The sequence below is a fragment of the Vicia villosa genome, linkage group LG6 (genome assembly GCF_029867415.1).
Source record: "Vicia villosa cultivar HV-30 ecotype Madison, WI linkage group LG6, Vvil1.0, whole genome shotgun sequence".
In the NCBI taxonomy this organism is placed as follows: Eukaryota; Viridiplantae; Streptophyta; class Magnoliopsida; order Fabales; family Fabaceae; genus Vicia; species Vicia villosa.
In genome coordinates, this window is record NC_081185.1 from 62,664,840 (window position 1) to 62,736,928 (window position 72,089).

A 72,089-nucleotide genomic window follows, 5' to 3' on the forward strand; every position below is an offset into this window, starting at 1 on the left:
AAAGCCACGGTTTGTTCAAACTAAAACCAACTTATATCTCATAACTCACGCACATTTAACAAGATGTAGATGCATAATTGTGTTTGGTTTGAAGCTCTGGTCGTTTCTGGAGCTTCAATTGGATTTTAATGGATGTTTGTAGCATATACCATTTTAGGGTTTACTTAGCTCAAAATTAGGGTTCTTCATTAGGGCCAAAATTAAAACAAATTAAGGGCAGGGTTACATTCAGTGGAACAAGACGAATCCAATGGTACCATCGCGCCTGATTTCTATGCTTGTTTGACCCTATTCGTTATTTTGCAGATTTAGGGTTCACTTACAATAGCGCTTTTTTACAAAAGCGCTGTAAAAGGCCTTGTCTGAAGGTTGAAGACGATGAGGTGTCTCCCCCTCATTGGTCCAGAAGCGCGCGCGTGTTTTTTTAAATTCTCTCTGATTCTGTGCATTGCAGGTGTATCTTCTACCACGTGCCTCAATTTATGGACCCTCCGATTTCATTTAATGAACCATCCAATGATCCAGATCACGCGTGCACACCATACTCCCTCACAAATTACCACACAGGATCAGTATCCTTTTATTTTCTATTTTATTTTCTATTTTATTTTAATTTCTTTGTTAAATTAATTAAAAATAGTTTTAAAAATCCAAAAAATACACAAAAAATATTTTTAGACTTCTAAAATAATATATTATTTTCTGAAATAAAAATATTTTATTTTTCTTCAAAATTTCAATATTTTGCATAATTAATTAGTATATATTTATATATTTGCTTTTTAATTATTCTAACCAATCAAAAAATCCTAAAAAAAAATTGTTCTTTATATTAAATATTGTTTATATATTATAAGCTAATTTTGTACATATTTTGAATAATTTTCTTTTTAAGTTTTAATTATTTGTATAATTATTTGCATAATTATGTTTTAATTAACTTAAATCAATTTCAAATCAATTTCAAAAATTCCAAAAAAATTAGTTTTGTTTTAAAATTAATTGATAAATATTTTGTACATATTTTAAACTTAATTTCCAGGTTTAAATCTATTTTCATCTTTTTTCTTCATTTTAATTTAATTAATCATGCATTAATTATAATTAAAACCAATCATAAAAAATCCAAAAACATGCCCTTTTATTTTTCTTGCAATTTAAAATTCCTAGATAAATGTATAGGATGTCAAATTCATGTAAATAGGCTAGTTTACATTTCCCGCACAATCGATGTAATAGCGTAGATTTACTTTCCGCACTTTACATTTCCGCATTTTAATTTCCAGCACATATAAACTGCGTGTATGTCAAAGATAAAATTGAACCGTTAGATCACTAACTTCAAAGATAAAATATCTGAATCCAATCACAATCACACTTGCACCTTTTAAGGTAATCCCTTCTCATTTTCTTTCAAAATCAAAGTCAAATTCTACTATTTTGAGTACAAAATCGAACCTTGCTTTTATATCCGGTGAAAGGATAGATTTTTAAAGGAAACAGGATAAAGACCTTACAACTCAGGGTAGACCTCCTAGTTTGCTTGCTCAAATCAAAACAAACAAAATTCTCATACACTATTGATTTTTCAAAACTTTCAAAAAAGACAATACTTTGTATACATCCAAACACGGGTTATTACAAAGTTAACGTTCTTTTCAAAACATCTTTCGAAAGATAAACAAGCATTTTGTATACATCCACACACGGATCATTACAAAATTCAATTTACAAAAGTATTTGAAACCACATATGAGCAATTTCAGAGCAATTGAAAAGTGATCGAAAAACAAGTGAGCTAAGCAAACTTAAGAGCCCATGGATAACCATGGATACAAAGGGTGCTAACACCTTCCCTTTGTATAACCTACCCCCTTACCCAGAATTTCTTAAAGGTCTTTTTTCTGTTTCTTTTATAAACCTTTCCTTAATTGGATAAAATAAAAGGTCGGTGGCGACTCTGTGAATTTTCAAAATGCGAAAGCATTAAGCGACAAAAAAGAGTCAGTTCACGTATCTCTACAGATCAGAGGTATGGCCCGGTATTAAAAAAAATCGGAGGTCCACAGATAGTATCTCTATGGACTTTGTGACGAGTTTACCAAATACTGTGAGAGGTTTCGATGCGGTTTGGGTGATTGTTGATAGGTTGACAAAGTCTGCTCACTTTATTCCTATTAACATCACTTTTCCAGTTGCGAAGTTGGCTGAGATTTATATCAAGGTGATTGTGAAACTACATGGTATACCGTTGAGTATTGTGTCGGATAGAGATCCAAGGTTCACATCAGATTTTTGGAAAGGTTTGCAAGAGGCTCTAGGTTCTAAGTTGAGGTTGAGTTCGGCTTATCATCCTCAGACAGACGGTCAGACCGAAAGGACTATTCAATCGTTAGAAGACTTGTTGAGGGCTTGTGTTCTAGAGAAGGGAGGTTCGTGGGATACTTATCTTCCGTTGATAGAATTCACTTACAATAACAGTTTTCATTCTAGTATCGGAATGGCACCTTTTGAAGCGCTATATGGTCGTAAGTGTAGAACTCTACTGTGTTGGTTTGAATCGGGCGAGAGTGTGGTACTCGGACCTGAAATAGTAAGAGAGACTACAGAGAAGGTGAAATTTATTCGTGAGAAGATGAGAAGTTCACAGAGTAGGCAAAAGAGTTATCATGACAAGCGAAGGAAAGATTTGGAATTCCAAGCCGGTGATCATGTATTCTTAAGAGTTACACCTATGACTGGTGTTGGACGAGCTTTGAAATCGAGGAAGCTTACTCCGCGTTTTATTGGTCCTTATCAGATATCGGAGCGAGTTGGCAAAGTTGCGTATCGGGTGGCGTTACCGCCAAGTCTTTCTAATCTGTACGATGTATTCCATGTGTCTCAGTTGAGGAGATACATTGCGGATCCGTCCCATGTGATTCAGATGGATGATGTGCAAGTGCGTGAGAACCTGACGGTTGAGACGATACCAGTGCGTATTGAAGATCGTGAGACTAAGACTCTGCGAGGCAAGGAGATCGCCTTGGTGAAAGTCGTATGGTTAAGTGCGGCAGGTGAGAGTTTGACCTGGGAGTTGGAGAGCAAGATGCGAGATTCCTATCCTGAGTTGTTTATAGCAGGTAATCTTATTTTCGAGGACGAAAATCTTTTAAGTGGGGGAGGGTTGTAACGCCCATAAATGTGTTTTTCTGATTAATTGTGATGTTTGCTACATTTTCCTAATTTTACCGTTTTCGAATCGAGTCAGTCGGTAAATATTAATTATGTTAATATTTTACTTATTACTTTCTATGTGTGTAATTATTATGTTTTGGGTGTTAATTGGTTAGAATTAAGGTTTAGTGACATTTGGGCCAAAATTAGAATTTATGAAAGTTGAGTGGGGGAAAATGAGAAGTAGAGAAATAGAAAGAGATATTTTGATAAAGAGAGAAAAAGAGATATTTTGAGATAGTAAGAAAGAAAGAGAACTTGGGGAAGAGAAGAGAAAGAAGAGAAAAACAAAGAGAAGAAGAGAGTTGTAGAATCCAAACCAAGCTAGAGCCAAGAATCCAACCAAGGTAAGGGGGATGAATATAGTTTATCTTGATTGTATGATTCTTGTAGTTTTGTGTGTTTTGTTCTTGTTCTTACTCTTTTCCAAGCTTGTTCAACAATGGCAAATTGTGTGTTTTGTGAGTTTTGAAGATATAAACTTGATTTTGTGGTGTGTATGTGTACTATGATGATAGATATTCCCATGGATCATGTTTGTTTTTCATTTCTCCATGTTTTCTTGCTTATGAAGAAATTTAGGTCAAAGATGATATGTGATGATCCAACCATATGTTAATCATGGATTAGGTGTATATATAGCATGTTTGTGTTGTATTGGTGTTGGGATGAAGGTTTAAATGGGTTTTGAATGGTTTAGAGGGGGCTGAGACGGTCTGTTGCAGAACTGGTTTTTCTGGGTTTACGCAGGTCCGCTGAGCGGAGGGGGTCCGCTGAGCGGAGGTTCTTTTGCAGGAATCTCTGTCTGGGTCCGCTGAGCGGAGGTTCTGTATTTTCGTTTGGTGAATTCTCTGTTTGGGTCCGCTGAGCGGAGCTCAAGCGGACTGTGTGGAATTTTGTTTTTCCAAACTTTGTTTTGTTGTATCTTTTGAACCGTAGGTCGTTTCTACGCGCCGTTTGAAGTATTATGAGAACCCTTGAGTATGCTTAATGATAAAGAGGAGTGTGTTGGTGGTTGAATGATTTTTCATAAATGTATTTTGTGAAATGATATTTGCTAATCAAGTATGTTTTGACGGTATACGTGTGCTGTGTGAATATGAACGCCTGAGTGGCAATTTTGATGATGTATCCGTATAGAATAATATAACCGTTGTGATGTAGATATGTGACTGAGTTATATTGTTGTTGTTGTTGTTATGTAATTGAGTCGTTTGTATGCACAGCATGACATTTCATTACGTTAATGGCGGAATGCTATTAACAGGTGGCCTGAATTGGCAATTATTACCAGTGGGAGCTTAATGCTCGGTAAAAAGGTGTATTTGCCCGAGTGGCAAGAGGTCATCAGTGGGGGCTAGATGCTCGATGACGGTTAGTCGTAGCTTACTGCTCGACAAAGGTGTATTTTCCTTAGGGAAAGAAGTCCCAGCATAATGCTCGGCAAGGTGTATTTGTCATAATGACAAGGAGGAGTTTTACTCCGGATTTGGTACCACATGCATACGCATAGTCGAGTCTCATTCATCATCTTCGGTCTTTATAATTTATGTTATCATCCATGTACCGCATTATTTATATATTGATTGTGGTTGACTTATTGGATTATCTTGTTATATGACTCTTAATGATATTGTTGGAATTACTATATTGATCATGCTTTCATTATGAATTGTATTCTCACCCTTCTGCCTTAATGTTTACCTACTCGTGGGTAATGTGCAGGTGATCCGCAAGTGTAGGTGCTCTCTTTGTAGTCGTCCGTTTTGGTGTCGTCCGCTCGTGATACGTAACACCTAAGGGGGGGGGGATCGAACACTTATTTTGTAGATAATGCTTATAGGATCCTTTTGATGTATATTTGATCCTTTTTATGTATTCGTATTATGTATTTTGGATACCTTCTCATGCGATGTATTTTGGAAGGATGTTGTGGATATTTTGTTTACCGATGCATTTATACAAGTATGAATACATTCAGGTGTTTATGTGTATCCGTCCTCTTGATTATTTGTGTTACGCATCTTTTGCGAGTATGTTATGTTTGGTTATGTGGTTACTTAAGTGTAACGCCCTAATTGTTTTTATGAATTTAATTTTTATACTCTGATATTTGTACCTATATGCCTGGGTAGAATTGGGGTGTTACATTAGTGGTATCAGAGCCTGGTTGGTCTTGTCCGACCAAGTGTCGTGTCGTTTGGTCTAACAATTCTTGTGTTATTTTTTTTTGGGCTTACTTCTCTTGGTGTTATTGTGAAGTTTAGAGATGGCTGGACGTAACGACGTTGCTATTGCTGCTGCATTGCAAGCTATGGCTGAAGCTATGCATACGGATGAGAATGCAAGGTCTCGGAGTCTAGCGACTTTCCAGAGGGAGAATCCTCCTGTGTTTAAGGGAACGCATGACCCCGAGGGAGCCTTGACTTGGATGAAGGAGATGGAGAGGATCTTCCGTGTGATGGATTGCACGCAAGAGCAGAAAGTCAGGTATGGCACTCATCAGTTAGCTGTGGAGGCTGATGATTGGTGGCTGGAGACTTTGGCAAGGTTAGAAGCAACCGGTGAAGAGATTTCGTGGACGGTGTTCAAGAGGGAGTTTTTGAGGAAGTATTACCCGGAGGATGTCTGTGGGAAGAAAGAGACTGAGTTTTTGGCTTTGGTTCAAGGCAGCATGTCTGTGTCTGAATATGCGGCCAAGTTTAATGAACTTGTGAAATTCTACCCGCACTTTGTTGGTGAGGGAGCAGAATTTTCTAAGTGCATTAAGTTCCAGAATGGGTTACGTTCTGATATCAAGAAGGCGGTGGGGTATCAGAAGATTCGGGTGTTTCCAGATTTGGTGGACAGCTGTAGGATTTATGATGAGGATAATAATGCTCATCATAAGGTGATTAATGAAAAGAGGAACAAAGGTCCGCAGAATCGTGGGACGCCGTATGATGGAGGGAAGGGTAAGCAAAAGATGAATTATGGACCAAGGTTTAGTGGGGGAGATGCTCCTGCTAAGATTGTGTGTTTTAAGTGTGGTAAACCTGGCCACAAAAGTAATGTCTGCTTTAGTGACGCAAAGAAATGTTTCAAGTGTGGAAGGGTAGGACATGTGTCATCCGACTGTGCATCCAAAGGAGTTGTGTGTTTTAATTGTGGTGAAGAGGGACACATGAGCGGTCAATGTCAGAAGAAGAAAGTTCAAGCTGGTGGGAAAGTGTTCGCTTTGGCTGGAACTCAGACGGACAAGGGTGATCGACTGATCAGAGGTACTTGTTTTATTAATGGCATTCCTTTAATTGCTATTATTGATACGGGTGCTTCGCATTGTTTTATAGCCAATGATTGTGTTAAAAGATTAGGTCTTGTTCTATCCGATTTGGGTGGTGAGATGGTTATCGATTTACCAGCAATGGGGTCGGTGATTACTTCTCTAGTTTGTAAGAATTGTCCGGTATCAATCTTCGGTAAGGACTTTACTGTTGATTTGATTTGTTTGCCGATGAACGAGTTAGACGTGGTTCTGGGAATGGATTGGTTAATGAATAATCGTGTCCATATCGATTGTTATCATAAGTTGGTGAGGTTTCCATTTCTTGAGAAGGATGTGGAATTTGATGTCTTATCTACCAAGGAGTTGAATCGACTGTTAGAAGATGGGGCACAATTGTTTGGTGTGTTTGCATCGTTGACTGTGGAGAGTCGAGCTGCAGTTGGGGATTTTCCAGTAGTGCGAGAATTTCCCGAAGTGTTTCCTGAAGACTTTTCTGATGTGCCGCCAAAGAGAGAGGTAGAGTTTTCCATAGATCTAGTTCCTGGTACGAGGCCTGTTTCGATGGCGCCGTATAGAATGTCGGCATCAGAGTTAGTGGAATTAAAGAAACAATTGGAAGAGTTGCTAGCAAAACATTTTGTGAGGCCTAGTGTTTCACCATGGGGAGCTCCAGTGTTGTTGGTAAAGAAGAAGGATGGAAGCATGAGGTTGTGTATTGATTATCGCTAGTTGAACAAGGTGACGATTAAGAATAAGTATCCGCTTCCTAGAATTGACGACTTGATGGATCAGTTGGTGGGAGCCAGTGTGTTTAGCAAGATTGATTTAAGATCTGGTTACCATCAGATTCGGGTGAAGGAAGAAGATATTCAGAAGACTGCGTTTAGGACTCGGTACGGGCATTATGAGTTTTTGGTGATGCCGTTCGGAGTTTCTAATGCACCTGGTGTGTTTATGGAATATATGAATCGCATATTCCATGATCAGTTGGATAAGTTTGTTGTAGTCTTCATAGATGACATCTTGATTTATTCTAAGTCTCCGGAAGAGCATGAGGAGCATTTGCGTGTTGTGCTACAGGTTTTGAAGGAGAAGCAGTTGTATGCTAAGTTATCCAAGTGCGAGTTCTGGTTATCAGCGGTGAGTTTTCTTGGTCATGTGATTTCAGGTAGCGGGATTGCAGTGGATCCATCCAAAGTAGATGCAGTGCTACAATGGGAGGTTCCGAGATCGGTTACTGAGATCAGAAGCTTTTTAGGTTTGGCAGGTTATTATCGAAGATTCATCGAAGGCTTTTCGAAGTTGGCACTTCCGTTAACTCAGCTTACTTGCAAGGGTAAGGCGTTTATTTGGGACATAGTTTGTGAAAGGAATTTTGAAGAGTTGAAGAGAAGGTTGACTTCAGCTCCGGTTTTGGTTTTACCTGATCCTGAGGAACCGTTTGTGGTGTATTGTGATGCGTCGCATATGGGGTTAGGTGGTGTTTTGATGCAGGAAGGTAAGGTGGTGGCTTACGCTTCGAGACAGTTAAGGATTCATGAGAAGAATTATCCCACTCATGATTTAGAGTTAGCTGCAGTGGTTTTTGCATTAAAGATTTGGAGGCATTATCTCTACGGTGCAAGGTTCGAGGTCTTTAGTGATCATAAGAGTTTGAAATACTTATTTGATCAGAAAGAGTTGAACATGAGACAACGTAGGTGGTTGGAATTCTTGAAGGACTATGACTTTAGCTTGAATTACCATCCTGGTAAAGCTAATGTGGTTGCCGATGCTTTGAGTCGGAAATCTTTGCATATGTCCGCTATGATGGCGGAGGAGTGGGAACTTTTGGAGCAATTTCGTGATCTTAGTTTGGTATGTGAATTGACACCAGATAGTGTGAAGTTGGGTATGTTGAAAGTGACGAATGATTTTCTGTCAACTGTTAGCGAGAGACAGAAAATGGATGTGAAACTTGTTGATTTGTTTATGGTGGCAAATCAAAGTGTTGATGGCGACTTCAGAGTGGATGGTCAGGGTGTTTTGAAATTTCGTGGTCGAATTTGTATACCTGATGATTCCGAGCTGAAAAAGATGATTTTAGAGGAAGGTCACAGAAGCAGTTTGAGTATTCATCCGGGAGCCAATAAGATGTATCAGGATTTGAAGAAGATCTTTTGGTGGTCTGGTTTGAAAAGGGATGTGGCTCAGTTTGTGTATGCGTGTTTGGTATGTCAGAAGTCAAAAGTGGAGCATCAGCGTCCTGCGGGGTTGTTGCAACCGTTGGATATTCCAGAGTGGAAATGGGATAGTATCTCTATGGACTTTGTGACGAGTTTACCAAATACTGTGAGAGGTTTCGATGCGGTTTGGGTGATTGTTGATAGCAGGAATTGGTATGAATACGTACTTAACCCCTAGGTACGTGGTTCGATTCTTGCGGGAGGCAAAAACAATATTTCTTGGGCAGCCGATAAGCGGACCTAAGGGGGGAGTATTGATTAAGCTGGTGACATGCTTGGTAGGCCGGAAGCCCTGCGGGGTAAGCGGAAATCCAGGGTGTTACAAATTGTTAATGGTCCCTTTCAAATTATCATGACAAATGCAGCTGGTGCTGTTGTCCCTAAACCAGAAAATACTTGGGATGCTGAAGATGAAAAGAGATATGGATACGATTGGAAAGCGAGAAACATTCTAATATCAGCTCTAGGAGTTGATGAATACTATCATGTTTCCCATTGTAGATCCGCTAAAGCTATGTGGGACACATTGCAAGTTGCCCATTAGGGCACATATGATGTTAAACTAGCTAGAATCAATACGTTAACTCAAGAGTTCAAACTCTTTCATATGGAAGCTGGTGAATCCATCAAAAACATGCAAAAGAGATTCGTGCATCTTAAAAATCGTTTAAACTCTCTTGATAGACCTGTTTCCAATGCAATTGCTACTAACAAAATTTTAAGATGTTTAAACAGGGAATGGCAACCCAAGGTTACAGCCATAAAGGAAGCAAATGATCTAAACACCTTAGACCTCACCACTCTCTTTGGTAAACTTGAAGAACACGAGCAACATCTTAAATGCCTTGACATGCATAAGAAAAGGGAAAAGAGAACATGGAGAAAGAGGTAGATAAGAAGTCAATAGCTCTAAAGGCTTCAAGCTCCAAGACCTCAAAGCAAGAGCAAGAGGATAGTGATACTAGTGATGAGGAAGACTCAGATGATGAGGAAATGGGACTGTTTGTGCGAAGGTACAACAAATACATAAGGAAAAATGGAGCAAAACACTCCGACAAAAGCTTGATAAACTATAGGAAGCAATTCAGCAAGTACAAACAAGATGAGAATAACAAAGGAAAATCCAAAGGTCCTTGTTTCAATTGTGGTAAAGTTGGTCATTATAAACCGGATTGTCCATACCTTAAGAAGAAGAAAGAAAAGAATCAAAGCAAAGGTCACAACAAGCCTAGAAGAGCCTACATAGCATGGGAAAGTGATTCATCTAGTGAAGGCTCATCGAGCGATGAAGAAGAATCGGCAAACTTATGTCTTATGGCTCATCAACACAAGAAAAAGAAGCGTGTAAGTCATCTCAAACCTGAACTTGTAGATAAGGTATCTCATGCTCAATTAAAATTAGCTTTTGAAGAACTACATAGAAACACAATCGAAGCTTTCAAACTTTTGGCCTCAAATAAGAATTTTTTTTCACATCTAGAATCAAAAGTTGAAAAGACCGAAAAGGATATGGAAGCTTTGAAACAATCTATGTTAGATATTCAAAAGGATAATATTAAGAAGGATCCCACATCATGGTTTGGTTGTGAAACATGTCATATTTGGCAAAAATAAGTAAGAAATCTAAAATTAAAATTTGAAAAGGCTTCACAACCAAAAGTGACGTTTGCGATTGATCCAAACAAATTCAAGAGATCTTATACTCCTTCATATAGTAAATACACCTTCGTACCTAAAGTATCAACTGGTAAAACGGTATATTCTCCTCACATTACATGTCACTATTGTTGCAAAAGGGGACATAACATTGAAAAATGCAAGTTTAGGAGAATCTTAGTTCCTAAAGGCGTCTTTCAATGGTTGCCTAAGTGCAACACCTTATTTACTCACTACCAAGGATCGATGAAAATTGGGGACCTTCATTTCTAAATTAATATTCCAGGAAAAGTGTCTTGACATTGCCGAGAGGTCGTGGTTCCTTGATAGCGGATGCTCAAGACACATGACCGGGGACATATCACTTTTTGTTGAGTTTCACGCAAAGAAAAAGGGATATGTCACCTATGGAGACAACAATCGGGGAGCTATACTTGGTAAAGGAAGTGTAGGCAACCTATTTACCACAACTATAACTGATGTTTTACTAGTAGAAGGTCTTAAACATAATCTCTTAAGTATTAGTCAATTGTGCGACAAAGATTTCAAAGTAACTTTTACAAATTCTGGTTGTACAATTGAACATATCAAGAAAAGAGACATTGTTTTTAATGGCATAAGAGTAAACAACATTTACATACTAAAGTTGGATGAAGTTTCTAAGTCAAATGCCAAGTGTCTCATTGCTTTAGGAGAAGACTCATGGCTTTGGCATAGACGTCTCGCTCACATAAACTTTGACTTACTAAATAAAGTTGTCACAAAAGACTTAGTAATCGGCTTACCAAAAATAAAGTTTTCAAAAGATCATCTATGTGATGCTTGTCAAAAGAGGAAACAAACAAAAATATCTTTTAAATCAAAAACTATTGTTTCAACATCACGACCCCTCGAACTTCTTCACATGGATCTTTTTGGCCCTTCAAGGACAAAAAGCATAGGTAGAAACATCTATGGTTTTGTCATTGTTGATGATTACTCTAGATTTTGTTGGACAATTTTCCTACCTAGTAAGGATCAAACTTTTCCAGCTTTTACTCAATTTTCAAGGTTATGTCAAAACAAAATGAACACTAAAATAGTTGCAATCCGTAGCGATCACGGTGGAGAATTTGAAAACTATCTTTTTGAAAAATACTATGATAAACATGGAATTGAACATAACTTTTCAGCTCCTAGAACACCACTACAAAACGGAGTAGTTGAACGTAAAAATCGTGTTCTAGAGGAGTTGGCAAGAACAATGCTCAATGAGGGAAGTCTACCTTAATATTTCCAGGCTGATGCTATTAGCACCGCATGTTATGTTTTGAATAGGATATTAATACGTCCTATACTAAACAAAACACCATATGAATTATTAAAGGGTACAAAACCAAATGTGTCACATCTCCACATATTCGGTTGCAAATGTTTTGTGTTAAACAACGGTAAGGATAACCTTGGGAAATTCGATGCTAAAGCTAGCGAAGACATATTTCTTGGTTACTCTCAATCTAGTAAAGCATATAGGATTTACAACAAAAGATTACTTATAGTTGAAGAGTCAGTTCATGTGTCCTTTGATGAATCTTACTCAAAATATGTCGAGAAAGGTATATCTTTTGATAGTGCAGGCCCATCTACTGAAGACATTGTCAAAGAAAAGGAAGACAAGAGTGAAATTGTTGCAAAGGAAGATGCTAAGGAAGAGAAAGATGAATCTCATGATAAGGTTAAAAAAGAAAGAATCTCAAACAATGAAGAACTTCCTAAGGCCTGAACAAACGTAAAAGATCATCCAATCGACAACATAATAGGTGACATCTCAAAGGGCGTTACAACACGCTCCAAGATAAGAAACTTTTGTCATCATTTTGCTTTTGTTTCACAAGTTGAGCCGAAAAACGCTAAGGACGCATTACTTGATGAGCATTGGCTAATGGCCATGCAAGAAGAATTAAACCAATTTAAACGGAATAATGTTTGGGACCTTTTCCCTCATCCGGGAGAACATCAAGTAATCGGTACTAGATGGGTTTTTCGTAACAAACTTGATGAAAATGGAGTTATTACTAGAAACAAAGCTATATTAGTAGCTCAAGGCTACAATCAAGAGGAAGATATTGATTATGAAGAGACGTACGCTCCCGTAGCAAGTCTCGAGGCTATTCATCTCTTACTTGCTTATGCTTGCTCAAAAGACTTTAAGCTCTTTCAAATGGATGTTAAAAGTGTCTTTCAAAATGGATACATTAATGAAGAGGTGTATGTAGCTCAACCACCCGGTTTTGAAAATTACAAGTATCCAACCCATGTTTATAAGTTGAAACGTGCTTTATACGGTCTTAAACAAGCTCCTAGGGCTTGGTATGAACGTTTAAGCAAATTTCTACTTAGTCAAGGATACTTTAGGGGTAAAGTTGACACTACTCTCTTCATTAAAAGAAAATATAAAGATATACTTTTGGTTCAAGTTTATGTAGATGATATTATATTTGGGTCGACTAATGCAAAAATTGTCAAAGAATTTTCTAAGCTTATGCAGAGTGAATTTGAGATGAGCCTCATGGGAGAATCAAACTTCTTCCTTGGTCTACAAATCAAGCAACTTAGTCAAGGAACTTTCGTTAGTCAAACCAAGTATTGCATGGAGTTGCTTAAGATATTTGGAATGAGTGAGGCAAAGGAGATTGACACACCTATGGCAACCAATGGAAACCTAGACAAGGATGAAAAAGGTAAAGAAGTTGATGTGAAATTGTACCGAGGTATGATAGGCTCATTATTGTACCTCACAGCTTCAAGACTGGACATTATGTTTAGTGTATGCATGTGCGCAAGATACCAATCATGCCCAAAGGAATCACACCTAAAAGCTGTAAAAAGAATTTTACGATATCTCCGTGGAACTACTACATATGGCCTATGGTATCCTAAGGGAAATGAATGCTATTTGGTGGGATACTCCGACTCCGACTTTGCTGGATGCAAATATGACAGAAAGAGCACCAGTGGGACATGCCATCTATTCTCAAATTCATTGATAAGTTGGCACAGCAAGAAACAAGTATCAGCTGCATTATCTACAGCTGAGGCAGAATATGTAGTTGCCGGAAGCTGCTGTGCTCAGATATTATGGCTCAAGCAGCAGCTCATTGACTTTGGTATTAAGCTTGATCTAATACCTATCATGTGCGACAACACAAGCGCCATCAACTTAAGCAAGAATCCTGTTCTACACTCACAAACCAAGCATATCGAAATAAGGCATCACTTCCTAAGAGATCGTGTAGCAAAAGGAGAAGTAATATTTGAACATGTAGAGAGCAAGAAAGAACTAGCTGATATCTTTACCAAACCTCTTGCAATCGAGCCGTTCTTCAACATTCGAAGAGAATTAGGGATATTAGACATCTCTAATTTGAGCTAAACATGCTCCTTCTTTTGTTTAATTAATTATTTTTAACTTTATACTTTGATTATGCTCAAGCTAACATTTCTCTTAGTATGAAGATAGTACGAAATCAATCAAGGATCGTGCTACATTGACAAGAGGAATGTACCTCACGTTACATCGTGATGACAAGATATCTTAAAGTTGAGAAAATGGTAACATGTTTGTTGTTCACTTCCAAAAATATTATTGATACTATAATATGCTATCAATTAACATGTTTATAGTGATTTCATATATGCATCTCCATATATCTCATTTACATGTATATGTTGTTCATCATAACTCATAATATATCATGTTTGAGCATACTAATAGTAGAATAAGCATATATCTAACATCCATAAGTCTCTCCATTGCATTCCAAGCATTTGAAGCATTATTAATTGTTCAACTTATTTTTATGAGAATTATAGAGACTGTTTGTAGATAAATTTATTCAACCAAATGGAAAACTATTATATTAAATTAAAATTTCCCAATCGCCAAATTGCAACAACATAAACCCCCGTTACATGAGCCACCTTTAGGTTTGCTCGCGACATTAACACAAAAATTGTTACACTGTGCTGGCTCTGTGGGACAATAATTCGATGGAAAACATGTTGTGGAGTCGGATTCAATTTCTCCTAAAACAATAATTTAAATACCATTAGATATAATATAAGAAATTGTGTACTTATAACTTTTCAAATATCTTGTATTTCATAAAATGATTATTTCTCAAACAAAACATATGTCTTTTAATACACCTGATAGCATCCAACAATCAAAGTGATTTTATTAAAAATATAATATGATGCGATAAAAATTAAGTTAATGATATAGATTAATACCGTCAAATATGTTTGAGGAAATGTAAATGATAAAAAATTTATTTATTTAAAACAAAAACATATGCCTTTTAATATACTCGATAGTATCATACAATTCAAGGGCTTTTATTAAAAACACAATTGTGACTCAAGTAATTTTATTAAAAACATAACAATGCAAATGTAGCAATGAAAATTGAGTTATATATATAGGTTATTATTTGCAAAGATGTCTGAAGCAATGCAAATGATCATAAATGTTAAAAGGAGAGTCTTGTAGAATGCTATCTTGTTTATAAATGTGGAAATATGCATCTTGCAATGGCCTATTTATAATGACTTGGGAGTAAAATTAGGTCATTAGGTTCAAGTAAGAAAAATGACAAAATTTAATTAGGAAATCGGTTGATTTGCATTGGCCTATTTAATAATTTAATTAATTTATAAAAGTTGTTGATTTAATAGGATGCTTATACAAAAAAATAAAAAGGATTTAAAAAATTAGCATTCTGCAGTTGGAATTTGAACCCTGATTCTTAAATATGTTAGAATTTCCGGTAGTGCAACTATGTATGATATGATATTTATGTATAACTGTTTATATTGTTGTGTATCAACATAGCAACCAAACTTTATATAAATTTAACAGACATTTTTCTTACAAATTTTTTTACCACAAAGTTATTCTAAAAATATTTTCAATAGATTTTTTATAAAATATATATATTTTTTAATTATTTTGTTTTCGCTTTATTTTACGCTAATAATATATATTTATTTTACTAAATATTAAGAGCATCTTTAAAAAAAAATATTATTTCGCAGCTGGGATTCGAAAATGGATTCTTAAACATGTTAGAATTGTCGGTAGTGCTACTCCGAAAGATGTGGTGTTTGCAAGTAAATTTATTTTTATATTGTGGTGTATCAACATAACAACCAATTTTCATATAAATATTTTATACATTTTTGTTACAAAATTTTTTGCCACAAATTATTCTAAAAATAGTTTTAATATTTTTTATAAAATATATTTTTTTAGTTATTTTGTTTTGACTTTATATTACTAAACATTAAGATGAATTAAAAAAATACACTCCGCAGCCGGGATTCGATTCTCAATTCTTGAAAATGTTAGAATTATCGGCAGTGCTACTGCGAATTATGTGAGAATTCTTGAAAATGTTTAAATTGATTTTTATATTTTTGTGAATCAACATAACAACCAATTTTGATATAAATTTTGTAGACATTTTGTTACAAAAAAGTTTACCACAAAGTTATTCTAAAAATATTTTCAATACTTTTTTTATAAAATATATTTATTTTTTAATTATTTTGTTTTGGCTTTATTTTACGCTAATAATTATTTTGTTTTGGCTTTGTTTTGGCTTTAAGAAAAATAACATTTCGCAGCTCGGAGTCGAAAATGGATTCTTAAACATGTTAGAATTGCCGGTAGTGCTATTGTGGAAGATGTGATGTTTACGAGTAAATTGATTTTTATATTGTTGTGTATTAACATAACAAACTATTTTCGTATAAATGTTTTATACATTTTTGTTACAAAATTTTTTACCACAAATTATTCTAAAAATAGTTTTTATATTTTTTATAAAGTATATATTTTTTAGTTATTTTGTTTTGAATTTATATTACTAACCATAAAGAGTAATTAAAAAATACATTCGGCAGCCGGGATTCGATCCCGAATTCTTGAAAATGTTAGAATTGTCGGCAGTGCTACTGTGGATTATGTGATATTTATGTGTAAATTGATTTACACATCGCTAAATATCAGCATAAGAACCAATTTTTATTTATTTTTTTGCACATTTTTGTTAGAAAAAATTTCACCACGAAGTTATTGTAATAATACTTTAAATAAACATTTATTTTATTTTATTTTTTTGAATTAAAGATACTTTGTACTAATTCAAAAAACAGGTTATACAAGGCGATCTCAACCGATCCAGCCAACCAGAAGACAAGGGTGACAAGCAAACACTAAACCTATAACATTATTTTAGCTACATAATCTCTTAGCCTGAAGTTGTTCCAGGCTCTATATACTATAGTCTTGATGATTCGATCTTCGATGTTCGTATTATTCACATTCTGACCAAAGCTCACGTCACTCCGGTAGCGCCATAATTCGTAAACCGTTTCCGCAATAGCCAGCTTCATAATGTCAGATTTCTTTCCCTTTCCTTTAAAGTAAGAGTTCAACCACCCTATCTCGGATTCCCACCCGCCAGGTTCATGCACAACATGGATCCACTTGAGGACATTTCTCCAAATTGTTTTCAATTTGTCGCACTCAAAGAACAAATGTTGCACCGTTTCCTCTTTTACACAGAAACTACAATCCTTGTTATCAATCATTCCAATATGGTGGAGCCTTCCCCTTGTTGCTAGCCTTTCATGGAAAGCAAGCCTAAGGGAGATTAGAACTCACAGTCTAGCCACATTGTGGTAGAGGAGTTTTCCCTAACTTACTTTCTGCTCTTGCGCCAGTAGCATCAAATAGATTTTTTTTCATATGGAATTTCCCCTTATCAATCATATTGTTCCAGCCCTGAAGGTTCACTACACTTTCTCTTTGTTTGATGATAACTCTCATAATCCACGCACTATTTGGTTTGATCTGGATATCCATCAAATTTCTGCCCTTCAGGTAGTACGTGTGGACCCACCGCACCCACAGACAATCACTTTTGCAGCTGATGTTCCAAAGAAGTTTGATCATAGTGACTTTATTCCAATGCTCCAGCCGAATCATATTAAGACCACCATTACTCTTTGGACTGCAAATTTTCTCCCAGGCCACGGGGCATTTTCTGCAAACATCACTACATCCTGTCCAGAAAAAGCTTTGGCAGATTGCGTCAATTCGCTTCAAGACATGCTTCGGCAGCGGAAAGCACTACATCCAATAGTTGGTGATGGCGAAAGAAACACTTATGAGAAGTTCGCTTCTCCCAGCATAACTCAGTAGCCTTACACTCTAGTGTTTGATCATGCGGGTAGTTTTATCAATTAGGCACAAATAGTGTTGAGTTTTGAGTTTGCATGTAGTGACAGGGACCCCTAGGTAATGAAACAAAATAGCCCCTGCTGAGAAACCAGTACTGAGCATGATCTCTTGTTTTGTCCTCTCATCCATGCTCCCAATGTATATTTGACATTTATTGGGATTCATCTTGAGGCCCGTAGATGCAGAAAACTCATGAAGACATTCATCATTAAATCAACTGAGAGAGAATCACCCCTTTCAAAGAGTAACAGATCATTCGCGAAGCTCAGGTTGGTAATCTTCATCTTTTCACACTTTGAATGGTACTTGAAATCCGTGTTACGGTGGAGCTATTGCAAGCATCTGTTCAAGTATTCCATGACCAACACAAAACGGTGGGGGGATGGGATCTCCCTGCCTGAGTTCTCTCTTTGCTGGCATCACTGTAGAGAGATTTCCATTGATATTAAAACGGTATGAGACAGTAGTAATAGTTATCATGATCCATTTGGTAAACTGTCTAGGGAATCATATTTCATTGAGGATAGTTTCAAGAGCATTCCAATCGACCGTATCATAGGCTTTTTGTAAGTCAATTTGCATCATGCATCGGGGGGGGGGGGGCTGCTTTCCTTGAATATCCTTTGATGAGTTCAAAATCAAGGAGAATGTGGCTATGAATATTTTGACCTGGCACAAAAGCAGCATGGTTGTTGCTCACTATGTTTCCAATAACCAAACCAAGTCTTTGTGTTAAGATCCTAGAGATAACTTTATACACAGTTGTGCAACACAAGATTGGTCTATAGTCTTTAATGTGTTTGGCCTCTTCCTTCTTTGGGATAAGGGTTACCACTATGCAATTCATTGCCATGTACATCCTGTTATTGTTGAAAAAATATTTAACTCCCTCACTCACATCTATTTTAATTATGGCCCAACTACTCTTGAAAAATTTTGCACCAAACCTATCTAGGCCTAGAGCTTTTAAGTCTCCAATGCCTTTGAGGGCTTGCCAAATTTCCTCATCTGTGACTGGTTTAGTTACGTTCTGTCTCTGAGCTTCCTGCAGCTGTAATCCCTCTATCATGGCAGGTACATTAATACCTATCAGATTGGTGTCTGCCTTGCCCATCAGATTTGTGTAGAAAGCTAGAACCTCTTCCTCAATTTCCTCTTGAAAAGTCATTTAGGTGCCATCATCCTTGTACAGACCCTTCATGGATTGATCTTTCCTCTTGATTTTGATTGTGCATGGAAGTATGAGTTGTTTCCATCACCCAATCTCAACCACTCAACTTTGGATCTCTGCTGCAGAACTTGTTCTTCCATTTCATGCCATTTAATCATTTCCTCAGTCCAATATTTAACTGCTTCAATATTGTTTTTATCCATCCTATTGACATCTAAAGTAATCTGGGCTTCCTGCAGGGATTCCCTGGCCTTCACAATCCTTGTGGATATATTAGAGAGAGGTTTAGTAAGTTATCGAATTATAGGCTGGAGTCTAAGCAGTTTATGCCACAGTGTGTACACGGGCCTACCTAGAATGGGTTTTCTCCAGCTATTATCCACACTAGCAAGATATCCTTCCAGCTCACAGCTGCTATTGAGAAACTTGAACTGCTTGTTCCTCTTAACTTTATTTTCATGATCCTGTAGACTAATAAGAGCATGATTAGATATGTTTGGGGGATAGATAATCATATTGGTGTCATGATGGGATTGGAACCACTCCATATTGCCAAGGACTTTGTCAATTTTGGAATAGATGGGGTCTTCTACCTGTCTGTTATGCCAAGGGTAGGACTCTCCAGTGCTTTCCATTTCAAACAATCTAGCTCTGGTCATCATATTCTCAAGGTCTTGGTATTCATGCTCTTTAACCATATTCTCTAACTCTGTCAATAACTTTAGTGAAATTATTGAAGTCTCCAATAAGACACCAAGGTCCCTTTTGCTGATAGTGTATCTTTTCAATGTCCTTCCATAAGTTCCTCCTTTGAGCCAATGTGTTCATGGCATAGATTGCAGTCATCCAAAAGCTAAAGTCCCCATGTGAATCTGTCACCTCACAGTGGATCAGCTGTTTTGTACTCTCAATGTGTCTAATATCAAGTTTATTTTCATCCCATTCTATCCAAATCTTGCCATTTGCATGTTTATTGTAATTGTCAAGGTATTGACCACTGAGTTTTAGTTTGTCTCTAACACCTTTTGCCTTAGTGTACTTGACTATAGTTTCTATCAAAATAGTAATTTTTGGACTAAGACTATGGAGGCGGGAGTTGATCTCCTTAGTCTTCCCCACTTTATTAAGCCTCCTGACATTCCAAGAAACAATCATTGCACTGGTCCTTGAATCACTAAAGGATCATTCAAAATCCTGAGTGCCTCAAAACCATTCACATAGTGGATTTGCCTAGGTGTTTCAAAAATCAGAGGTCCCTTACCTTTATCCCTGTTACTCTTTATAACCTCTTGCCATTCATTTAGTTCTGCAGCTGGTGTATCACTGTTGTCCTTCTTTTTTGTAGTTTCCTCCGCTATAGTGCCTACATCCTCCTAGTTCTTTTGCGTCTCTGTTTCTATCCCTTATTTGATTGGTGGTTCCTTTACTACCCACTACTTGGTTGTGACCTGCTTCTTCTCACAATTGTGACCAACTTTCTGGCATCTCTCACAAAAGATAGGTTTCCACTCATACTCCACTGGTTGAATCATTTTTTGTCCTTTTGTGTCCCTTATAGTAATCTCCATAACAGGTTCCTGTGTAATATCAATTTCCACCAATATCCGTGCATAGGAAATTCGATATTTATTGGTAGTACATTCATCAGTTACAATAGGAGTTCCTAGGGCACTCCCTATCTTACTCAGGCTCTTGGATCCCCATAGATACAAAGTCAATTGAGGCAGTTTAATCCAGATTGGCAATGTGCATAACACGTCCTTCTTCATATCAAAATCAGGCTTCCATTCCCTTAATAACATAGGTAAGTTGTGAATGGTGTATGGGCCCTTCATCATGACAGTATCTCTATCGTCATAAGAATGGAACGCGGAATAAAGTACCTCGCATCATTATAGTACATATCAGGCAGTTTAACATAGTTCCAAATCCTCATCATGTATTATTTCACAGCATTCATACTTACTTCACCCCCTAATACATACATTATTAGAAACGGTGCCCAGAAGTTTACCTCATTCTCAATGTCCTTGATTTCAATGGCAACTTCAATTTCCCCATTGATTCTCTGTGGTGCGACAAATTCCATCAACATCCCCTTATTAGGGTTACGATTACCTGTTAGCGCATCACCCCATAGCTTTTGTTGTGGAATTTTTGCTTCCTCGGTCGACACCTCCTCTAGGGTTACTTCCGTTGTGCTGGATCCTCCAACAGCAGACAACTTTGGTGTATCCTCCTTCCTTTCATCCTTCTCTGACACTTTTGAGTTCATGGATTGAGTCCCATTCCCCAAAGTTAACGTGTTTGACGGCGACAGTGGCACCAAGATTCGCGGCCTCCCCCGTCCACTTTTTGCCATCTCCCAACATTTATTAAATATTAAGTGAAATATTTTATTTTTTTAATATTAAATTTTTTTAAAATTATTTCAGTGCAAAGTTTTTTTAAATATTGTTTTATAAAAAACTAGAGATTTTATAATTATGTGGTTTTGATTGAGATTTTCTTGTAAAATAAATCCCAATATTGGCATTTAAGTACTCCCTCTATCCCAAATTATAAGAGAAAATCACTTTTTAGATTCATTGAATAATTAATGTATCTGGTTTATATATAGACCAGATACATTAATTATTCAATGAATCAAAAAATTGAATTTCTCTTATAATTTGGGACAAAGGGTGTATTATTTTGATAAATAAACTCGGAGATACTTGAGTTTTGCTCAAATTCATAGACATCGATATAAAATAAAAATAAAAAATACTCTAAGATGAAAAATTATTAAATACTTTACCTATAATAAATTTTATTTATTAATAAAATTTATACAATTTTCCCCAATTTAATATCCTAAGCTAAACCGTGGTTTAAAATCCAATCATTAGTTTTTTTAACAAACCAATTTTTAGTCCTATAAAGCGTATCATCCATAACATAGAGTAGTTTAAAGCTAAAATATATATTAATTTAATCATTAAGAATATATTTGGAAATTATTTTTATTAAATTTGAATGATTTCATCTATAAATGAATTCTATCTCCTAAATTTTTTTTTCTGTCATTGTGATCATGAGGATGAGAATATCAATCTAATTAACTAATTAAATAATTAAATATTAATTAAAATTAAATTATTTTTTGATGATTTTTTCATATTTTCTTTTAATTTAAACCATAATATTATCTTTTAGTTAAAATATTTACAAAAATATTGTACATCTATTACATATTTTATTATTAAATATTGGTAAAAAAAACATTTACATGATAAAAATTTAATTGATATATCTTTTAATGAATTATAAATGCCAAACATTAAAAAACTAAGTTTATATTATATTTTCACAATACGAGAAAAACAAAATATCACGTCTTGATTATAAATTTCATATAACTATTAATTAAATGATTTGTAAATACAATAATTAAACATAACTTTGAATTGAGAAATATAAAATCTTCATTTGAGCAATTAAGTAGAAATTATATAATTAAATATTTTAAAAGAAATTACATTGTTAATTGTTCAACTTATTTTTATAAAAATTTTAGAGACTGTTTGTAGATAAACTTATTCAACCAAATTGAAAACTATTATTTTAAATTAAAATTTCCAAACCGCCAAATTGCAACAACATAAACCACCGTTGCATGAACCACCTTTAAGTTTGCCCGCGACTTTAACAAAAAAATTGTTAGACTGTGTTGGCTCTGTAGGACAATAATTTGATGGAAAACATATTGTGGAGTCAGATTCAGTTTCTCCTGAAACAATAAATTAAATTCCATTAGATATATTATATGAAATTATGTACTTATAACTTTTCAAATATCTTGTATATCATACAATGATAATTTCTCAAACAAAACATATGCCTTTTATTATACCTGATAGCATCCAACAATCTAAGTGATTTTATTAAAAACATAATATGATGCGATAAAAATTAAGATAAAGATATAGATTATTACCGTCAAATATGTTTGAGGAAATGCAAATGATAAAAAAAAAATTTATTTAAAACAAAAACATATGCCTTTTAATATACTATATAGTATCATACAATTCAAGGGCTTTTATTAAAAACACAACAATGCAAATGAAGGAATGAAAATTGAGTTAAATATATATAGGTTATTACTTGTAAAGATGTCTGAAGCAATGCAAATGATCATAAATGTTAAAAGGAGAGTCTTGTAGAATGCCATCTTGTTTTTAAATGTGGAAATAAACATCTTACAATGGCCTATTTATAATGACTTAGGGAGTTAAAATAGATCATTGGGATCAAGTAAGGAAAAGGACAAATTTTAATTAGGAAATCGGTTGATTTGCAATGGCCTTTTTAATAATTTAATTAATTTATAAAAGTTGGTGATTTAATTAGATGCTTATACCTAAAAGTAAAAAGGAATTAAAAAAATTAGCATTTCGCAGTTGGGATTTGAACCCAAATTCTTAAATATGTTAGAATTTTCGGTAGTGCAACTATGTATGATGTGATATTTATGTATAACTTGATTTTTATATTGTTGTGTATCAACATAGCAACCAATTTTTATATAAATTTAATAGACATTTTTGTTTCAAAAGTTTTTACCATAAAGTTATTCTAAAAAAAATTTCAATACATTTTACGCTTAAAAATATATTTATTTTACTAAATATGAAGAGCATCTGTAACACCCCATACATAACTGACTAGTATATTTGCTTGAAACGTTAAAAATTGATGTTGAGTACATACAAAAGCGAAAGATACAAGATGATCCATATAAAACACAACAGGAAATTCTAATAAGAAGTACAAAACATGTATCTTCAATGGATCTGCACAACGGAAAATGAGATCTAACGAGGTCTCCGAGCCATCACCACTTCCAAGTCTTCAGTCCAAACCTGCTAGTGACCAAACACTACTAAACTGCACATGGAAAAGATAAGTTGATTGGGGTGAGATTACTAAATCTCAGTGAGTCCGCCTATTCTATGGGTCCACTCGGTTCTACAGGGTACATGCATAACAAACGAATCGACCATTGATTCGGGGTTTTTCTCACATCCGGTACAAATACGGAGCAAACACATGAATCATCCACCATTGGACTCATCTTACACAAATACACAATTGTATAACAAACACGTATGCAGACCCATACCCATGTACGTGGAATCCAGAATTAGTAACAACCGGTCTACCTAGGCTGCACCACACACCCTCGGTGAGTCACCAAGTGCCTGTCGTCAAAAGACTCGCACAAGACCATCGCTAGATGAAGAGGATGAGTCCTTCATGGAATTTCATCTATGACGAGTTACAGTGGTGACACTGCCTATGTGGTGTAACGACCCCATTAACATCCATACGCAATATGGTTTCCGCAAGTGCGAAGACGCCTAATTGACTGCACAAGCCCATCCGGGTAGGAGCCTAGTGATGTAGCCTACGTGGAACCACTAGAGGTGAGTTATCCAAGTGATATTGCCTAAGTGGCATCACTACTTTACCATACCAATCATGCCAAGTGTGTTTTGCAAGTGAGACACGCTGTAAAGACTCTCACAAGCACACTACAATGGTAGCTCCGGTGTGTTCGTCATACCAAGAACGTCGATGTGTTCTGCAAGTGAGACACGCCCTATAGACTCTCGCGAGCATATTGCAATGGTAACTATGGAAACTAGTCCATCAACAATGGCGCCTTACCACCTAGTAGTTTGGCCTACTTCGATTCTAGCATACTGTTGCACCCCAAAATTTGCCCTCTTTTATGTGCTATAAGTTACGGTGGACGTTTATTTCGTCTCCCAAAAAAAATCAAGAGAAAACTGAAGAAATCCATTGAAGGCACAAGTTGGTTGGAATTCGTTCATTAAAAGTTGGAGTGGATTTAATTTCAGAGATAATCAGAGTGAATGGAAGATTTTTAAGTAATTGCGTGGAATAGTTTTGGATGCAAGTTACAAGATTAAAGTTCGTCTTAGTATTCATCATTAAGTCGGAATTTGTCCATTCCACAGGCCATTTAATTTGCACAAGAGATTAAGGTTCGAATTGAAACACCCATTCATTATTCAAAGGCTATTCAAATATCCAATGTTCAAGTTTTATTCAAGGACATTCTTGTTCAAAATTTTATCAAAGAAATAAGGCCAAAGTTATCCATTCAAAAGCCATTACAAGTGTTACATAAAACCAAGTTCAAATAAAAATTCCAATGTCCATTACAAAGACAAAATTACTAGATTCAATGGAAATTTAAGTGTGCACAAGAGAAAAAAACAAGTCGGTTCAACACTTCCAAAATCCTGCGGCATGCTATTCAATCTTTTAACTTCCAGACTCAAGCCTCCAAACCGAACCACTTGCACAACTAAACCGCCCCTGCAAATTAAATCTCTGCCCAAGCAAAAGCAGCTGCAGCTTTGAACCATATACCATTCCTTCACAAAACCGTGAACAACCTACAAAGAAAACTGAATCGGTTTCGGTTCGAACAAAAAACGAACCAACATCATAATAGAAAGAAAGAGAGAGTTTTCATAACAGAAATCAGAAAAAACCACATACAAAAAAACGGCATATCAGAGACATAACGGAGGGAGGAGAAAATTGAAAAAGAAAACTCAACGGAATCGTAACAAACTTGGACTCCCCGGGAACAAACCTTTTCTCCACCGCCAAAATCTCTTCTCCAATTCATCTCATCTTCCACATAATCAACAAACTCTCTCAATTCCCATGGGATCTTCTTCCCGAATCTTCATCATCTTTCTATGATGATCATTCGATCACCTTCATCCATTCACCATCTCTGAACTTTCAACACTCTTGAACCTTCAACCTCACCTCCAAACATTCAATCTCCAGAAAATCACAACAGAATCGATAATAGAAAATACCAAAAATTTCTAACCAATTGCATCGAACCTGACCTTCATACACTTCAATCTTCCTTCTGATTCGACCTCAAATCTTCAAACTTCTCCATTGATTCAACTCTCATCTTCAACTTCAAACAACAATCTGCAGAATTCATCACCGACAACACTTTTCAACCTTCTCCAAGAACTTCATCATCATCATCAACGCACATCTGCAACAGCAACAACTCAGAATTCGAAACGCGGCGAAAAAGAGAACAAAGTCACCACAAAAAATATACAGCAAGAATTCAGAAGTAGAAGAGAAGAATCAAAACTTGAAAACTTCATCAATCGAACGTCCTTCACAACCTCAACACGAATCTGCGGCGAACCGTTACCTTCAACGCACCATCACCATGAACAACAACAAATCATACTACGCCTTCAAATCCTCGGCGCTACCTTTTCTTGATCATCATCGCACCTCTCTCCGTTGTAACTTCAAGCGTCGACGCGGAGATCTTCATCACATTGCAACAACTCTCATCAATCTCTGCATACGATTCGGTACAGTAATTATAACTATCTCATCACCATTCCAAATTGAAGAGGAGAGAGGCGTATGAGAGATGCGCCGCCGTGAGGGGAGGGAGCAATAAGTCTGTCTTCGAGAAGCTGAATAGTCACATGTGAAAATAACCCTAATCCCTTTCCTGTTCTTAGTTAGTCTTTTTGTAACACCCCATACATATCATAGCCTAGGATAACATGCATATGGTATTAAATGGTACGTGAAAGTCATACATAAGCAGCGGAACATATAGAGGGTATTAGTACAAGTACAAATGCCGAATGTATCATGGCCAAAATACATAATTCCAAAAGTGGTACTAATACATCATCCAAAAGATATACAACTGGAAGATACAAAACGGGAAAAGACGTCGCCAAGAAGCATCATCACAAGACTAATCCATCTTACCCTTGCCTTTATCCTGTCTCGAACCACCTGAAAATAAGATAATTAGAATGGGGTGAGATTACTAAATCTAAGTGAGTCCCCCTATCTTACGGGTTCACTCAGATCTACAAGGTTCATGCAACAACGAATCCACCGAGAATTCGAGGTTTATCTCACGGCTGGGTGCAAATACACAACAAGGTACACTACCATTGGAAGTCCTATGACAAACCAATGAAGTAGCAACAAGCATATAGCCAAATACAACAAATATGCAAACTCGTACACGTGTACGAGGATTCCAGAAGTAAGTTCTACCTTTCTACTTAGGCTACGCAATACCACACCCTCGATGAGTTACCTCTTGTGCCTACACGTCAAAAGACTTGCACATGCACACCGCTAGATGAAACGGATCATTCCTATATGGAATTTCATCCGCGACGAGTTTTCCTGTTGTGACCTTTCCTAACTGGCGTCACAACCCCATCGATCAACTATACGCAGATGTGTAACCGCTAGTGCAAATATGCCATAATGACTACACAAGCCTACCGGGTGAAAGCCTAGTGATTATCTACTTGACATCACTAGAGGTGAGTTTTCCTGACATGATATTGCCTACGTGACATCATATCCCCACCATACCAAGCACACAGATGTTTACCTGCTAGAGGAAACGCCATAAAGACCCTCTGAGCGCATCGCAATGGTAGCTCAGGTGTGTATGACTTACCAAAAAGCCGATGTTTTCCTACTGAAGGTAACCCCTTCAGCCACCGCAATAGTAATATCTGTCATGTGCGCTTTACCACCTAGTAGCCTAGGTCTACTTCGATTCAAGCATATATCAATCACATCACTAAGCCACACAGGCACACAACTTCCGAATGTTCAACCGGAACAACGGAAAACATAACATAATCATAGTACAATATTTACATAATGCATCCTTCAATAATCTACATATTGAGAAATAACACATCCATGATCATACGCAATACCACATGTTAAAATACAAGTTAAACAAGTCTTAGACTACTAAGGAGGCATTCGGTTCCTTATACAGAACAGAACTGCTCTCGGAGGAAATAGTAACATAAAACTTCACCCAACAAGGATCACTAAGCGGGATTCTAATATTATTAAATCCAACATTCTGGTTTTGGAATTAATTTTATTAGATAGCACATCTAACTAGCTTTCCAACGATATAAACTTTGCGCAATTCCGATACCCGAGCCGAAAGTTATGAATTTTCAAAGATTGCAAAATTTTCCATTTACACCTAGGGTAACCGGTTACCCAGAAGCCAGTAACCGGTTACTGGCATACAAAATGCCCAGAAACGCATTTTTCAACAGAGTAACCGGTTACTCAAAAGCCAGTAACCGATTACCCTGTAGCAAAGTCAGTTTTTCTGCATTTTGAGGGTTCCAAACCAATTCCAACTTCAACCCAAACACCTATAACATCTCAATATCATTCCAAATCATGCATTATCAATTATTAGTAGAATTCCACAGAGATACAAACATTTTATCAACATGCAACACAAATTTATCATCAATTCGGTTTTTATTTTGTTCCCAAATAGAAATGTCAACACTAATAAACCTTAGTTGACTTATTTAAGAAGTGAAATGTCTATAATGCCCTTAATCCCTTTATTTAGCTATTTTCCCAATTACACTAAATAGTAGGACTTCTAATATTTGTTCCATAATAATCTTACCAATATTATTCAGTGATAATTATTATGCAACAATTATATCGGGTATTACATTCTCCCCCCTTAAATAGAATTCGTCCTCGAATTCAAAAACTTACCAGAATAGGTGAGGATACAGCTCTCGCATCTCTGATTCGAGTTCCCACGTAGCTTCCTCCGGACGAGATGCTTCCCACAACTCTTTCACGAGCGGTATCTTCTTGCTCCTTAAGGATCTACTAGCATATTCCAGAATACGACTAGGTTGCGGCTGAAAGGAAAGATCTGGTTCTATTTCAATTATATCCGGAAGGATAGGATGAAATGAATCTGGCACAAACTTCCGAAGCTGAGATACGTGAAAAACGTCATGCAACCCAGATAGTGAAGGAGGCAATGCTAACTGGTATGCAACTTCACCTACCCGTCTCATGATCTGATACGGTCCTACATAACTCGGGCTAAGCTTGCGCGTCTTAAACGGTCCCTTCAGTCTTAGCCTCGGAGTAACCTTTAAAAACACATGATCGCCTTCACTAAACTCTAAAGGTCTCCTCCTTTTATCCGCATAACTCTTCTGACGATCTTGCGCCTTCTTCATCTTTTCTTGGATCATTTTGATCTTTTCCGTCGTCTCTTGAATTATCTCGGGTCCAAGAATTCCTCTTTCACCAAATTCCGACCAACACAAAGGTGATTGACACTTCCTACCATACAGGGCTTCATATGGTGCCATCCCGATACTTGAGTGGTAGCTGTTGTTATATGCAAATTCAACCAACGGTAAATGATCTTTCCAACTGCCACCACTTTCTAGAATACATGCCCTCAACATGTCCTCAATGGTCTGAACTGTTCTCTCTGTTTGTCCATCAGTTTGAGGATGATTAGAAGTACTCAAATTCAACTCCGTACCCATTTCCTTGTGAAAGGCTCTCCAGAACCTCGAAGTGAATTTAGGATCTCTATCCCACGATATTAGATGGTACACCATGCAATCTCACAATTTCTGCCACAAAAAGTCTCGAGAGATGACCAACTTTGTGAGTTGTCTTTACAAGCAGAAAATGTGCAGACTTGGTCAACCGATCTACAATCACTCAAATAGAATCATGTCCACCGGTCGTACGAGGTAGTCCTACTATGAAGTTTATGGATATGCTATCCCACTTCCATATAGGAATATCTAACGGTTGCAACATACCACCGGGTCTTTGATGTTCTATTTTCACTTGTTGACCAACCACACATTTCTCCACATACTCCGCCACGTCCTTTTTCATACCTGGCCACCAAAAGCTTTTCTTCAAGTCCTAGTACATCTTGGTGGATCCGGGATGAATAGTGAACCTACTTTTGTGAGCTTCATCCAAAATCAGCCCCCTCAAATCTACGTCAAAGGGTACACACATCCTCTGCTTAAACAAGATAACTCCGTCGGGTGCTCGAAAGAAATCTGGAAGACCTATTTTGGTTTGCAATTCAGCATCCAATCGTTGTGCATGACGGATTCTCTCTCGCAATCCACTCTCAACATTCAAATTACTGATCAACACACCTCTTGGAGCCCACTCAAACTGCAAATCAAGGTTTCTGAAATTCTCCAAGAGATCAAATTCCAACATCATTAGTTCAGCAATGCGAATCTCTTTCCTACTTAAAGCATCTGCCACCTTGTTAGCTTTACCGGGATGATACTTCAAATCAAAGTCAAAATCCTTAAGATATTCCATCCATCTTCTTTGACGCATATTAAGTTCTTTCTGATCGAAGAGATATTTCAAACTCTTGTGATCACTAAACATCTCAAAATGAACTCCATACAAGTAATGTCGCCACACCTTAAGTGCGAAAACAATTGCTGCAAGTTCGAGGTCATGAGTAGGATAATTCTCTTCGTGTGCTCTTAACTGTCGTGATGCATAGGCCACGACTTGTCCATCTTGCATTAGCACTCCACCCAAACCTTTCTTAGAAGCATCACAAAAAACTTCATAGGTTCGATTTGGATTAGGAATAACTAACACCAGAGCGGTTGTTAACTTCTCCTTCAGTTTCTGGAAACTTCGCTCACACTTCGAATCCCAACTAAACGGAACTTCTTTTCTCGTAAGCCTTGTCAAGGGTAGCGCCAACTTGGAAAATCCCATAATGAACCTCCGATAATAACCTGCCAACCCTAAGAAACTCCGGACCTCAGTCGCATTCTTAGGTTGTTCCCAGTTCATAACAGCTTCCACCTTGGACGGATCTACAGCCACACCGCCACCAGATATAACATGTCCAAGGAACTTAACTTCGGACATCCAAAACTCACACTTGCTAAATTTGGCGAACAACTGCTTCTCTCGAAGAACTGATAACACCATCCTCAAGTGTTCCATATGTTCTTCCACAGTCCGAGAATAAATCAAGATGTCATCGATAAAGATTACCACAAATTGGTCCAAGTACGGTTGGAACACTCGGTTCATGTAATCCATAAAGACGGCAGGAGCATTGGTCACTCCGAACGGCATGACCAAAAATTCATAATGACCATATCGCGTCCTGAATGCGGTCTTCGACACGTCCGAACTCTTTACTCGAATCTGATGGTACCCTGACCTAAGATCAATCTTCGAGAACACACTGGCTCCTTTCAGCTGATCCAGGAGGTCATCGATTCGTGGTAGTGGATACTTGTTCTTTATGGTCACCTTATTCAACTGACAATAATCAATGCACAAACGCATACTACCGTCCTTCTTTTTCACTAACAAAACAGGAGCTCCCCATGGAGAAACACTAGGCCGAATAAAGTGCTTCGCCAACAACTCTTCCAATTGGCCCTTCAATTCTCTCAACTCTGCAGGAGACATCCGGTAAGGAGAAATGGAAACTGGAGCGGTTCTCGGAACAAGATCAATAGAGAATTCAACTTCCCTTTCTGGTGGGAGAGAAGTGACATCCTCTGGAAAAACATCAGGAAATTCGCACACAACAGGAATCTCCGACACACTCTGCTTATCTTCCGAATTCTCGGTGAGAATCAAAAGAAAAGACTTCTCTTGTGTAAAAAGATAATTGACCATTTTAACCGTACCTTCAATCAGATTACCAATAGCATCCATCGGAGTAGTCTCCTCAGCGGGAACGAAAATAGCCTTCTCTTTGCATCCAATGTATACTGAGTTAGCTGACAACCAATCCATACCCAATATCACATCAATCTTCTTGAGAGGCAAGCAAATGAGATCAATCAAGAAATTCTGACAGTTGAAAGTGACAGAACAATCTTTGCAGATTTTCCGAGCTTCCACCACATCATCAGTAGCAGACGAGATAATCATAGGATTAGGAAGAAGACTTGCTTCAAATCCAAGTCTTTGTGCACACTGATTAGAAATAAAGGAGTGCGTCGCTCCACAATCAACTAGCACAAACAAAGGTTGATTATTAACATAACACGTACCAGCAACTAGGTTGGTGTTTCCCTCAGCCTTCCTAGCATCCAAGGTATAAACCCGACCATTTGTCTTCTCAGGAGTCTCACGAACTGGACATTTCTTCGCGAAGTGATTTGGGGATCCACATCTGAAACACCTCCTTTGAGTACCAGGACACTCCCCATGATGCCTTTGTTACATTTGCCACATAGAGGAGCTGGAGCTGGACGATCAACATATGTTGGCTTCTTTACAGCTGGAGAATTGCGGGGTTTCAGATATTGGCCCGCCTTTCCTTGATCCCTACGTGCTGACCTATTTTGCTCCCTTTCTTCTTGAACCCTCTTCAAACTGTTTTCAGCAACATAGCATTGCCTCAAACACTCAGCATAAGTGGTAAACTCTCTTTGAGACACACTATGGGCAACATCAGCATTCAGCCCAAAAAGAAACTGGTCAATCTTCCATAATTCGTCAGGAGCATAAACAGCCTGTCGAGAATATGCAGCCATGTCTTCGAATTTCTCAGCATACTCCGAAACGGACATGTTGCCTTGCTTGAACATCTGAAACTCTCGTTCCTTATGGGCTCGCAAACTGTTAGGAAAGTATTTCTCCAAGAAGGCCGTCTTAAAATGTTGCCAATCCTTAGGTATTCCTTGAGAAATGAAATAGGTCGATGTTGTATTCCACCACCTACCAGCAGGTCCTTTCATCTTCTGAGCGGCAAAGATCACCTTTTCTTCTTCAGTGCAATGGATGGCCTGAAATATCATTTCCATGCTGGCCAACCAATCATGGGCGATCACTGGATCAAGACCACCTGTGAACTCTGGAGGATCCATCCGGAAGAAAGCACGAAAATCTGGCCCAACCGCGGCTTGCAGAACAGGAATAGGAGCAGCTGGTGGTTGTTGCTGCATGTTCTGCATCATTTGCATCATCATTTGATTTTGTTGTTGCACTTGCTGCATCACCTGGAACCATGGTGCATTAGCATCTCCAACTGGGGTCTCAGGCTCTACATTCCTAGTCCTGGGCCTTCTGGGACCTCTGCGTCCATCAGCCATTTTCCTGTTTGTCCTACACATAGAATCAAGTTGATCTGGCTCAATGCCATAAGTAAGACATAAGGAACCATGCCGATAATTACACATATGAGGCAGAATTAAACTGACTTATGATGTTTCATGGCAAAGCCGAGAATCGACCAGCTCTGATACCAACTGTAACACCCCATACATATCATAGCCTAGGATAACATGCATATGGTATTAAATGGTACGTGAAAGTCATACATAAGCAGCGGAACATATAGAGGGTATTAGTACAAGTACAAATGCCGAATGTATCATGGCCAAAATACATAATTCCAAAAGTGGTACTAATACATCATCCAAAAGATATACAACTGGAAGATACAAAACGGGAAAAGACGTCGCCAAGAAGCATCATCACAAGACTAATCCATCTTACCCTTGCCTTTATCCTGTCTCGAACCACCTGAAAATAAGATAATTAGAATGGGGTGAGATTACTAAATCTAAGTGAGTCCCCCTATCTTACGGGTTCACTCAGATCTACAAGGTTCATGCAACAACGAATCCACCGAGAATTCGAGGTTTATCTCACGGCTGGGTGCAAATACACAACAAGGTACACTACCATTGGAAGTCCTATGACAAACCAATGAAGTAGCAACAAGCATATAGCCAAATACAACAAATATGCAAACTCGTACACGTGTACGAGGATTCCAGAAGTAAGTTCTACCTTTCTACTTAGGCTACGCAATACCACACCCTCGATGAGTTACCTCTTGTGCCTACACGTCAAAAGACTTGCACATGCACACCGCTAGATGAAACGGATCATTCCTATATGGAATTTCATCCGCGACGAGTTTTCCTGTTGTGACCTTTCCTAACTGGCGTCACAACCCCATCGATCAACTATACGCAGATGTGTAACCGCTAGTGCAAATATGCCATAATGACTACACAAGCCTACCGGGTGAAAGCCTAGTGATTATCTACTTGACATCACTAGAGGTGAGTTTTCCTGACATGATATTGCCTACGTGACATCATATCCCCACCATACCAAGCACACAGATGTTTACCTGCTAGAGGAAACGCCATAAAGACCCTCTGAGCGCATCGCAATGGTAGCTCAGGTGTGTATGACTTACCAAAAAGCCGATGTTTTCCTACTGAAGGTAACCCCTTCAGCCACCGCAATAGTAATATCTGTCATGTGCGCTTTACCACCTAGTAGCCTAGGTCTACTTCGATTCAAGCATATATCAATCACATCACTAAGCCACACAGGCACACAACTTCCGAATGTTCAACCGGAACAACGGAAAACATAACATGATCATAGTACAATATTTACATAATGCATCCTTCAATAATCTACATATTGAGAAATAACACATCCATGATCATACGCAATACCACATGTTAAAATACAAGTTAAACAAGTCTTAGACTACTAAGGAGGCATTCGGTTCCTTATACATAACAGAACTGCTCTCGGGGGAAATAGTAACATAAAACTTCACCCAACAAGGATCACTAAGCGGGAATCTAATATTATTAAATCCAACATTCTGGTTTTGGAACCAACGATATAAACTTTGCGCAATTCCGATACCCGAGCCGAAAGTTATGAATTTTCAAAGATTGCAAAATTTTCCATTTACACCCAGGGTAACCGGTTACCCAGAAGCCAGTAACCGGTTACTGGCATACAAAATGCCCAGAAACGCATTTTTCAACAGAGTAACCGGTTACTCAAAAGCCAGTAACCGATTACCCTGTAGCAGAGTCAGTTTTTCTGCATTTTGAGGGTTCGAAACCAATTCCAACTTCAACCCAAACACCTATAACATCTCAATATCATTCCAAATCATGCATTATCAATTATTAGCAGAATTCCACAGAGATACAAACATTTTATCAACATGCAACACAAATTTATCATCAAAACCCCAATTCCCTAATTTCATTCAAAACTCACAAACCCCAAAGTCTCTAACTATGGGACTCACCTTGAGAGAGATGAAGATGGAGTTGGATAGGTGATGAAGATGATTCAGGAACAGACTTGGTACTGATTCTTAATGCATGCAAGATTGGGTGAGACCTTGAGCTTGAAATTTGGCCAAAAGTGAAATTCTTCTTCCTTGCTCCTTCTTTCACGTTTTGTTCCTCTTCTTTCTCCCCAATTCTGTTTTTATTTTGTTCCCAAATAGAAATGTCAACACTAATAAACCTTAGTTGACTTATTTAAGAAGTGAAAAGTCTATAATGCCCTTAATCCCTTTATTTAGCTATTTTCCCAATTACACTAAATAGTAGGACTTCTAATATTTGTTCCATAATAATCTTACCAATATTATTCAGTGATAATTATTATGCAACAATTATATCGGGTATTACACTTTTGTTAATCGAAATCAAATGGAATAATTGCATGATTACTGAATGTTAATTGAGTTAACACATTAATTAGTTGTGATTAATTGAGATTGATAGTATTAATTGAATCTGAACAAATCAAAATGATAGAATCTGAATAATGCAAGTAGTTGGATCAATTGGTTGAATCCCATGGGCCTCACATGAAACTGTGTATAGCACCTCGCATTAGAGTCCAGCGACACAGTCATTTTTGGCTGAAGAGAAAATCTGACTTACAAAAATCTGCTTGGGCCTTAATATCCTTGGGCCTCAGCGCCTGATTTCCTCCCTGCACCCTATTTTCACACTTAAAACCCCTGAGTTCATATTAGAGTTAGTTTTGTTACTAGCTTGTTTTATTTTATTTTTAGCATATAAAATCAATCAATAAAAATGACATAAAAAATCATCTTCTCTTTGTTAGATTTTTGACATTATAAAAGATGAATAAAAACATGTAATATCTTTTCTGGTTAGAATTAAAATTTTTTTTCTACATTTGTTTTATAAAAAGATAATAAAAACATGTACTATTTTCCGTGTTAGATTTAATATTTTGTACATAGATTTATTCTATTGTTTTAGGTAAAAATGCCATGAAAAATAATATTCTTGTTAGATTTTGTTCTTAGAATTTAATTAGAATTTTACCTCTATTTTGTTTCATAATCCGATTAAGCGACTTTGTTCGCATTTCCTTGTTATTTTTAGTAAGTGTGCTAGCTTGTGCAAGGTACTTTGAGAGAGGTCGATTGGGATTCAATTGCGTTGTGTTTCACTTTATTTGTGGGACACGAACTTATTCTTGATCTCTCATCCATGAGATGTATTCCTGTATTGTCTGGATTGTATGTCTTGCAGGTTGCTTGTGTGGTTGTGTTTGATATGCACTGTAACACCCGTATATTTTAATTTTTAATTTAAATAGAAATTTAATTAATAATTAGAATTATTGGTGATTTGTAGAAGTTAATTGGAAAAGGATGGTTTATGGTGTTGGGCCATGTGTGATGTTAAGGAATGAGGGGGTGTTATGTTAGTAAAGGTCTTATTCCAATTAAAGTTTATTTTTATAAAATAATAAGAATTGGGAGAAAGGAAGGAGGAACGTGAAAAGCAGAACAGAGGTTTTGGGGAACACGAAGAACCGAAGGAGAACTAAAGAGGGAGAGACCAAAGATTAAGCACTCTTGGCTAAGGTAATGGGGGGACTCTCCGGTTATCATCTCTCATCGTATTCTTGGATAATGATATTGATTAGGGATGTTGTTGAGTCAATTGGATTATATGATAGGTTTTGGGAGGTTATGAATTGATGAAAATTGCATGGATTATTGATTGATTAGGTGTTGTTTTGATGTGTGATGATGAATAATGATGCAATTGATGATTAACTACCTGTATATGATGTTTAGAGTCAGTTTTGGACTCAGATTGGGTGAGATCGCAGGATCTGACGCAGACCCGAAAGTCTGTGAAATCGCCAGTTCGCGCCGCGTCCCCGTGTTGGCGCCGCGAAGGCGTAACTTTTTCTCGTTCCGCGCCGCGTGCATAGGTTGGCGCCGCGAACGCGTTTGTGTGGTTCAGGTCGCGCCGCGAACCTTGGTTGCGCCGCGTGCTGTAGCGTTAGTTGTTTTCTTGGAAAAGTTAAATGATGTGTAACTTTCGAACCGTAGGTCCGTTTTTAGTGCCGTTTCGAGCACGATGAATCTTATGAGATAGCCTATGTGTTTAAATGATGAAATGAGGTGTGAATCCAATTATTTTTAAATATGATTTTTATTTCTTGGTGAATGATGTATTGTACATATATGTGATGAGATATGTTGAATACATGCTATGTTGAAATATTAATCATGTGACGATTTGTTTAATTGGATGGTGTATTGTTGACATATATGATAAAATGTGACAATATAAGATGTTGTTTGAAAAACATTATGATGTGATGATTTGTTGTGAATTATATTATGTTGATTGAGTTGTGTTGGAATGATGTGGATACATGTGTGTTCTTCTTGTTAATGATGATGATTAATGTGGACACATGTATGTTATTTAATGATGATGATGATTGGCTGTATTTGAATGATGCTAATGTATATAAACATACTTTGATGAAGATGATGATGTTGATGATGATGATGAAATGAGTATTTGACGATGTTACTCATTAGACTTGACGATGGTATAAGTATGTTGTATATGTTGCATTCATTCTTGTGCATTGATGATATTGTATCCATAAGGGTGTGTTGGATCAGTGAAGGGCATGATTCCCATTGTGTGGAATCTGTGCTGGCAGGGCCGTATCTGGATGATGTTGGATCGGTCATGGGTTATTCCCATTGGATGATGTTGGTACCACATGCATAATGTCAGTTCATACACATGCATACTTTTATAACATGATTGGAAGTATTTCAGTGTTATAAATATTGATGATGTGTTGATTGCGTGTTTTGTTGAATTAATGTTGAGTATGATTGTCTGTTTGAAAGGTGTGTTCTGTTGGTATTTGTGTAAATGATGAATGTTCCTGATAATCTGAATATGATGAATTCGGTGAATGATATAACTATGATGTGTTGTTATTTAAGATGCAATAACATTTGTTAACTGTGACGAGACTCACCCTTACTGTTGACATTTTCAGATTGAGGATAGCTGCTTTTGACTTGGTGAGGATTAGCTCATAAGTCGGTTTAGTTGTTGTGTCGGTGTCATGCTCTAATAGATGTAACACTGGGAACGCGATGTTTTGAGCTTTGATTATAACTCTATTGTTTATTTTATTTGAAGTCTGATACATTAACGATGTAATGTTGACTTGATGATTTGATTCCGCTGTGTAAACATGATTTTTATCTAATGAGTTATAATTCAGATGTTTCAGTGAATGCATGACATATGCCGAACGTGTGTTTTCTTTTATTTTTGAATTGTGACACCCTTTGCATGTTTACTCTGGTTTAATTTTGTTAATTGCCGCGGGGTATTAGAGGGGTGTTACAATAGTGGTACCAGAGCAGGTCGGTCCGTCCGGCCAATTGTCGAGTCAGTTGAGTTGCACGACGGTTGAATACTGTCGGCATATTATCCCTTGGTACGCGATATGTGAGTGAATCACTGTCGGTACTTGGTTGTTTGTTGCAGGTGTTGGATTGAAACAAGTGGGGGAGAAGCTTCGCTTCTCGGTTATGTTTCAATTGTAAGATGATTGATTTAGTAGGCTGTTGTGGGCAATAGTGCAAGCGTTGTGGGAGTTTGGTGTTTCCCGAATTGAAGGAAGATGATTAGAGGTATTTGGTGATCATTTGTAGGAGAGTAAAATTGGAAATTTGCGGTGTGTCAGCTCTGCTGGTGTGCTGCGAAGTTGTCAGTTGAGTAGCCTTGGGTCTTGGAAGAGGATCAGTTGCATGTTTGCAAAGAGGATTGCTGTCGTAATGTTCCAGAAATCGCACTTTGGCGATGGGATGTGTTGCTCAAGTTATAAGAATGTTTGGAAGTGAAGATATATGATAAGGAGCTGTTTGGAATGTGATCGAGTTGAAGAGAATGAGTTTTGGAGTGAGATTTTCGTAAGCAAAACGCAGGAAAATTGATGAATAGCTGCGGAACTTCGAAAATTCATAACTGGAGTTCTGGACATCCGATTTGAGTTCCGTTTGAAGCGTTGGAAAGCTAACGAGATGAACTTTGTTATAAAAATTGTTTCAGCAGCTGTAACATAATTAATCGTGACAGGATGACGTTGGAAAGAGGTGAAGTTACGGTTACTCTTGTTCTTAGAATTAGACTTGTTTATTGGTACTGCACGGGATGTCAGTGTCAGTGTTGAATGGATTGAAGGAATAATTAGAAGGTTTGTTGAGAAGTAATTTTAAGAAGTTAATTTACCAAATGAGGAGTTTTGGATATATCGTATAGAGTGTAGTCGCATGATGTCAGTGTAGCATTTTCGGGCAATGATTGGAAAATTCATATCTTGAGTTTCGAGTGTCGGATTAATGTGCCGTTTGAACCTACGAAGTGGTGGAATTATGTTCTACCTTATGGGAGAGTTATGAATACATTAGATTGATCCTATAAGGGGATATTGTGAAGTTGGTTAAGGAAGCGTGAAACTTGTTGAATAAGAATGCCTACTACTGCGATTGTTTGAAACAAAATTGAGTAGAATATGTTGTCGATGAATAAGTTGATGAGATGTTCGGTCATAAAGATGATTTGAATACCGATGAATTTTAGTGAAGAGTGAATTAGTAGTAAAGATGGAATAAACTTTAAACTCTTGGAATCGTATTTGTAATGGCAAGGTAACGATAAGTATAAAAGAAGAATTGTAGGGAATTTCTAACATCTGTTGACGTGAGGAAGACTTTGTGGAGATTCCGAGTGGAATGATATCTGGACGTGAAGGATGTCATGGAATTTGGATTAAAAACCACGAGTTATGAATGTTGTGTTATTGTGTTGCGTAGGAAGTCTTTAAATATGTCGGTGCTAATGGTGAAGGAGTTGGATTTAATTGGACGATTTTGAGACTTGAGTTGGTATGTGAAGGAACTCCTAATAGTGTTAGATTTGGGTATGCTAAAAGATGACTAGTGGTATTCTTGACGAGATTAGAGAAGGTCAGAAAGATGATGTTGAGTTGATCGATAGGTTGACTTTGAATTACCAAGGTAAAGGCGGTGGATTCAGAATCGACGAGAATAGTATAATGAGGTTGAGTGATTGGATTTGTGTAACGGATGTGTTGAGCTTCGGAAGAATATTCTAGAAGAAGGACACCGTATTGAATTATTGGACTATGACGATGTTAATGAGTTTGGGTGCAAACTCAGAATGGACACTATTATGTAGTAACGACGGTTTATTCTTAAATATGATTGTCAACTATCTATTGACAAATTTAGGACTTGATCACCCTAAATCTCTTGTTGGTAGTAGATGGAATCAAATAGAAGAAATAAGCTTGTTTTGTTACCTTAATGGTTTAAGATGTGATGATTACTAAGCTGTGAGAATAATCACTCACTATGTTGTGTTAACTTATGAAGAAGTGAATATGAAAGAGTGCAACATGGTGGATGATGACTTAAGACGGGTAATCAGAGTCGCGCAGCGAAAGTGTGATGTGGAGTAGTGTTATGAGTACTACTCGCGGGAAGTAAGGAATTAATATGTCGGAAGCCTACATAGAGAATATGTATTGATCTATTTGTTGGATTTAGAATCCAGTGGATGTGAGGATGTCGTGTCGAAGGATTGTAACTCTTTTGAATAATTGTCGAGATGACGAATATGTTATTACGGTTGTACGTAGTTAACGAGTATGTATTTGGTAAAATTAAAACGAAGAGTTGATGCTATATGATGTTGTAATAATTTTGCGCTGTTATTGAGGTGACATTGTAGATTCCAGATATAATGAGGAATTATACTCTATGAAGAGAGAAAGTGATTTAATTCTTATAAAAGAGCGAAACTCAATTTGAGTTGTTTTGTAAGAAATGGCGTATAGAGGCTGATGAGCATGATTATACTTACTTGTGTGTGCACTCATTCCGATGGTTGGAATGTTTTAATAGATGTAGTAACTCAGGAATTGCTTTGAGTGCGAGTAAGTATTGATGAGTGGTGGATTAGTACCATGGATGGTAAAGATTTATTCTTGAACGAATGAGTAAAAAGGGCCAGAGTTGGGTATAACTCAGAAATCTATTTGGTATAGATGGTTGTAATGAGTAATCAGAGTAGTGCGGAAAAAGCGGAATGTAATGTGTTGGATAATTGATGGTGTGACTTAAGAGGAGACAGATAATTGGAATTAAATGTTATAGGGATATGAGTATTGAGTTTCTTGAAGGAAGCGGTTGGTGAAAAGTGTAAGTATTATTTTATCGCTCAGATGGAAGAGTGTGTCTAAGGTGGGTACGTTTGGTAGATGGAAAGCATTACTGCAGTGTTGATTAAGTGTGGTCATACCATATGTCATACCCCAATTTTTGACCCTAAGATCTTATATCATTCATATCTCAATCACTAATCAAGAGCTTCACTTGGATGTTTTGTTTATGGTGTTGCACTCACCTCATCAATAAGAGGGACCATCAAGCACCAATGATTGTTTATCTTGTATACATATTATACTAACCCAAATACCAAAAATATTGCTTTGTTTCTTTGTAGGCTTTTGTTTTGTAGGTACCAAGCCAAGACATGCAATAAACAAGGCATTTTTCACATTTTTTATTGATGAAATCGATTTCCCTACTGGGTAAATCGATTTCCCTGCAGCAGTTTTCAACAAAATCACATTCTGGACAGCATGAAATCGATTTCCCCCTGGGTAAATCGATTTCCCTAGTTTATTTTGCGCCAATTTCTCTTCTGGAACAGAGTGAAATCGATTTCACTCCTGGGGAAATCGATTTCCTTAAGGCGAAATTCAAAAAATATAAGGAGGGAAGCTTGACATCATTTTGGCACCTTTTTCTTTGATCATTTTTTATCATTTTACCAATTTTCCACCTCATCAAAATTAATCCCTTCATTAAACCCACTTAAACCTCATTTTACCATTTCTTACCATTTAAATGCCACTTTAATTACCAATTAAACACAAGCTAATTACCAAATGCAAAAAGACCAAACTACCACTACTCTTGATCTCATCCTATAAATAGAGCCCTCTACTCTCTCATTTCTCAAGCTTTGAGAGCCAAAAAACCCCTTGCAATTTCTCTCCTCATCCCTACCAAATTCACCAAAGCTCTTTGTTCTTTCATAAAGTTTGTGAGTCACATCTTGAACCTCACAAACTTTGAGCTAAGCCACCATCCATTTCACTCTTTTTTTCTTCAATTGTTGAGAGATCAAGATTTGTGTTAGTGATTCTTGAAGTAGATCTAAGTTTTGTTCAAGATTTGGTAAATTTTCTTCATCCTTTTTGTATATCATAATGTGATTCATTGTTGCTTGTGTGTGATGCATCTTTGATGCTATATTGGTTCTATTTGATGGTGATTTGATGGAAAATTCGTGCTCCAATTGATGTTTGTTCATAAGGTGTTTGTATATTTGTTCAAGTCAAGTTTCATGCCTTTAAATGATGTTTTTGCTGGAATTTACACTGAGGAAATCGATTTCCTTAAGGCTGAAATCGATTTCCTGCTGAACGTAACCTATTTTTTTTTTAAAACTGCACTATGGAAATCGATTTCCCCCTGCATGAAATCGATTTCCTGCTGGCAGAATGTGTTTTTTTGCCTTTTTTATGCTTGTTTTGGTTTCCTACTTCCTCCACTTCATTAATATCATTGGATCTAGGATGTTGATAGGTTTGAAAGAACCAAATCCATAATATTAGATGAATGATATTAATGATAGTGTGAGTTGATTATCTTTATGCATTTTATCTTCTTCTTCTCCTTTTTTTTTTCTTTTGATCGATGAAAGTCTTAATACTTTGAGAATTCTTATGGATTCTTAGTAAAGACTAGATCGTTACCTATTTTCTTTTCGTGCGGTATTGCTTTCGGAAGGTGATCTACATGTCGTTCTTCTCGCATGCATTAGCACATAAAGTTTTGACCGGCCTTGTTGTAGGGTGATTTCTACATAAATCACTTGGCGATCTGCTTAACATAGCGCAATATTTCGTGTCCCGAATCAAAAAGATCAAATATGGAAGAGAATTGTATGCGGTTGATTTATGACTTATGGAAATTTGTCGTGTAGTCGCTATGATTTTATCAAGCTTGTGACAAGTTTCCATTGAATTTAAATCCGAGTACATCCTTCACTCACCATCAATCTTCATTACTAACTTTGATAACATACTTGACAAGTTTCAAGATGGTTATCTTTAACATCTAACAATTGACTTTAATTTCCTCACTTTTATTATATTGCTCTTTATATTTCTCGCTTTATCGCTTTATTTTATCATTTCATCATATTTACATTCCGCCATTTTCTCTTTGTCCACTTGGACATATGTTTATGCTTCCGCTATTTTTCTTTTGTCCACTTGGACCATACTTTACTTTTATGCTAAAACACTTATAAACAACCAAAATCTAAAAAACACATCAGGCTCTCTTTGGACTATTGGTTACTATCCTGAGCATTTTGGAGATTCGGACTTATGGACTTAGTGCCTCTGGACCCTTTCTGTTATTATTCTACTGTTATTCTGTCTGTCTGGCATTGGATTGTTGTCTGTTTATGTGTGCAGGTATTTCCTTGAAAGCCCTTGATGGTTAATTCCAAGGCATTGAGATAAGGATTTTACCCAAAAACAGCCGTTACTCTGCCCGATTTTCGTCAGATTCTTAATGTTCTTAATGCAAAGTGGTGCTAAGATAATAAGGTCATCTGGATCCTCAAGTGTTAATGTGTTGGTATTTGTGGTGTCGTTTTCTTTACCTCCCCGTTTCACTTGGGAGGACGGCACGCTAGACCCTTCACGCGAAATTTGGAAGGAGAATGCGCCCGTGGTGGGATGAATTTTATTTCAGTTCTTCCTACGATATCACACGAACTTTCTTATTGGTCCTACGAGTAGGAAAGGGGAAAAAAGATCTCAACTAAACCCTAGGAGTTTGCTAAGTGTGGGGATTTCACCTAGACTAGAAATTCTGGAGTCCGGGAGGTCGGTTATACATAGGGAAGTGTTTAAACACCCTACATATCTGTAGTACTCTACAGGAACCTTCTCTGTGTCATTGTGATTGTGTTTGCTGCTAATGATTGGGAAAGTTTCTCCTTTGTGTTAGGAGAAGGAATTGAATTGATTTGAAAAGACAGACAGACAGACAGACTGACTATTTTTGGTATTTTATTAGCTCGCTGAGATTCCTTGTGAACCTCATGCCTACATATCCCTAGTGGAAGTCAGAGCTTAATGTAGTTCGGGGAACTAACTAGGGAAATTAATTGTTTTTTTGTGCCTTGCTTGAAGCTCAAGGTTGAAGCTTGGAATTAAATCTCTGTTTACAGTAAAGAGACATGAAATCATCTCTACAGAGAGGTATTTGTACTATTCTACCACAAACATTTTGAAAGAGTGACAGAATAACTGAATTCATTTCATTCAAGAGGGGGACCTTACTTGTGTGTGTGCAAGTATGCCAGTCAGATGCCTCTTAAATGAAAGAAAGATGCTCGTCCAAATTAGGGAAAGTGTACAAGTCTGGGGATGTGCCAGAGCATGTCTTTCAGAGTCCTAAATGGGAGACTTTGATTGAAATTGAAATTGAAATGTTTGTTTGTTTGAATGTGGTAGAGTAGTAAAAATATCTCTCTATAGAGATAAGCTATGTCTATCTACTGTATAAAAGATTTGACTTTAGCTGGCTTGTATGAGGCCCAAGCTTGAGGCTTTTTGATTGATTAATTAATATTATTGACTCTGGGAGATGACTCCATTGGGAATTAATTACAGGGTATTTTTGTGTTCTGTACAAAGCCCAGAATTGAGGCTGACTCTACTTAGGGAGACTCTATTTGTGTGCCTTGTACAAAGCCCAAGGTTGTGGCTAACTTTAGCTAGGGAAAAACACTATTTTCTGCCTTGTACAAAGCCCAAGGTTGTGGCGGACTCTTAAATAAATGAATTGAGTATGGATGACTATATGGGGAAAGATCCTAAGTGTTAGGAATCTTTGACACATGAAAGTATGGTTTATCTGCCTTGTACAAAGCCCAAGGTTGTGGCTACTGAATGATGAAGAACTCACTGGGGAGACTCTATTATCTGCCTTGTACAATGCCCAAGGTTGAGGCTGACTCTTGACAGGGGAGTTTTATTGTTTGGGTGCCTTGTATGAAGCCCAAGGTTGAGGCTAACTGTTTTTGTTGGTTTTGACTCTACTGAGGAGATTTTATTTATTAAAAGACTGTTTTTCTTTGGAAGCTAACCCTTTCCAGGGATTTTGACTCAGCTGGTGAATTTGTCTGTTAAAAGACTGACTTTATCATGTTTTTTTGGAGGCTGACCCTTTCCAGGGGTTTTGACTCTTTTGGGGAAATTATCTCCTAAGAGAGATGAATCTTATTTATTTATTTATTAATTTTGGAGGCTAACCCTTTCCAGGGGTTTTTTTGTTGAAATGAAGGAATGGATTGATTTTAAATGACTTTGGAGGCTAACCCTTTCCAGGGTATTTATGATTGAAAAGTGGATGGCAGAAAGATTATCTAGTGGAGACTCTTTGTTTAAAGCCCAAGATGAAGGCTGACTCAATGCTGAGGATGACCAAAACATAGATCCTAGACTCTACTAAGGAGGATTGATGAAGATAAGGGTGACAGAGACTGTCCATGTCTCTCATTCCAAAAAGTGTACTCAATGCAAAATTGAGACAAACTTAGCTTGTTTTAAGTCTGGTTTAAATTGGAAGAAACTCACCAGGGTAGGCTAAAAGGTGACTAAAGACCTGTTCCTATGTTTATAAGAAACCTGATGGGTCCTTGTATACAAGCTCAAGAGGAAGCTGGAAATGCTTTTAAGAAGCCTGTGGGTCCTTGTACAAAGCCCAAGAGGAGGCTAATCGAGGGTCCTTGTTATAGCACAAGAGAAAGCTATGTAGTTTTGAACTTATTTTGGCTCTAAGCAAATGGGTAAGAGGTTTCACCGGGAATAATTCCTCTTTGGGTGGATGTGTCCTATTATTTGGATTCTAAGGTTTTTGCCAAGACGTTTCACCGGGAATAATTCATCTTGGGGGTTTGAACTACAGATCTCTAATTAGGAAAGAGCCTTCACCGGGAAGACATTCTCAATCCTAGGCCATATTCCTATAATATATATATAGTTTAACTGTCCTAAGGTTTATACTCAAACGCAGTTCTAAACTAATATATGCACAGTTTATATTTGACAGTAATTTAAATGAAGACTGTAAATTGAAAGCTTGTAAAGCCTAACCTGGATGGAGTGGAGGCCATTGAAGAAGTATGTACAGAGCCTCAACAGTATTTTTGTTGTTTTGTTGATAACAGTTGAATGTATATGATAAACAGTTAATGGTTTTTGAAAACAGAAGAAGTGAAGATGGACAAAGGTCACATAGGTATCTGAAGAGTTTCACCGGGAATAATGCCCTTCAAATACCAGAAGAATGTTTTGAAAACAGAAAGAAGATTTTGAAAATACAGTTTTGAAAACAAGCTAAGAAGAGAAGGTTTTTGGGACTTACACTCTATTAGAGGCCCACTTAAAAATGATTTACTGTTTATGAAAACAGTTGAAGAAAAGATTGAAATGATATAAGGTTTTGTTGTTTGAAAACCTTAATCGTCTGTTTAATCGGAGATTGAAAACAATTTTGTAGATTGACAAAAGTCAACTTAATTAAGGCAAAGATGAAATCTATACCTAATTAAGACCTAAATAAATAGGGTTTTTATCATAACATTATTCACAAAGTAATTAGGTTAAAACAAAATGAATATATATATTTTAAAGTATTTAAGAAAACATTTAAAACATACTATTTTAAACCTAATTAAAATACATGAAATAAATAATATTTTTATGATTTTTTTGATTATTTATAAAATATATATATTAATCAACAAGTGTTTAAAAAATGAAGTCAAAATGAATTAATTTGATAAGTTAAATAATTGGTTAAAGTTGTGAAGGAATTAAGTTAGAAAAGTGATAAAAAAATAGGTTTTGGTCCTAGCAAGGCTTGAACTCACGCCCTTATAGCCACACACTCAAAACAACACCACTGAGCCAAACGCCAGTTGGTGACTATAACGCGCGCGCATTTGGGTTTGTTTTAAAACAAGTTAGAAAAATCTGAAAAAAATAAAAGGATGAAAAAGTCTGGGGCGAGGGGGATTCGAACCCCAGACTTGTGGCATGATGATACTAAGGGCGCATGTGTGGCCACTAGGGCAAGTTGTTTAGTCGTTAATAAAACGCATACCATTCAAAATAAAATAAACCCTGCCCTGAGAATTCAAATTTGCGCGCCACCACCATCTTCGTCTTCAACCTTAAGCTCTCCATTTTTGGATTTCTGAACTCACTCGTTTCTCAACCATTTGTCATGATGTAAACACGAAACTTGCTCTAATTTCACTCACGATTCTAAATATGTAACTAACATGAACTATCATTAACTACATCTAACTAATTTATCAGAAATCGTGAAGAACCCTAAAATTTCAAAATCAAATTAAATGACTATACTGAAAGATAAATGGATGATGATAGAGGGTTTTCAATCCTCTGATGATGCTGAACAAGATAGAATCGAGCTATTTCACAAAAGGTACTTAAATTAGAGAGGTGAAGTTCAGAAACTTACCTCTGAAAATGGAGATCGTGAGGATGATTGAGAGCACCTGGGTTTGAATGAATGATCTCAATAGCTTCCCTGAGACTCAATGATGCTAACTGGATGCTTATTGTAGCCTGAATCCTTCTGAATTGTTCTATGGACCTCCCTCGATTTGAGCTTCAAGTGGACATGGAGGTTGTTGAATCCTGAGTTACAGATGAGCTGCAGCCATCTGGTTAGCTTCACTATGACCTGAGGAGTGTGTCTGGATGATTGGCTTGCCTTGAAACCTTCTGAATTACTCCATGGACCTCCAACTGCAAGTGCTCCAAAGTGAGAGCAACAATGGTGTTCCTCCACCTACAGAAGTGATCCAGGTGCTTGGATCACCTCAAATGACCTCCCTTGAGATGTTAGAATGCTCACTTTCCAAAGATAAGCTTTGGTTTGAAGAAATCGATTCTTCTTGCCAAAGAACTTTGAAAAACAATGAACAAGAGGAGAGAAAGAGAAAGCAAGTAATATGGTTGCTTTGATGTGTTTTTGAATGAGGAATGCATCTGTATTTATAGGCAAATGGATCAGTATAGCTGCAGAGGAGTGAGCTTCCTTAGTGAAGTTGATTTGCTTTCTTAGCCATGAAGGAATTTTGCAAATATCTCTTATGCAATGATGAGAATTTTGATTCCATTTGATCAATCCCCTAGCCCTCGATTTTGCTTGATCTTAGGGGACAATTCTGAGCCAGAAATGAGCTCTAATTGGTTGGTGAGAAGATTCCTTGGGTGATTCATCAATTTGCCATAAATTCACAAATGTAATCATTACATAATCACATGTTCTTGTTTTTAGAATCTTCTTCAATCCTTATGGCATGGTGAAAATGAATGCATGGCATGGTTTCAGATGTGTTATGGGTCGTGTAGCATCCATAAGAGAGGTTATTTGCACAAAATTTGCAAAGTCCAAAAGTGTCCATGACCTATAATTTTACTTCATGAGGCCAACTTTGAACAAGCATAACTCCTAGCTCAAATTGAATTTGGAGAAGGTTGAACACAATTTGGAAAGCCCTAAACATCTACTTCAAATCATTAGTTTATGTCTTCTTCAGAATCATTTAGGAAATTTGTGAAAAATGAGCCCAAAGTTGGATGAAAACTAGGTTAAAACACTTAGAAAAATTTCTAAGTGTTTATGACCTAAACTTCAAAATTTCCAAAACTTCATAAATGGTTGATCTTTTGAAAAAAGTTCCTTTGTAAGATGTTGTTTTATTTTGCAAGATCTACAACTTTCATGTTGGAAGTTTTTTGAGTTGTGTAGGTGAAATTTTGAGATCTCACCATGCCTTCAAAAACCCTAATTCCCGACTTTTCGCTCCTTGATGAATTTCTTTGAATTTCTTTGGCCAAATGACTTTGACATCCATATATTGATGATATTGATCTTTGAAAGTCATTTTTTGACCAAAAACCTTAAAAGTCAATGATGATCCTTCACAGTTGACTTTTCCCTGACAAAGTGAATTTTTGGGCTTTTGTGTAGAAATAAGATCTTCTCCACAAATGGATGATATAAATGGATTATATGGAGGTAGTAGAGATCCTTGAATCATGTCTTGAGTTTTGGATTCATGCCCTGATCAGAAGTCAACTATCTTGGTGAATTAGGTCAAAATCCTAATTTGTCGATCATGTGAAAGTAATGACTGTAGACTTTGAATTGAAGTGTGATGTCCAGTAGACCTTGTAATATGAGTTATTTGAAGATGATTGATGTCTTTGAATGACCCTCTGAGGTTTTTTAGGGTTTCCCAAATGTGATCCCTGATTTCAGTCCTTGATAGGCTCAAAACCCTAGTCTGGCGACCTGAGTAAACCTGTACTCATATGACTGGATGTCTAATCAATCATAGATGAGAAAAGTGAAGTCTTTGAGCCTCATGATTGTATTAGGGACTAATCCTTGTATTGATTGATCCTTTGCCTGAGCTTTCTTGTCTTTGAGCATCCTCGATTAGGTACTAGATGGAGAAATGACTGCTCTGGGTACTTGTCTTGACCTGATGAAAAATCCTGAAGATATGTCATCTCAGGGGGGTCAAAAATTAGGGTATGACAGTATTGATAATTCCAAAGGATAGGAAAACTACCTTGACTCTTAATGTCAAGTGTTGGCTTCTTAATTTGGTTAGACCGTTTCTTTCCTTAGCTTTTATTTTATGCACTAGGTTAGCCTCTTCATCTCCTCCCACTTCTTAGATTTTCAAAATCTTCTCCTTTTTTCCAAAATCTTCTTATGTTTGCAACCTTTTCAAAACCTTTTCTCAAAAAATATCTTTCGCCCTTAGTGGCTTTTCTTCAAAAGTTTAGACACCGTTAATTGTCGAAACGAGTGGTTATACCCCATGATTTTGAAATTGATTGATAAAAACGAGATCTTTTCCGCGTGAGAGAGCTAGTGGCATACTCGTTGATTTTATCCGAGTTAGAGCCCTTCCTTCATTTGCGATGCAAAGAACTTGTTTGTTCTTTTGCTTAAGATCAATGGCTGAGTATTTCTCTCCGACGACAACAAAGTGTTTATTCGTTTTAAAATCGTTTTCCCTTAAAGCGGAACTACATTAGCTCTGACTTCTCCATTGCACCGAGGAGGTATGTAGGCCCAAAGCTTAACACTTTTCCGAGCTTATTTTAAAAATAAAACAAACCGTTTTTTAGGACACACACACACAGATTTTCAAAAAGGTTCCCGTGGAATACCACAGATATGAGGGGTGCTTTAAACCTTCCCCTCATATAATCAACACCCGAACCTGAGTTCTCTTTCTTGTTTTAAAAAAAAACATCTTTGGGTTTTACGTTCTTTTCCCTTTTCCTTTGAAAAAATAAAGCGCGGTGGCGATTTCAAACGGAATATTGATTCGAGTCAATCCCATGGCTTCGATATTAGAATTTCCCCGCTACAGAAAAATGGCGACTTCATTGGGGAACCAGTTTTTAAGTGTGTTAAGCCTATTTTTGTTTGTCTGTGTGTTTTATTTGTATATATTGTTGTGTGTTTTGTTTGTTTTTTTTTTTCTTTTGGTGCTCGATGGTTCCTCTGTGATGAGATAAAGTTCTAACCCGAACTTTGGTGAGTAACTTGAGATAGGAGGTGGTAAGACCAATAGTCGCATGTCAGGAGCAATCCTTACCATGAGCATCATATGGTGGAACCCCAATCAGTGGAGGCCTCATGGTAGGTAGTAGAGGTTGTTACGAACCATCGTGATAACGCTATTACTTTCAATAGTGAGTGTCCGTAGAAGCTGAATGGCCTAGAACCCTTTTAACCAATCTAAGCCTTTTTAGGATGTAGTGCAGAAACAAGATCAAGTACCAATTTGAACTTGTTGTCATGCGATACTACGCTCAGACGAGGTCTTTTTAGGCATATTATTGGCGCCCATGAGCAATTGTGCGTGCCGGTACTATACGATAGAAGATTGAAAACTCTGGGAACCTTTGTAGAACCCGATTGGCAGGTACAAAATTCCTTAGATCACTCCTTGTGGGATGGGTAGACCCATGGCTCCATGCTCGTGACGTCGAACCTTTGAACCTGGACTGTGTGATTTTGTGTGATTTGATGTGATCTTGTGTGCTCTTGATTGTGGTTGATGCATAAACCATGCATTCATGCATTCATAAAAATAACATTCACAAATGGTTTTCAAGGAACTTAGAGACATTTTTTGTAAACATCACAGGTACCATGGATCAAAAGAGAAGCATCAAGAAGTACACTTTCAGAAATTCAAGTGCAAAGGAATTGAAAGAGCTAGCAACTTTGGTTCCTAACTTCAAAAGCCGTTATGGGAAATTGATCTCTATCTTGAAGACTAAAGTGGAAAAGGGGATTCTTGAGACTCTTGTGCAGTTTTATGACCCGATTTATCATTGTTTCACCTTTCCTGATTATCAGCTTATGCCCACTTTAGAGGAGTATTCTTATTGGATTGGTTTGCCCGTTACGAATGATATACCGTTTAGTGGTCTGGAGAAAGAGCCCCAGGTTGATGAGATAGCAAAGCTTCTTCATTTGAAGATATCAGATGTGAAGGCAAACATGACTAAAAAAGGAGGAATTTGGGAGTTGACTTCTAAGTTCTTGATTGGAAAAGCTTCTATGTTGGCTAGTAAAGGAAGTATGATTGCTTTTGAGACATTTCTGGCCTTGCTCATCTATGGTTTGATACTCTTTCCCAACATTGAAAACTTTGTCGATGTTAATGCTATTCGGATTTTCATGATTGGGAATCCTGTGCCTACTTTGCTTGGGGATACTTATCATTCCATTCACCATAGGAATGATAAGAAAGGTGGACTTATCAACTGTTGCACTCCGTTGCTCTATAAGTGGTTTATTTCGCACTTACCTCAAGCTAAGAGTTTCTTGAACAATCCTGATGGTCTCTCATGGTCTCAGAAGATCATGCCTCTTACTAATGGGAATATCCATTGGTACAATCCTGCTTATGACATTGGTGAGATTATTGATAGTTGTGGAGAATTCCCTAATGTACCTCTTCTTGGTATACAAGGAGGAATTACCTACAAGCCCATTCTTGCAAGGCGTCAATTTTGCTATCCCGTGAAGGAGCGACCCGCTAGTATCCTTGTGTCAGGAATCTTCTATCTTAATCAAGATGGAAATTCGGATGTGAGAAATCGGTTTGTGCGTGCTTGGCACCATGTTGATAGGAAGAGACATTTGGGAACGAAACAATGTGTTGCTCTCAAAGACTATACTGATTGGGCTCAAGCTAGAGCTCATACTTTTCAGATGCCTTATTTACTCGAGGAGCCTTCTCTACTTGTTACTCCACCATTGTCTCTCACTACTCCTGTTGAAAGTAGTGAAGAACGTCTAGAGCTCGTGGCTAAGTTGAGAGCGGAAAGAGATGCTTTGGAGTTTGAAAACAAAGAGTTGAAGATACACTTGAAAGAAAAAGATGAAATGCTTGATATCCAAGATGGTTGGTTGATGGAAAAAGAGGATCAGATTCGCCATCAAGAAGAGCTACTTCAACAACATGGTGAAAAGCGAAAGAGACAACAAGAAGATTCAGTTGCATGGAAAGAAGTTGCTGATAAGCTGATGGTCGAGAATGCTCATTTGAAGGCCTTTTATGAAGATGAATTGGAGAAGCTCCGTAGGAAGCTGCAGAGAGGAGATGGATCTTCGTCAGAAGTGTTCCCTTCTAGGTTTTAGCTTTTCCTTTGTTTCGTAATTTTGGATCTTTGAATCCTTTTGTATGCTTTTCCATTACTAATGAAAGAATATTGTTATGTTTTATGATATTTTTTGCTAATGTTTACAATTAATGTCTTAAAAGTTCCTTGAAAACCAAAATAAAAATCATTTGCATTGCATTTCATGCATCATTCTGCATTTTGGTCTTGCTTCCGAGAGTATTCCCAAGGTCTTATTCAGTGTTCTTCATACAGAATCAAGCTGTCTCACCGGTATAACACTTGAGCTAACTGCAAGAAGAAGATGGAAGGTCTTGAACAAGAGAATCGTGAGTTACATGAAGAGGTTGTTACTTTGAGAACTGGTGTGGATCGTCTCACTGCTCTAGTTGAGACATTGATGGCTGCTCAGAATCAGAATCAAGTTCCTCCTCCTAATGCCCAAGCTCAGGGTCAGACCACTGTGATTTCTGAAATTGTTGCTACAACCATTCCTACTATTCCTGTTGGTGCTACTCAGCAACGTATGCCTAATGGATATCCATGGGGCAGGCCTGAAGGTTATTTGTCTGTTCCTGAGATGACTCGTCCGTTGACTCCTGTTATGGTCAACACCTCTCCTATTGTTCATACTGGTCCTTTTGTCCCAGAGCCCATTTATGATGCTGCTCCAAGTGAAATTCATGACAGAATGGATGGTTTCCAAGATCAGTTTGAAGAACTGCAGAAAGAGATGAAAGCCTTGCGTGGGAAAGAACTGTTTGGAAAGAATGTGCATGATCTTTGCCTTGTTCCCAATGTGAAAGTACCTGCTAAGGTCAAACTGCCTGAATTTGAGAAGTATAAAGGAAATTCTTGTCCTCAGGCACACCTGGTGATGTATATAAGGAAGATGTCCACTCACACTGATGATCAACGTCTGTTGATTCACTATTTCCAAGACAGTTTGACTGGAGCTGCTTCTAAGTGGTATATGGGCCTTGATAGCACCCATATTCGCACTTTTAATGACCTGGCTGAAGCGTTTGTAAAGCAATACAAGTATAATGTGGAGATGGCTCCTGATAGAGATCTATTGCGAGCTATGATGCAGAAAGAGAAAGAATCATTCAAGGAATATGCTCAGAGATGGCGTGAGGTTGCCGCCCAAGTGATTCCTCCGAAGGAAGAAAAAGAGATGACTAAGATTTTTCTGAAGACTCTTGGTCCGTTTTACTATGAAAAGATTATTGCAAGTGCTCCTGTAGACTTCACCGAAATGGTGGGTATGGGTGTCAGATTGGAAGAAGCTGTGCGAGAAGGTCGTTTGGTTCGAAATGACAATTCGTCTAGTGGTGCGAAGAAGTATGGTTCTTCACTCCAGAAGAAGAAAGAATCAGATGCTAATGCTGTTTCTCATGGGAGGAATAGTCGATTCAGAAATCAATCTCAGCAAGTGGCGTCAGTAACTCCTGTTGTGAATTCAGTGCCTGTAGCTCCTGTTAATCAACAACCAGCAAGGCGGAATCCGTATCCTCGGGTTAATGTTGACCCTATCCCTATGACGTACACTGAATTGTATCCTGCTCTAATTCATAAGAAGTTGGTTCAACCAAGATCACCACCCCCTGTTCCAGAGAAACTCCCTTGGTGGTACAAGGCTGATGCCACTTGTGCTTATCATCAGAATGCTTCTGGGCATGATTTGGAAAATTGTTGGGCCCTGAAGAATGAAGTCCAAAGATTGGTCAGTTCTGGAATGCTCTCTTTCCGTGATATTGGCCCAAATGTGCAGAACAATCCATTGCCAACTCATGAAGCGTCTGCTGTGAATATGGTATATGGATGCCCTGGGAAGTATAAGATTTATCATGTGGAAGACATCAGAGGGTCATTGGTAGAGATGCATGCCACTCTATGTGAATACAGTCATTATGAGCATAATCATGCTGCTTGTAGGATTTGTTCAGTCAATCCTCGAGGATGTTACATTGTGAGAAGAGATTTACAAGAGATGATAGATCAAAGGCTCATTGAGATTCTGAGGGATAGAGATGAAGATGATGTCAATGTGATTGAACCATGCTTTGAAATCCCGGAATGCGTAGAGATTGGTTATTATGGCAAAGCTGTTGTGGAACCTCTTGTGATATGTTTGCCTGGATCTGTACCTTATAGTTCTGATAAGGATGTACCTTACAGATACAATGCCACCATGCTGGAAGCTGGAAAAGAAATCGAGATTAAGCCTCTATCTTCTGTTGAGAATATAGCAGATGTCAGTAGAGTGACTAGAAGCGGACGAGTATTTACTCAGCCTCAAACAGTTGTGGATGTCCAAAGGAATTCTACTCAAGTACCTGTGAACAATAATGATGCGACAAAAGTGAATGCTGGGTCATCTTCAGGAAAGGAGATGGATGAGATTTTGAAGCTTATCAAGATGAGTGATTATAAGATTGTGGATCAGCTGCATCGCACTCCGTACAAGATCTCTATAATGGAGCTGCTGACGAGTTCTCCTGCTCATAGGGATTCTTTGATGAAAATACTTGATCAAGCCTTTGTGGATCATGATGTGACGCTGGATCAGTTTAATGGGGTTGTGAGCAATATCACTGCATGTAACAATTTGAGCTTCAGTGATGAAGATTTGCCTGAGGAAGGAAGAAATCATAATTTGGCTTTGCACATCTCTGTCAGTTGCAAAGAGGACTCAATGTCCAATGTGTTGATTGATACTGGATCATCTCTGAATGTCATGCCAAAATCCACTCTTGCTAAGCTGTCTTATGGTGGCACACCAATGAGATTTAGCAATGTGATTGTCAAGGCTTTTGATGGGTCGAAGAAATCAGTGGTCGGAGAGGTTGATTTGCCTATTGGTATTGGACCATTTGTCTTCAAGGTTACTCTTCAAGTGATGGATATTTTCCCTGCGTATAGTTGCTTATTGGGACGCCCATGGATCCATGAGGCTGGGGCAGTTACTTCAACTCTTCACCAAAAGTTGAAATTTGTGAAAGATGGAAATATGGTTATTGTGTATGGAGAACAAGCCTTGTTGATTAGTCATCTCTCTTCGTTCCATACCATAGAAGCTGATGAAGTGGTCATTGGAACTGCATTCCAAGCCCTGTCTGTTAATGATGAATTCAAAAAGGATGAAGCTTCCATTGCCTCCTTCAAAGATGCTCAACTGGTGGTTCAGAATGGACATTCAGGAGTCTGGGGACAAGTGGTGAGTCTACAAGAGAACAAGAATAGAGCTGGTCTGGGATTTTCTGCCTCAGACAAGTCTGTGATGAAGTCTGAATCTGCTTTTCGTCCTTATCAAGAAATGTTTCATAGTGCTGGGTTTCTACACCCGACTCTTCCAGAGGTGGATGCTATTGTTGAAGATGAACCAGAGCCAGAAGTGCCAAACTTTGTGACCCATGGAAAGATGATTAAGAATTGGATCACCATTTATATTCCTGAGTGTACTCATGCTTCAAAGTAATTCGCTTTTATGTTTTTCAAAATCCTTTCATTTTGCCCAAGATGAAAGTGAAGTTGTTGGGGTTGTTTTCTGTTTGTTTTAAACATTAAAATCATCAATAAAAGTCATTTTGTTTCTGCATATACATGCTTTTTATCTTTTCGTTTTTTCTGGAAAGTGGTAACACAAAAAACCTTAAAAATGTTTTCATTCTTTTCCATAATCTGCACGATTACATATTTGCATATATCTTTCCTTTTCCTGAAATAATAATCATTTGTGCAGATTAATCAATAAAACTGTAACACCCCAAATCTACCCAACGAATATTTAAAAGTTAACAACTTATAGTTATAACAACAATTAAAAGACAATCGCTCATCCCCCCGAGTGCTACGTATCAGAGCAAGACCCAACTTGATCTAACAGCAACTAAAGACTTCATAAAATCACTTCAAACTCCCACCGCTATCTTGAGTACCTGTCCATTTCCCATGGTAGGGAAACATCATTCAGAAGGGGTGAGATATCCAACAATATAAACAAGCGTATGATAAATAATATATTAGGATTAAATCATACAAAATTATCACTTCACAGTCATAAAACTATAAATCACTTCACATCGCAAAAATCAACTCATGTCACTTCAAATGAGACACAACTGTGCATATGCATGTGGTACCCAGGGCTTCAGCCCCCATCGCCAATTGCCAGTTAAACAGAGGCATCAAGGCATAAGCCTTCATCGCTAATTTGCCAATCCAGGCCGTCGCCAAAATATGCAATGTATGCAACTCGATAATGCACATCACACAACATACAACATAAACAACAAATCCTCGTCGCCAGACATAAGCCTATATCACCAATTCATTTACCAATAATTAGTGGTAAATATCGTCACTGAAATATCCTGCAACTTTGCATAAAACAACAAAATATAGCAACATACACATCACTGATAAATCCCAAAGAAAATAGCAGCCCATCGTATTCAACATAATGCACGAAACAACTAATATACAACAACGTCATAATAATTTCATACTCATTCAACACTCTAACAAAATATTTTTATTAACTTATTCTATACTCTTAACTCACGAAAATTTATAATAATTAATAATTATAACTCGACAGAGTTTCCAAGAACTCTAAATAATTCTATAATAATCTCTACAACTCTAAAGTGCCAAAAAAAATACTCTACTGACAACATCTAGCAATTTTCTGCAACTAATTCCTCAATAATAATAATTATAAACCCTAGGTTAATTTTCCACCACCATTGATTGAACTTTTATAACCTTATTCACCGACGTCAATCAATTTCAACATTCAACAATACAATCACAACACACGAAACTGAGGCAATCATACAACCATAACCCCCACATATCATTCGTCATAATCCTGTTTATAGAGCTAGAACCCCACCCTTACCTTGGATATGAGATTTCTCTACTTTCCCGGTTACCATAGCTTATGCCGCCGCTTCCATCTTTCCTCTGAAAATCTTTTCTAACAACGTGCAGAGACGCAACAAAAACCTGTTCGGAAATCGCTTTGTCAGACGGACTTAAAATCATCAAAACGCAAATCGCTCCGGTCAGAAGTTACCTCTACGAGTCTGGAACGCTGTGTTCAAGAACCGCGACGATCCAACGGTTGGATTGGGAGAAACATCCGTTTTACTAAGGTGTCTCACTGCAGAAACTTGCTGCGAAAATTGGACTTCCTCTAGCTTTTCTCTTCCGCCATGGCTCTCTTCTTCACCTCTCCTCCAAACCCTATTCCTCTTTGTGTTATGATAGTTCTTTCTTCTTCCAATTCTAAATCCAACATAATTGGGCCTAAGTTACATACCCCCTCCTTACTTCACAACAACTCAAATTAAATCCAAAGTTATTTTTAAGCTCATTAATAAAATAACACTTCAACTTTATTTCACCAAATTAATCCGATTAATTACCATGCCAATTTAATAAAATAATTCCGACTTCGTCGATAAAATTCAAATTAAATACAAATAGTCCAATATTAATAATAATATTATTTCTTCAACGAAATCAACTTTATTAATTCTCCGACTCACCGAATAAAATCCAACTTTAACTTAATAATCCAAATACGCTTCCCAAAATAATACTGACAATTTTGATTGATCCTCGAACTTCGATTAAATCCAATGATTAAATTCTTAAATAATTTAATTAACTAATTAATTAAATTCGGGGCGTTACAACTCTCCCCCACTTGAATATTTTCGTCCTCGAAAATCTATCCGACACAACCATCCTCAACCTCGCTTATACTCGACTATACAACATCACAAAATACTCTTATCAGCAAGATTCTCGTTATAGCATCCATCACTTTACTCACCATCAAGATAGCAAGATACGTCTATACCATCCAACACAATTTTCGTCCACTATCAACAAGAGATTAAGGGTGATCAAGTTCTCAATTTGTCAATAGACAACCGACAATGATATTGAAGTATAAACCATCATTACCAACATTAATAGTGTTCTTTTCCCAATTGTACTCACCGACTCGCATTTCCGATCCTAACTCACAATTCAAAACTTCCCAACAACTTCTACAACTTTTTCCAAATTTTCGGCAAGAATCACCAAACTTCAAACACACTTATCTCTTTGAATACAGACCTCCCAAACATAAAATTATATTCCAAAATGAAGGTAATTTCATGTAGATTCCAGAACTTCAAGAATCGCTTAAATCCGATTTACGAGTATAAAGTTATCATCCTTGCAATGGGACTGGTCCAGAATTCCTGTATGCATAATTTTCCAAAAATCAGCATCAGACCCAAATATTAAAATGCACTTTTCTTCCTCTTCACAAATATCCTGAAGACATATCTTATATGCAAACTATAGAGAATTTCGTAAGCTTTTCAAAAAGTCCAGAATCGCTTCAATCAGAATCACTAGTAAAAAGTTATGCCCCTTTTACTGACAGCTGTTCCATAATTGCAAAAATCAGAATTTGAGGTTGATGGACATAAGTTCCATCTATCTCTCTTGCTTCCAAGATCTACCAACATCCTTTCTTCATTCAAGACGCTCCAACTTGTCAAACAACTAAAATCTTAAATCCATGTTACCTTGGAAAACAACACAACTTAAACAATACTTGCACTGTAGCCAACTGCAGCATACCAACATCTTACAACTGAATAGATCTGAGAAGCACCGCTTCTCCCCCACTTAGCTTCGAGCCAACTCCTGCAACCAACAACTAGAAAATAAACAAGTACCGACAGTGTTTCACACACTTGTCGCATACAAAAAGATAAATAATATTAGACAACACTGGCCGGACAGACCGACTTGCTCTGATACCAATTGTAACACCCCAAATCTACCCAACGAATATTTAATAAAACCAGAGTGCGGAAATTCAACATACAATTGGGATGTCACATTCAACGTAAAACAACAAACAACTTAATCACATATATCATAGATACATAGCACATAACTCGGATGAACCGATAAAACCTGTTTACTCTTTTAAAAAATAAAAACAACTTTTATTAATAATAATAATATCAATTATTCAACTTCACTTTGCATAATATTTTTATTAAACTAAAACAACTTCACCAACATCATATTACTTCATAAATTCCACTTAAAAGTTAACAACTTATAGTTATAACAACAATTAAAAGACAATCGCTCATCCCCCCGAGTGCTACGTATCAGAGCAAGACCCAACTCGAACTAACAGCAACTAAAGACTTCATAAAATCACTTCAAACTCCCACCGCTATCTTGAGTACCTGTCCATTTCCCATGGTAGGGAAACATCATTCAGAAGGGGTGAGATATCCAACAATATAAACAAGCGTATGATAAATAATATATTAGGATTAAATCATACAAAATTATCACTTCACAGTCATAAAACTATAAATCACTTCACATCGCAAAAATCAACTCATGTCACTTCAAATGAGACACAACTGTGCATATGCATGTGGTACCCAGGGCTTCAGCCCCCATCGCCAATTGCCAGTTAAACAGAGGCATCAAGGCATAAGCCTTCGTCGCTAATTTGCCAATCCAGGCCGTCGCCAAAATATGCAATGTATGCAACTCGATAATGCACATCACACAACATACAACATAAACAACAAATCCTCGTCGCCAGACATAAGCCTATATCACCAATTCATTTACCAATAATTAGTGGTAAATATCGTCACTGAAATATCCTGCAACTTTGCATAAAACAACAAAATATAGCAACATACACATCACTGATAAATCCCAAAGAAAATAGCAGCCCATCGTATTCAACATAATGCACGAAACAACTAATATACAACAACGTCATAATAATTTCATACTCATTCAACACTCTAACAAAATATTTTTATTAACTTATTCTATACTCTTAACTCGCGAAAATTTATAATAATTAATAATTATAACTCGACAGAGTTTTCAAGAACTCTAAATAATTCTATAATAATCTCTACAACTCTAAAGTGCCAAAAAAAATACTCTACTGACAACATCTAGCAATTTTCTGCAACTAATTCCTCAATAATAATAATTATAAACCCTAGGTTAATTTTCCACCACCATTGATTGAACTTTTATAACCTTATTCACCGACGTCAATCAATTTCAACATTCAACAATACAATCACAACACACGAAACTGAGGCAATCATACAACCATAACCCCCACATATCATTCGTCATAATCCTGTTTATAGAGCTAGAACCCCACCCTTACCTTGGATATGAGATTTCTCTACTTTCCCGGTTACCATAGCTTATGCCGCCGCTTCCATCTTTCCTCTGAAAATCTTTTCTAACAACGTGCAGAGACGCAACAAAAACCTGTTCGGAAATCGCTTTGTCAGACGGACTTAAAATCATCAAAACGCAAATCGCTCCGGTCAGAAGTTACCTCTACGAGTCTGGAACGCTGTGTTCAAGAACCGCGACGATCCAACGGTTGGATTGGGAGAAACATCCGTTTTACTAAGGTGTCTCACTGCAGAAACTTGCTGCGAAAATTGGACTTCCTCTAGCTTTTCTCTTCCGCCATGGCTCTCTTCTTCACCTCTCCTCCAAACCCTATTCCTCTTTGTGTTATGATAGTTCTTTCTTCTTCCAATTCTAAATCCAACATAATTGGGCCTAAGTTACATACCCCCTCCTTACTTCACAACAACTCAAATTAAATCCAAAGTTATTTTTAAGCTCATTAATAAAATAACACTTCAACTTTATTTCACCAAATTAATCCGATTAATTACCATGCCAATTTAATAAAATAATTCCGACTTCGTCGATAAAATTCAAATTAAATACAAATAGTCCAATATTAATAATAATATTATTTCTTCAACGAAATCAACTTTATTAATTCTCCGACTCACCGAATAAAATCCAACTTTAACTTAATAATCCAAATACGCTTCCCAAAATAATACTGACAATTTTGATTGATCCTCGAACTTCGATTAAATCCAATGATTAAATTCTTAAATAATTTAATTAACTAATTAATTAAATTCGGGGCGTTACAACTCTCCCCCACTTGAATATTTTCGTCCTCGAAAATCTATCCGACACAACCATCCTCAACCTCGCTTATACTCGACTATACAACATCACAAAATACTCTTATCAGCAAGATTCTCGTTATAGCATCCATCACTTTACTCACCATCAAGATAGCAAGATACGTCTATACCATCCAACACAATTTTCGTCCACTATCAACAAGAGATTAAGGGTGATCAAGTTCTCAATTTGTCAATAGACAACCGACAATGATATTGAAGTATAAACCATCATTACCAACATTAATAGTGTTCTTTTCCCAATTGTACTCACCGACTCGCATTTCCGATCCTAACTCACAATTCAAAACTTCCCAACAACTTCTACAACTTTTTCCAAATTTTCGGCAAGAATCACCAAACTTCAAACACACTTATCTCTTTGAATACAGACCTCCCAAACATAAAATTATATTCCAAAATGAAGGTAATTTCATGTAGATTCCAGAACTTCAAGAATCGCTTAAATCCGATTTACGAGTATAAAGTTATCATCCTTGCAATGGGACTGGTCCAGAATTCCTGTATGCATAATTTTCCAAAAATCAGCATCAGACCCAAATATTAAAATGCACTTTTCTTCCTCTTCACAAATATCCTGAAGACATATCTTATATGCAAACTATAGAGAATTTCGTAAGCTTTTCAAAAAGTCCAGAATCGCTTCAATCAGAATCACTAGTAAAAAGTTATGCCCCTTTTACTGACAGCTGTTCCATAATTGCAAAAATCAGAATTTGAGGTTGATGGACATAAGTTCCATCTATCTCTCTTGCTTCCAAGATCTACCAACATCCTTTCTTCATTCAAGACGCTCCAACTTGTCAAACAACTAAAATCTTAAATCCATGTTACCTTGGAAAACAACACAACTTAAACAATACTTGCACTGTAGCCAACTGCAGCACACCAACATCTTACAACTGAATAGATCTGAGAAGCACCGCTTCTCCCCCACTTAGCTTCGAGCCAACTCCTGCAACCAACAACTAGAAAATAAACAAGTACCGACAGTGTTTCACACACTTGTCGCATACAAAAAGATAAATAATATTAGACAACACTGGCCGGACAGACCGACTTGCTCTGATACCAATTGTAACACCCCAAATCTACCCAACGAATATTTAATAAAACCAGAGTGCGGAAATTCAACATACAATTGGGATGTCACATTCAACGTAAAACAACAAACAACTTAATCACATATATCATAGATACATAGCACATAACTCGGATGAACCGATAAAACCTGTTTACTCTTTTAAAAAATAAAAACAACTTTTATTAATAATAATAATATCAATTATTCAACTTCACTTTGCATAATATTTTTATTAAACTAAAACAACTTCACCAACATCATATTACTTCATAAATTCCACTTAAAAGTTAACAACTTATAGTTATAACAACAATTAAAAGACAATCGCTCATCCCCCCGAGTGCTACGTATCAGAGCAAGACCCAACTCGAACTAACAGCAACTAAAGACTTCATAAAATCACTTCAAACTCCCACCGCTATCTTGAGTACCTGTCCATTTCCCATGGTAGGGAAACATCATTCAGAAGGGGTGAGATATCCAACAATATAAACAAGCGTATGATAAATAATATATTAGGATTAAATCATACAAAATTATCACTTCACAGTCATAAAACTATAAATCACTTCACATCGCAAAAATCAACTCATGTCACTTCAAATGAGACACAACTGTGCATATGCATGTGGTACCCAGGGCTTCAGCCCCCATCGCCAATTGCCAGTTAAACAGAGGCATCAAGGCATAAGCCTTCGTCGCTAATTTGCCAATCCAGGCCGTCGCCAAAATATGCAATGTATGCAACTCGATAATGCACATCACACAACATACAACATAAACAACAAATCCTCGTCGCCAGACATAAGCCTATATCACCAATTCATTTACCAATAATTAGTGGTAAATATCGTCACTGAAATATCCTGCAACTTTGCATAAAACAACAAAATATAGCAACATACACATCACTGATAAATCCCAAAGAAAATAGCAGCCCATCGTATTCAACATAATGCACGAAACAACTAATATACAACAACGTCATAATAATTTCATACTCATTCAACACTCTAACAAAATATTTTTATTAACTTATTCTATACTCTTAACTCGCGAAAATTTATAATAATTAATAATTATAACTCGACAGAGTTTTCAAGAACTCTAAATAATTCTATAATAATCTCTACAACTCTAAAGTGCCAAAAAAAATACTCTACTGACAACATCTAGCAATTTTCTGCAACTAATTCCTCAATAATAATAATTATAAACCCTAGGTTAATTTTCCACCACCATTGATTGAACTTTTATAACCTTATTCACCGACGTCAATCAATTTCAACATTCAACAATACAATCACAACACACGAAACTGAGGCAATCATACAACCATAACCCCCACATATCATTCGTCATAATCCTGTTTATAGAGCTAGAACCCCACCCTTACCTTGGATATGAGATTTCTCTACTTTCCCGGTTGACCATAGCTTATGCCGCCGCTTCCATCTTTTCTCTGAAAATCTTTTCTAACAACGTGCAGAGACGCAACAAAAACCTGTTCGGAAATCGCTTTGTCAGACGGACTTAAAATCATCAAAACGCAAATCGCTCCGGTCAGAAGTTACCTCTACGAGTCTGGAACGCTGTGTTCAAGAACCGCGACGATCCAACGGTTGGATTGGGAGAAACATCCGTTTTACTAAGGTGTCTCACTGCAGAAACTTGCTGCGAAAATTGGACTTCCTCTAACTTTTCTCTTCCGCCATGGCTCTCTTCTTCACCTCTCCTCCAAACCCTATTCCTCTTTGTGTTATGATAGTTCTTTCTTCTTCCAATTCTAAATCCAACATAATTGGGCCTAAGTTACATACCCCCTCCTTACTTCACAACAACTCAAATTAAATCCAAAGTTATTTTTAAGCTCATTAATAAAATAACACTTCAACTTTATTTCACCAAATTAATCCGATTAATTACCATGCCAATTTAATAAAATAATTCCGACTTCGTCGATAAAATTCAAATTAAATACAAATAGTCCAATATTAATAATAATATTATTTCTTCAACGAAATCAACTTTATTAATTCTCCGACTCACCGAATAAAATCAAACTTTAACTTAATAATCCAAATACGCTTCCCAAAATAATACTGACAATTCTGATTGATCCTCGAACTTTGATTAAATCCAATGATTAAATTCTTAAATAATTTAATTAACTAATTAATTAAATTCGGGGCGTTACAACTCTCCCCCACTTGAATATTTTCGTCCTCGAAAATCTATCCGACACAAACATCCTCAACCTCGCTTATACTCGACTATACAACATCACAAAATACTCTTATCAGCAAGATTCTCGTTATAGCATCCATCACTTTACTCACCATCAAGATAGCAAGATACGTCTATACCATCCAACACAATTTTCGTCCACTATCAACAAGAGATTAAGGGTGATCAAGTTCTCAATTTGTCAATAGACAACCGACAATGATATTGAAGTATAAACCATCATTACCAACATTAATAGTGTTCTTTTCCCAATTGTACTCACCGACTCGCATTTCCGATCCTAACTCACAATTCAAAACTTCCCAACAACTTCTACAACTTTTTCCAAATTTTCGGCAAGAATCACCAAACTTCAAACACACTTATCTCTTTCAATACAGACCTCCCAAACATAAAATTATATTCCAAAATGAAGGTAATTTCATGTAGATTCCAGAACTTCAAGAATCGCTTAAATCCGATTTACGAGTATAAAGTTATCATCCTTGCAATGGGACTGGTCCAGAATTCCTGTATGCATAATTTTCCAAAAATCAGCATCAGACCCAAATATTAAAATGCACTTTTCTTCCTCTTCACAAATATCCTGAAGACATATCTTATATGCAAACTATAGAGAATTTCGTAAGCTTTTCAAAAAGTCCAGAATCGCTTCAATCAGAATCACTAGTAAAAAGTTATGCCCCTTTTACTGACAGCTGTTCCATAATTGCAAAAATCAGAATTTGAGGTTGATGGACATAAGTTCCATCTATCTCTCTTGCTTCCAAGATCTACCAACATCCTTTCTTCATTCAAGACGCTCCAACTTGTCAAACAACTAAAATCTTAAATCCATGTTACCTCGGAAAACAACACAACTTAAACAATACTTGCACTGTAGCCAACTGCAGCACACCAACATCTTACAACTGAATAGATCTGAGAAGCACCGCTTCTCCCCCACTTAGCTTCGAGCCAACTCCTGCAACCAACAACTAGAAAATAAACAAGTACCGACAGTGTTTCACACACTTGTCGCATACAAAAAGATAAATAATATTAGACAACACTGGCCGGACAGACCGACTTGCTCTGATACCAATTGTAACACCCCAAATCTACCCAACGAATATTTAATAAAACCAGAGTGCAGAAATTCAACATACAATTGGGATGTCACATTCAACGTAAAACAACAAACAACTTAATCACATATATCATAGATACATAGCACATAACTCGGATGAACCGATAAAACATGTTTACTCTTTTAAAAAATAAAAACAACTTTTATTAATAATAATAATATCAATTATTCAACTTCACTTTGCATAATATTTTTATTAAACTAAAACAACTTCACCAACATCATATTACTTCATAAATTCCACTTAAAAGTTAACAACTTATAGTTATAACAACAATTAAAAGACAATCGCTCATCCCCCCGAGTGCTACGTATCAGAGCAAGACCCAACTCGAACTAACAGCAACTAAAGACTTCATAAAATCACTTCAAACTCCCACCGATATCTTGAGTACCTGTCCATTTCCCATGGTAGGGAAACATCATTCAGAAGGGGTGAGATATCCAACAATATAAACAAGCGTATGATAAATAATATATTAGGATTAAATCATACAAAATTATCACTTCACAGTCATAAAACTATAAATCACTCCACATCGCAAAAATCAACTCATGTCACTTCAAATGAGACACAACTGTGCATATGCATGTGGTACCCAGGGCTTCAGCCCCCATCGCCAATTGCCAGTTAAACAGAGGCATCAAGGCATAAGCCTTCGTCGCTAATTTGCCAATCCAGGCCGTCGCCAAAATATGCAATGTATGCAACTCGATAATGCACATCACACAACATACAACATAAACAACAAATCCTCGTCGCCAGACATAAGCCTATATCACCAATTCATTTACCAATAATTAGTGGTAAATATCGTCACTGAAATATCCTGCAACTTTGCATAAAACAACAAAATATAGCAACATACACATCACTGATAAATCCCAAAGAAAATAGCAGCCCATCGTATTCAACATAATGCACGAAACAACTAATATACAACAACGTCATAATAATTTCATACTCATTCAACACTCTAACAAAATATTTTTATTAACTTATTCTATACTCTTAACTCGCGAAAATTTATAATAATTAATAATTATAACTCGACAGAGTTTTCAAGAACTCTAAATAATTCTATAATAATCTCTACAACTCTAAAGTGCCAAAAAAAATACTCTACTGACAACATCTAGCAATTTTCTGCAACTAATTCCTCAATAATAATAAATATAAACCCTAGGTTAATTTTCCACCACCATTGATTGAACTTTTATAACCTTATTCACCGACGTCAATCAATTTCAACATTCAACAATACAATCACAACACACGAAACTGAGGCAATCATACAACCATAACCCCCACATATCATTCGTCATAATCCTGTTTATAGAGCTAGAACCCCACCCTTACCTTGGATATGAGATTTCTCTACTTTCCCGGTTGCCATAGCTTATGCCGCCGCTTCCATCTTTTCTCTGAAAATCTTTTCTAACAACGTGCAGAGACGCAACAAAAACCTGTTCGGAAATCGCTTTGTCAGACGGACTTAAAATAATCAAAACGCAAATCGCTCCTGTCAGAAGTTACCTCTACGAGTCTGGAACGCTGTGTTCAAGAACCGCGACGATCCAACGGTTGGATTGGGAGAAACATCCGTTTTACTAAGGTGTCTCACTGCAGAAACTTGCTGCGAAAATTGGACTTCCTCTAGCTTTTCTCTTCCGCCATGGCTCTCTTCTTCACCTCTCCTCCAAACCCTATTCCTCTTTGTGTTATGATAGTTCTTTCTTCTTCCAATTCTAAATCCAACATAATTGGGCCTAAGTTACATACCCCCTCCTTACTTCACAACAACTCAAATTAAATCCAAAGTTATTTTTAAGCTCATTAATAAAATAACACTTCAACTTTATTTCACCAAATTAATCCGATTAATTACCATGCCAATTTAATAAAATAATTCCGACTTCGTCGATAAAATTCAAATTAAATACAAATAGTCCAATATTAATAATAATATTATTTCTTCAACGAAATCAACTTTATTAATTCTCCGACTCACCGAATAAAATCCAACTTTAACTTAATAATCCAAATACGCTTCCCAAAATAATACTGACAATTCTGATTGATCCTCGAACTTCGATTAAATCCAATGATTAAATTCTTAAATAATTTAATTAACTAATTAATTAAATTTGGGGCGTTACAAAAACCGTTGAAAGTAATGACCCTGCGCCCTCTCCTAACTTCGAGTGTCCTGTGTATGAGGCGGAAGAAGAGAGTGATGAATGTATTCCTGATGAGATTTCCCGACTTCTTGAGCACGAGGAAGACACCATTCAGCCATATAAATAGCCATTAGAAGTCATCAACTTGGGTTCTGAAGAAGATAAGAAGGAAGTCAAGATTGGGGCACTGCTTGGTCAAGATGTTAAGAAGAGGATGGTAGAGCTTCTTAAAGAGTATGTTGACATTTTTGCATGGTCCTATCAAGACATGCCTGGGCTGGACACAGATATTGTGGAGCATCGTTTGCCGTTGAAACCAGAATGTCCTCCTGTCAAGCAAAAGTTAAGAAGGAGTCATCCTGATATGGCGGAAAAGATTAAGAATGAGGTCTTGAAGCAGATTGACGCAGGTTTCCTTGTCACTTCTGTATATCCTCAGTGGATTTCCAATATTGTGCCTGTTCCAAAGAAAGACAGAAAAGTTCGCATGTGTGTGGATTATAGAGATTTGAACAAAGCCAGTCCGAAAGATGATTTTCCTCTACCTCACATTGATATGTTGGTAGATAGCACGACCAAGTTTGAGGTTTTCTCCTTTATGGATGGTTTTTCAGGATATAACCAGATTAAGATGGCACCTGAAGACATGGAAAAGACAACCTTTATTACACCATGGGGGACATTCTGTTACAAAGTGATGCCTTTTGGGTTGAAGAATGCTGGTGCGACATATCAAAGAGCCATGACTACTCTTTTCCATGATATGATGCACAAAGAAATTGAGGTTTATGTGGATGATATGATTGCCAAGTCCCAGTCAGAGGAAGGGCACATGGAAGATCTTTTAAAGTTGTTTCAGCGTTTGAGGAAGTATCGTCTCCGTTTAAATCCAAACAAATGCACTTTTGGTGTCCGTTCCGGAAAATTATTGGGTTTTGTTGTCAGTCAGAGAGGAATTAAAGTGGATCCTGATAAAGTCAAAGCAATTCAGGAAATGCCAGCACCAAAGACTGAGAAACAAGTGAGAGGTTTCCTCAGAAGTCTGAATTATACCTCTAGGTTCATTTCCAATATGACTGCTACCTGTGAGCCAATCTTCAAGCTGTTAAAGAAAAATCAGGGATGTGTGTGGAATGAAGATTGTCAAAAAGCTTTTGACAACATCAAAGAATATCTGCTTCAACCTCCCATTTTGCTCCCTCCAGTTGAGGGAAGACCTCTGATTATGTATCTCATAGTGCTTGAAAACTCAATGGGATGTGTGTTGGGTCAGCATGATGAGTCTGGTCGAAAAGAGTATGCAATATACTACCTTAGCAAAAAGTTTACCGAGTGCGAAACAAGATACTCGCTGCTTGAGAAAACTTGTTGTGCTTTGGAGTGGGCTGCTCGCCGACTGAGACAGTATATGTTGAACCACACCACCCTATTGATTTCCAAAATGGATCCAATTAAGTATGTATTTGAGAAACCTGCATTAAATGGAAGGATTGCTCGCTGGCAAATGTTGTTATCGGAATATGATATTGAATATCGAGCTCAGAAAGCTGTGAAAGGAAGTGTGTTGGCAGAGTACCTCGCTCACCAACCAATTGATGATCATCAATCTATCAGAATGGACTTCCCAGATGAAGATATAATGTATTTGAGATCTCAAGATTGGGATGAACCGTTTCCAGAAGAAGGGCCAGATCCTGAATCCAAGTGGGGTTTAATTTTTGATGGAGCTTCTAATATTCATGGCCATGGAATTGGCGCCATTATCATCACTCCACATGGATCACATGTTCCTTTCACTGCAAGGATATGTTTTGACTGTACAAACAATATTGGTGAGTATGAAGCTTGCATCATGGGACTTGAAGAGGCCATTAATCTAAGAATTAAGATTCTTGATGTTTATGGAGATTCTGCACTTGTGATTAATCGGATTAAAGGAGAATGGGAAACTCGTCATCCTGGTTTAATTCCTTATAAAGATTATGCCAGAAGGTTATTGACATTCTTCAACAAAGTTGAATTTCACCACATCCCTCGAGATGAGAATCAGATGGCCGATGCTTTAGCTACATTGTCTTCCATGTACAAAGTGAATTTCCATAATGAGGAGCCTCAGATTACAATCAGGCGTCTTGATAGACCTGCTCATGTATTTGCAGTTGAGGAAGCAACAGATGAAAAGCCTTGGTATTTCGATATTAAGCACTTCCTCCAGACTCAAGAGTACCCACTTGGGGCATCAAATAAAGATAAGAAAACTTTGAGGAGATTGGCTGGCAGTTTCTTCATCAATGCTGATGTTTTGTACAAAAGAAATTATGACATGGTTTTGCTCAGATGCGTGGATAGACACGAAGCAGACATGTTGATGCATGAAATTCATGAAGGCTCTTTTGGTACCCATGCCAATGGACATTCAATGGCTAAAAAGATGCTTAGAGCAGGTTACTATTGGCTGACAATGGAATCTGATTGCTACAAGTTTGTAAAGAAGTGTCACAAGTGTCAAGTGTATGCTGACAAGATTCATGTGCCTCCGACACTTCTTAATGTTAATTCTTCCCCATGGCCTTTCTCTATGTGGGGTATTGATATGATTGGCATGATTGAACCCAAGGCTTCGAATGGACATCGATTCATCCTGGTAGCAATCAATTACTTTACCAAGTGGGTAGAAGCTGCTTCATATGCTAATGTAACAAAGCAAGTTGTGGTCAGATTTATCAAGAACAACATCATCTACCGATATGGTGTACCGAGCAAGATCATTACTGATAATGGCTCGAATCTGAATAATAGCATGATGAGAGAACTGTGTGAAAGCTTCAAGATTGAACACCACAACTCTTCACCTTATAGGCCAAAGATGAATGGAGCTGTTGAAGCAGCAAATAAAAATATTAAGAAGATTGTGCAAAAGATGGTTGTTACGTACAAGGACTGGCACGAGATGCTCCCATTTGCTTTGCATAGGTACCGTACATCTGTTCGTACTTCAACCGGGGCAACCCTCTTTTCTTTGGTTTATGGTATGGAAGCAGTGCTCCCTATTGAGGTTGAGATTCCATCATTGAGAATTTTAATGGAAACCAAGTTGTCTGAGGCTGAATGGTGTCAGAGCAGGTTTGATCAATTGAATTTGATAGAAGAAAAGAGAATGACGGCTTTATGCCATGGTCAGTTGTACCAGAAAAGAATGAAGAAGGCTTTTGATAAGAAGGTTCGACCTCGAGTATTCAGAGAAGGCGACCTCGTGCTCAAAAGGATCTTGTCTTTCACCTCCGATTCAAGGGGCAAGTGGACTCCTAATTTTGAAGGACCATATGTTGTTAAGAAAGCCTTCTCTGGCGGTGCATTAATTCTTGCAACTATGGATGGAGAAGAGCTCCCACGTCCCGTGAATGCTGATGTAGTCAAGAAATACTTCGCCTAAATAATAAAAGAACAGCTCGCTAAGTTGAAAACCCGAAAGGGCGGCTTAGGCAAAAAAGAGCGTCTCGGTGGATTGAAAACCCGAAAGGGCGGTCCAG